Source organism: Cucurbita moschata, unplaced genomic scaffold, assembly GCF_002738365.1.
Source record: "Cucurbita moschata cultivar Rifu unplaced genomic scaffold, Cmos_1.0 Cmo_Scf00108, whole genome shotgun sequence".
NCBI classification, from domain to species: Eukaryota; Viridiplantae; Streptophyta; class Magnoliopsida; order Cucurbitales; family Cucurbitaceae; genus Cucurbita; species Cucurbita moschata.
In genome coordinates this window covers 155,308-224,164 of record NW_019268624.1, presented here as the reverse complement: position 1 = coordinate 224,164, position 68,857 = coordinate 155,308, and the positions used below count along the sequence as shown (strand labels likewise).

The 68,857-nt window shown below is 37.1% G+C and overlaps 1 long non-coding RNA gene across 1 annotated transcript; it reads left to right on the top strand.

The window, feature by feature from the left end:
- Positions 1–13,310: 13,310 nt before the first annotated feature.
- LOC111439799 lies at positions 13,311–36,154 on the top strand. The gene is made up of 3 exons (XR_002709869.1): positions 13,311–13,321; positions 29,284–29,291; positions 36,013–36,154. It is a non-coding gene; the product is annotated as an uncharacterized LOC111439799 (long non-coding RNA).
- Positions 36,155–68,857: the final 32,703 nt, after the last annotated feature.

Genomic DNA, 68,857 nt, shown 5'->3' with positions numbered 1-68,857 from the left:
TATCCTATAGTAAGACCACTTACTTGATTAGCTTATACGGGTGTCACCAATTTATCCTTAATGTAAGTTCGATTTTTCCTTTGTATCCAAGCCAACCTATATGAATCCATGACATCAATTTCATGTTCAATTCTCTAACTCTTTCAATGGTTCAAGTGCTAAAATTCTTGCGAGCATTACAGACTTTGCATGGATAAAGTCTTGGAACGTTGTAATATACATCTAAGTATATATACATATTATATATATATTCTATTTATGTTAAGATTTCATCTTGTATTTTTATTTCAAGTGACTACTTTCTTGTCTTCTGATATTCTTTCCGTACTTTGCTTTGTCTCTCAAATTTTGTTCAAGACATATTCTTGACCAATTTTTAATATTCTTACTTAATCATATTATTGGTCAATTCCGATTGATTCTTACCCCCAACTCTTCCCTTTCATTTTTTCTCTTTCTCCGTATTTTTTTTCTTTTGATTTTGTAGTTTGGTCTCTCTGTATTCTCTCTTTTAGTTCTTTCCTGCTCCCTTTATTATTTGTTTTTCTCTGCCTTCTCAGTTCATTCCTGCTCTCTTTATTTATTTATTTATTTCTTTGGCTGCATTTCTTGTTTTCTTTCTTTTGTTTTGATGTGTTCTCTTTATTTTTTTTCTCTTTCTTTTCTCTACATTTCTTCTTTTCTTTCTTTTCTTTTGATTTTGTTTATCGTATTTGCCTCATATATATATATATATATATTTTTTCTTTTGATTTTGTTAAGGCCTCTCTCTAGTCTTCTCTTTGTATTTCTGATATGAACCAAGAGACATCAATCATACAATATGCTTCAATGAAGATGTGAAGAAAATGTTGTCAAAATTATCAAAAGATGTTTCAATTCATGCTACATTGAAGAAGAATAAAGTTTGATTGTTGTAAATTTTGGGTGGGTTATAATTTAGAGTAATTTAGAGTTATTGTATTTTAAGACTTTTTATTTAATTTCGGTTACATTTACATAATGGCTAATTATGGCCATAAAGTGTGAATGTTACAACTTTTGGAATGCTTTCATTTTGAGGCTATATAAAGCCATGTTTATTGTATTTGTAAGGAAGACTTAGAAGATATATCAAAAGAAGCATTTGTGCTTTTCTTTAGCCAATGGCTAAGTTTCTTTGCAACTCTATGTAGTTTAGGTTGCATGTAGAATCATTCAAGCTCGATATGATCAGTCTTGCTTGTGGAGTGATTCGAATCTCAAACAAGTGTTTGAGATATTTGATCAACAAGAATCATTGAAGCTAGACATGATCGATCTTGCTTCTGGAGTGATTCGAATCTCAAACAAAGTGTTCTTGGCTTGAGATATTCGATCGACAAGGTAATCCGAATCTTATTCCCCTTGTATTGATTCCTTATCTTATCATATTATCAAAAGATGTTTCAATTCATGCTACATTGAAGCATATTGTATGATTGATGTCTCTTGGTTCATATCAATTTCAAAAATATCACAGATAAATTTTTCTTCCCAAAAATCTTTCCTTTCGATAATTTAATTTTTTTTTAAACAGAATCCTTTCTTTCTCTGTCCTGTATTTACTTCTTATCTTCCATTTTCTACCTCTGTTCTGTATTATTTTTTATGGACAGATATTACCCTCAGTTATAGTTAATTTCCTGTAACTTGATAAGCAAAATCTAAATAAATGAGTAGGTAACAAGAGATCTGATTATGATTAGTTAGACAAAGAGTTATAATTAATTTTCTGATTATTATTTTTTTTGGATCGTTACATGATTTTTCTAAAACTTATATCACTCAAGCATGCTCATAAAACTTGGCTAACTAAGCTCTAGTACTGGTCCGATCTCCAGGTAGTAGGTGTTCCGTAAACCGTCAACTTAAGTACCTCCAGCCTTAGACAAGATCGTGCCAGGTGAGCTTTCTTGTAACTGCAATTTTATAAGACATCGACCTATTTTAAGTATTAAAATTGATCGTGCTTGGTTCTAAACCCTCAGTGAGCATGCATTTATCTTTATTATAGATTTTAACGTCTATCTCGTTTTATGACACTGAAATTAACCTATAACATGCACTAACATGCTTTATATAACGATTACATAATCATCCATTCCATGCAATAATATAACAATTTATATCTATCACTCATGGAACCCTCAACATGCATAGTATACATTATAACACTTATAACATACTTGGAATGCATGAAACATGCTTAGCCTATGGTGGGGATTTTAAATCTATATGACATACTTTATGCATATACATTTTCTATTTAATTAAAACATACATTTATAATGCATAATTAATTAAACACACTAAAGTGGATAGTTTTTAGCATTTTAAAGCAAGCAATTAACTAAATTATTACATTAATAATTAAAAATAACTTGAACGGCTTTCGAGGTTCATGAACTGGGTGAACCAACCCCTAAAAACATTGAACCTTACCCGAACGGCAGAAAAAACACCCGAAACACCTCTTCCATCTTCTTCTTCGATTCAGCTTTCTTTCTCTTCCATTTTCGACCAATTACAACCTAAAATGGACTCTAATGACTCCATAAAAATTACCGACCTTTCTTCAATCATTAAAGCCCATACACATTAGGCTTGTTATAATAATTCTACAATGGAAGCATAAAAAAAATGCCAAAACCAAAAACATCCACTTTAGCAACCACAAAATTTCATTCATGAAATGGTACCCACCATGCTCAAATTAATGTAAATAAAGTGCCTAAAACTTGCTCTGATACCAATTGATGGAGTTAATATAACACATGTGGAAGCAATTTGAATCTTAGGAACTCTTGGAACATCAATTATATTAAATAACTAGCATGTTCATAAGTATTAAAACTCAAGGTCTTTATGTACTAACCTTTTGTAGTTCAAATTCCTTTTTCCTCACGAACTGGTTTAGAACCACCACTAGTGTCTTTTTTGGCAGAGTTGGATGCATGGTACTTTTCAACACTCGACCCACGTACGCATACATGGACCCATCAGACGGATCGGTATACGTGCCCCTTAGGCCGGACATTGTCGAGCACAACACAATACATGTCACTGGACCCTCATAAAAGAAAAGGTCTTCATGATAACATGTCGAATATAAATATCGAAGGTATGCATCCGTACTAGCATAACATAACGGGGAAGTATCCCGATATACATGACATACATACATGCACGAGGTCCCATGATTTTTATTCATAAGATAATATTTATTTCATTTCCTTTCTCCTTCCCTCCATAACATATTTCCTGTATGTATCACGCATACATGGATAAATATCAATTTTTTCTACCTTATAATATGAGGGGTGTGGGATGGCGTGTATAGAAAACAAAGAAGAGAGAGGAAGGGAGAATTTGGGTTTTTGTGGAACGAGGAAAAACAAGAATGTAAAGAGGACGCCAATCGGACACTTTAATGAAAAATTTGGCAAAAGATTTATCTCTAGTCCGAGTAAGAGGATCGATGAGTGTCAGTTTATGCTGTAGGATTGTTCGATTTGACTACGATGTTCCAGGAAAGGATTCTTACAAGTTTCGTGTTGAAACTCGACCTTGATTTGTTTCAGAATTAGATTCGAAAGATTTATAATTTCGATAAGAAAATATATTTTTTCAAAAATTTGAACGCAATTATTATGGTCTCATTCTTCCTAAAAATTTTAAAAAAAATGGCATGGAATTGGTTGATTCGATATCTTTATTTTTCGTGAAGAAACCAAGTCATTTCTAGTTAACGATTAGAAGATAAAAAGCAATCCAAAAAAATAGATTGAAATGCATCTCTCAGCGAAATCTAGAAAAATTGTACGTTGGAAGAATCGACCGTGGATACGCACCTGCTGGCGACGAGAGAGAATCGTATTAATAAAAAGTTGAAATGTGTCACAACGTGGAAGGAATGACGGGTCAACCAGTCAACAAGGACGTGTTGTGAGACACCACTTTACTCGCTAAACCGCACACGATCCAGTCTAACCTCTGTAACTCAAACAGTACCAAAGAACGGAAGTTCGATCTGCGTGTCCTACCCGACCTGTTCACTAACCAACGACAAGCGTCCCGCGACTGTACCTCTGCCAGACGTGTGGTAAACGCGAGTAGAGAACATCTTTTGTGCTTGAATATCGCATGGTATGCGCACGTAGAAAACTTCTTTGGTGTTAGAAAAGCACGTGAGCGCGTCTATGGACTTTCTTTTTGTCCTGTAATCCTGCTCGAGAAGGCACACGACAAATCTGTAAGTAACAACATGAAAATCTACGAAGCAGTACTTGTACAATTCGCTTGCTTATGAATGCATGCTAGCAAAATTAATCCTAGGTAGCTATTCTTGATTAACAACTACCTTGGAAAGTTACTAAGAGTGAGAACAGACTTGCTAGTTGTTGAAATTTCTTGTCTTACCCAGTATACTGTCTTGATATACTTTACTACTGGTGTATGTAATCATGCTATGGCAATGGATGAGATGTTTATTTATCAACACTCTGGGTGCTGGATGGATGTCATCGCCCCATTGAGCACGTGTGATTCCTGGTGAATGATTGTGTGATCCTTCCTTTTTGAGAATAAGCAACAGAATCGAGTACTATCTAGGGTAAACACGTAGATTGGTGGGTCCAGGCTTAGGATTGAACACCTTTAGAGGTTTGAGACCATTGGAATCATGAAGGGCGATCAGAGGGTGAGACAATATTATAACAAAATTGTGTGCGCACATAAGTAATTTACAGCACGACAATATTTAAAACACAAAATAAGAAACGAACTCAAAACATTTTAAAATAAAAGAGTTGAGGATGACGGGTTATGACACCTGCTCAAGAGTCCACTCCCGACTTCGACCAGCTTCTTACCTTAAAAAAATGGAGAATAAGGAATGAGTACAAAGACTTAGTATGTAGCCTGCTTCTAGGCTCTCAATCGTATCGTTGATATGCTAGGATACCACACTCTTTCTTGTCTTGTTCTTGTTTCTTATTGTAAGTACTTAGGCCCACTTGTTCTTGACTTCGGGTTCTTATCGTGATTAATTCTAAGGACCTTGGTCCTTGGATTCTAAAACCTTTGTCATTCTTTAAGGGCCTTAGTACCATGGTTCTTGGTTCTTGTACTTAGAACTAGGGTCTTGATCCATGTTCTAGATCTAGACCTTTCTCTTGTTCTTGGTACTTTCTAGGTATTTATTCTGTTATTGATTTATTCTCCAAGACACTCCCCCTAGGATTTACGGCACTAGCCAAATACCTGACAATTCTGTGTCCAGGGCTTGTTACTCAGTGGTAGATCGACTAGACGACATTGTGGACACGTCGTGTTTTAGGACATTAATCACGAGGCTAGGTAGTAGTTACCCTGCACGTAGGATCCGTCCTATGAAAGGTCGTTGATCATGTGAGTAACTTGTTTAGGTGGTATGTACCGAGGGGTAGCACTCCCTAACCATAGGTTACTTCATGGCCTGTGGGATAGGTTCACCAATTAACACTCCCATGGATGCAAGCAGACCAACACTCACCATGTTCTTCCCCACCTTGTACCATTGCGAAGGCTAAGTTTTCTGCCCAGGTCTTTGTATCAAGAGTGTGGAAACTCTAGGGACAAAAGTAAACAATTGGTTTCCTGCTAGGTTAAGGATGTGATGAGAGACTACAAGTAGGTTGCTTAATCGTGACGAGAGGGTACTCTAGAGTTTAGAAGTAATAGAGGAATTATGGACCTAGGGAAACATGTATCTCGTTCCCCCTTCCCTCGTTAGATGAATTTGGCATATATTAATACACATTTTGATTTCTCTCTTATTTTATACACATTGATTGGCAAAATTTTTCCTAAAGATTCAGGATGTGACATGATGAAATCAAAACCCCATAATTGTTCTCCCAACAGGCATTCAGTAATTCTTGCTAAAGAAGTCTTACGCAATTCCTATTTGAAACTATAGTTCTAGAATTTTTTGAACTTTTCTATTCTACCTCACCTTAAAATTTCAAAGGTCCTCGTAAAAAGTTTGAAAGTTCAACTTAAAAAAATAAATCGGGAATTTAGTACCTTGTTGGACTTGGGTGCTATACCATATGTAATCTATGAATTGCTTTCTCTATTTTATATTTTCTACGGGAAAGTATTCATATTTTGTTGTCCATTTTATGAAAGTGTTTTAAAAATAAATGAAATATTTATTATTCTTGGGCTAATAACTATTATCTATTCAAGGAATTTTGTTATTGAAAATCTAATAAACAACCGAAATTAGTTAAATGATTAAGTTTTTTACAACCATAACATGCATTTACATAGTTTCTTGCATGTACTATAAGTATATTTATTCACATGTCCAACACAAATGGGTAGTTAAGCTGAAGGTTTATTAGGAAATGATAAAGTATATTATCATTTTCTTTTATTTCACGGTGGCTTAGTTGGGGCTCAGGTTCCAAGGGTCGCGTTACCACCACCAGGACCTTCTAGATATTACAATCATGTGGTTAACGGGCTAAGCAAACTTGGGCTGCTTGTGCATTGTCAGTCTAAAGACTATGACTTGGGGTATCACGTTTGCTTAATCATGGAGATGATTACCAATGGAACTTCAAGGTTAACTTTTGGGGTACAACCCTCTATTGGTGCAAATTGGAGACGCCACATGCATGTCTCTTTTGAAAGCTTTTGGACTGAAATGCAGCACTTAAGGCTCCATGATAGGTACAAACATGGAACTGTAGGAACTTGTATTTGGACGGCTAAAGATGATGGAATTTACTTGAGAAACTTTCTTGCTAATGTTGATGAATTGATTCACAAGTAGACCTATAAAAGATAGAGAAGCTTTATTATCTCCTTTTGGTGGAATTATCCTTGAGGAACAAATGAAAAATAATGGGATAACACAAAAAGGTTGTTGTTGTTTTTTTTTTTTTCTTAACTTTTTTTTTTGTATGAACGTGTATTGTTGGTCTCCAAAATTTTAAATTATGCGTGAATAAATTGTAGTTGGTGTGAGAGGTTGGCCAGGAGAGATGAGATTAGTAGGGTTTTTTTTCCCTTTTTTTATTTTTATTTTTTTTATTGTTGTTACACCATATGCATGACGTGACCATTTTATGCGGATCTATTCTTTAAAATAATTAATAAAATGATGTCATGGACTTATACGTTTGCATGAAGAGCCTTAAAATATAACAATGAAAAATATTTAATATGAAATATAAATGAAACCAAAGAAAAGATTAAAACAATTGATATGAACCAAGAGACATCAATCATACAATATGCTTCAATGAAGATGTGAAGAAAAGGTTGTCAAAATTATCAAAAGATGTTTCAATTCATGCTACATTGAAGAAGAATAAAGTTTGATTGTTGTAAATTTTGGGTGGGTTATAATTTAGAGTTATTGTGTTTTAAGACTTTTTATTTAATTTCGGTTACATTTACATAATGGCTAATTATGGCCATAAAGTGTGAATGTTACACCTTTTGGAATGCCTTTAATAATTTCATTTTGAGGTTATATAAAGCCATCTATGTTGTATTTGTAATAGGACTTTGAAAATATAGTAAAGAAGCATTTGTGCTTTTCTTTAGCCAATGGCTAAGTTTATTTGCAACTCTATGTAGTTTAGATTGCATGTAGAATCATTCAAGCTCGATATGATCAGTCTTGCTTGTGGAGTGATTCGAATCTCAATCAAGTGTTTGAGATATATGATCAGTCTTGCTTGTGGAGTGATTCGAATCTCAATCAAGTGTTTGAGATATTTGATCAACAAGAATCATTGAAGCTAGACATGATCGATCTTGCTTCTGGAGTGATTCGAATCTCAAGCAAAGTGTTCTTGGCTTGAGATATTCGATCAACAAGGTAATCCGAATCTTACTCCCCTTGTAGTGATTCCTTATCTTATCATGATATGAACCAAGGTTAAGGATCTTACTCCCCTTGGAGGCCCTTAGATTATAAATAAAGTTTAAGGATCCAAGGACCAAGGTTCTCTGGATAGATCATGATATGAACCCACGAGTCAAGGATAAGAACTAAAGAGCCTAAGTACTTCCAAGAAGAACAAGAAAAAGAAAAGAAAGAGTGTGATACTCTAGCATATCAAGGACACGATTAAGAGCCTACAAGTAGGCTACTTACTGAGTTTTTGTACTCATTCCTTATTTTTCATATTTTTCAGGTAATAAGGAGCTTTTCAAGGTCGGGAATGGACTCTAGAGTAGGTGTCGTAGACAAGTTTCACCTGTCGTACTCAACCTTTTTATTTTAAAATATTTTGTGTCCATTCCGTATTTCGTGTCTTGATGGTTGGATTGTGTTTTAAAAACTTATGTATGAACTTTATTTTGATATAATAGATATTATATTTTAAATTTTCTTGTTTTAGTTCGCTAAATTTTTTTTCGTCTTTTATGAAGTCATCGAGTCAGCCTGGTCCTTATAACTTATCTTTCCAAGAAATATATATATATGTAACTTTTTCTTTGTTCACAAATCCATTTTGTGTTGTTCACAAGTCAAAATGGTATACAATAAAGATTGACAGTTTGTACAATCTAAATCTCTCTACTTTTCTAACCTTATTTATCTAAATATCTATCATATATTTAATAATTAATAGGGTGTATTATATATAGTAAGTTGTTGCATTCAAGTTAAAATATGTTATATTTGGACCAAAGTTTGAATCCAACAAAACCTACTCTACAAGGATCTTTTTGTTGATAATGACTTAACCTACTCTCTACTTTTCTAACCTGAAGTCTGCGCTTCTACTCGAATCGCAACCTACGCATTGGCTCACTACCGACATGTGTCTTGTCCCCAGCCACTGGCGCACTCGGCTCAACTTCGCTAGTCTCTAACAGCTAAAAAAAAGTCATTTGATTTGGGTTAGATGTTTTAAGAACGATTTCAATGTTTTTGACCCTCTCGAAGCTGAATTTGGTCTTATTTAAGGGAAAGGTGAGTACCATGTTCAATTTCTCAATTGAAGTTAAATTTGGTTAGGAAAGAATTTTCTAATGAAACAAGGTGAATGTTTTAATAGGGTGAAATATCTCTACGATACTTGAATCAAACTTTGAGGGATGAAATCAAGCGTATTCGAGTATTAGATAGAACGTCGACCAAGGTCATCCATGTAAGTGGTCTTACAAAAGGCATGGTAGAAGTTTGTGTTATATAAGATGACACATGCTCAATGACTCTACACGTGTCATATGTTTGATATGTGTGAGATGTTTATGATATGATATGGTTGATGATATGATATATGTCTATGATATGATATGTTGAATGATATGACGTATGGATATACGATATGTTGAAGGTTACAATGTGTTGCATGACATGATATAATACGATGTATTACATGAATGATAAGCAGTAAAAAGTTTTGACATGATACACATCCCCAGACATGTTTTAAAGACTTTGCTATAAAATAATATGATAGGAAGGAAAATGGAAGGGGTTGTCTTACATGGTTTAACTAATGTGAAAAAATTGGGATCTCATGCATAATGGTATGTCACATGCATCTAGATATTTTTTCCTTAGTTTTAATATAAACGTGTAGTTTTGAAAAGGAAAATGATCGTCAGTTTAACAAGATGCTACGATGGTTGCTACTCCTTTTGGTTGTCCGACAATAGCACTAGAGACGCTAACCCAACAAGTACGAGGCCCAAAAGGTGTGCAAACCCCCTCGTGGGTCCATATTTGCACGTATGGGAAATGTACAGAGTAGTAAATACACATGTAGAGTAGACGAAACAACCAGCACCACCGTCAGCTCAAGCTAGGACTTATGCATCTAGGAACAAGGATATTGGGAAGTCCGACGCCTTGGTGACAGGTACACTATTTGTTTTAGGTCATTTCATTTTTACCTTAATTGATTCTGGTTCTACGCATTCCTTTATTTCTATGTCTTTTGTTGTACAAGCAGGGTTCGAATTAGAACCCTTGTTGCATGAAATGTCTATAAGCACCCCTGCAGGGGTAGACTTAGTAGCTAGGAATAGAGTAAAGAATAGTCAAGTAATCATAGGGAACCAAACTTTAAGCGTTGATCTGATAGTAGTAAACATGACGAACTTCAACATCATACTAGACATGGATTGGCTAGCCGAAAATCATGCTAGTATAGACTGTCGTAAAAAGAAAGTAAAATTTTTACCACCGGCAGGGCCTGCCTTCAAATTTAAAGGCACAAGTATCGGGATTACTTCCAAGGTAGTCTCGATGATGAAAGAAAAAAGGTTAGTCCAACACAGCGGATGGACTATATTAGCATGTGCCGTAGACGTAAGAGGAAAAGAAAAGACCCTAGAAAACGTGTCAATAGCAAACGAGTTCCTAGATGTATTTTCGGACATCTACCAGGAATACCCCTTTCCCAAGTGGTCGACTTTGTCATCGAACTCGAGCCAGGAACTGGGCCTATTTCCAAAGCACACTTTCGCATGGCGTCAGCAGAGTTGAAGAACTCAAGGTGTAATTACAAAACTTACCGGATAAAGGGTTCATTTGACCTAGCATATCCCCTCTAAGGTGCGCTAGTGTTGTTTGATAAGAAGAAAGATTGATCCATGCATCTGTGTGGCAATTACAGAGAGCTAAATAAGAGAACCGCAAAAAACAAATACCTTCTGCCTAGAATATAATACTTATTCGATCAACTCAGAGAGCCAACTGTATTTTCAAAGATAGACCTTCAGTTTGATTATCACCAAATTAGGATCAATGAAAAAGACATACCAAAAATAGCGTTTAAGACAAGGTATGGTCACTAAGAGTTCGTAGTGATGTCATTTAGTCTCACCAATGCCCCAACTGTGTTTATGGAGTTGATGAACCAAGTATTCAAGGACTGTCTAGACACGTTTGTGATGTTTTTCATTAATGACATCCTAGTGTACTCGGAGACACATCTAGAACACCAGGAACACCTCCGAAAAGTCCGAACAACCTTGAGAGAGAACAAGTTGTACGGCAAGTTCTTCAAGTGCTAATTTTGGTTATGACAAGTCTCTATTGATATGGAAATCAACCCAAGGGAAAGTATGGAACGGATTACCTTGATGATCAAGATCAAGAGTAAAGAAAACTCGTTTCTAAACTCGTGATTCGAATCACTCCACAAGAGGTTTGATCAATACCACTTGAATGACTCTACATGCAAGTTCTAAACACAAGAATTTGCAAAGAAAGTTTAGCTCTCAACAAAGCTAAAATAAAATTCTATTCTTAATTCCAAAATCTGATGTCTAATCAAAGAAAAGAAGGCTTTATATAGCCTTTACAACCTTAACCTATGTCATACATAACTCCCAAATTAAATGGGCTAGTAAATGAGAAATACCCATAACCTCCTCATTTAAATGGCTAGTTAATGGTGGAATATAGTAACCTATGTGGGTTACAATATAACCTTAACTCCTATATTTAAAACTAGCTTAAATATGACAAACAAATAGTTAAACTATAATTAAATAATGCAAATAATAAAATGTGCTTATTAGTCATTCTTGGACTATTTGATAAATTCAGCGGAGTTCATTAAATGCAACTTAAAGTGCATTTAATTCATCTCTTTCTTGAACCTCAACTTTGCACAACATATAAGGGAGGTCTCCAGCGTCTTCTAGAATTTCCTTTGATGAGCTCACCATAGCTTGAATATAACTGTATAAAGTTTGTTGTAGCTTCTTGGCTCTCGTCCTTGTAATTGGACCTTGAGGTATGGAAATTCCTTGGTCGTGGTTCATATCATCTATCCTAGGACACATGGTGACAAAGGACGCAATATCGGTAGATCCCACCAAGGTAGAAGCGGTCAGAAAGTGGGAACGCCCATTTATAGTAACAGCAGTAAGAAGTTTCCTAGGATTGGCGGGATACTATCGAAGGTTCGTGCAGGACTTAGCTAGGATAGCCTTGCTTTTAACACAGTTAACAAGAAAAGGGGTACCATTTATAGGGAATGATGTTTGTGAGGCAAGCTTCCAAAACCTAGAAGAGAGATTGGTAATCGCCTCGGTACTCACGGTACTCGAGAGCTCAGAAGGGTACATGATTTATAGTGACGACTCCAAGAAAGGACTGAGATGTGTATTAATGCAATACAACAAGGTTGTTGCAATCTAAAGTTTGCCGTTGTAGTGTTGACACTGAAAATTTTGCGACACTACCTGTATGGAGAGAAAACTCAAATTTTTACCGACCACAAGAGTTTAAAATATTTCTTCACCCAGAAAGAGTTAAATATGAGGAAGAGAAGATGGTTAGAATTGGTGAAGGACTATTAAGTTAAGTAGATATCTAGTACCACCCTGAAAAAGTAAACGTGGTCGCAGATGCTTTTAGTAGAAAGACGGTCCACTCGTTGGCTCTTATTACAAGGGAAGTAAGGGTACAAAGAGAATTCGAGTGAGTCAACATAGTTCTAGGGACCGAGGGAGTCATAGCACAGTTGGCCCAACTCATAGTACAACCTACGCTTAGGCAGAGAATTATTACCTCCCAACGAGAAGATCCAAACCTACATAAAGTCCTAAGCCAGCTGGACGAGAGTCTAGTAGATGGATTCTCGAAGTGCTTAGATGAAGGGCTATTGTATTAGGGACGCATATGTGTCCCAAAAATAGAGAAGCTAAGGAAAGAAATATTGACGGAATCTCACAACTTGCCATTTTCCATGCACCCAGGAGTTATTAAGATGTACCAAGATTTAAAACAACATTTCTAGTGGAAGAGCATGAAGAGGGACGTGGTTGAGTTTGTGATCAAGTGCTTAGTTTGTCAACAAGTGAAAGCTCCTAGACAAAAGACAACGTGGATGTTACAGCCCCTAAACACCCTAATCAAACCGACAAAACCCTCACTGACCTTTATACCTTCCCCCAGAGTGAACACACGTAGCGAATCACAGGTATCACCATCGAAAAAAGAGATCTAAAAAATGAGTTTTTGAGGAAATGAGATCTACCTCCACAAATGTCCAACAACCATGAATCTTCGTGGGAAGGTGGATGTAACACCTCAACAAAAAAGAAAAAGAAAAGAAAAGAAAAGAAAAGAAAGTTGGCCAAGTCATTTTGCCCCTCAAGCCATAATAGGGGGCCAAAGACCTAATCAGTTTACCTAAAAAAATGAAAGAGAGTTAGAGGGAAAGGTTGAGAGAAAAAATAGAAGGAGCTGCAAGAGATCCTATCAAAAACCGCCATAAGAATCCATTTTTTGCCAACGAGGGACCACTCCTTAGAGAAAAGAGAGGTATGAGAAGCAAAGGTTCATTTGCATCAAGGTTTGAGAATGTTTCATGAGGTAAGACCCTTGAACGAACTTTTTCAGATCTGAGATTTTCCTATGTGAATTGAGTCCTAAAATGTTGATATATTCACGTAGGAAGAACTCTCCACACGATATATGAAGAAGTTTAGCCAAAATCTCAATCTGAAGGCGAAAATTTGAGAATCGTTCGAGAACGGTAAGCGAACTTCCGACACACGTAACTCGTTTGGTAGTTGTTAGATTGAATAGCACTATGACCTATATGAGTCACGACCTGATGTATTTATAGATTTGTACAATGAAGATTACATGGTGGTCTTTGGTCCAAGATAACAAATCAGGAAATCAGTAGATTCTACTTGTCCAAGGTAACAAGCCAGGAAATCAGTAGATTCTCCTAGATCCAAGGTAACAAACCAGGAAATCGGTAGATTCTCCTTGATCCATGGTAACAAACTTGGAAATCAGTAGATTATCTTAATATGTACAAATATGACTTATTCTACGTTTAACACCCCCCTATCAATCTTGACGATGTACCACTAAGTTTAGATTGTGCCTAAAACTACAAAAAGAAGGAGCTGGCAGTGACTTTGTCACGATATCGGCGAGCTGATCTATGGAAGATATGAGTTGCACATCAAGCTGACGAGTCGATACTCGTTCACGAACGAAGTAATAATCAACCTCAACATGCTTCGCCCATCAATGAAAGATTAGATTTGCATTCAAATAGGTGGCACCAATGTTGTCACACCACAGGCTAGGCGCTCGCGCTTGCAAGATCTCGAGCTCACGCAAGAGGACTAATGGTGTTAATATAATACATGCGGAAGCAATTTGGATCTTAGCCACTTTTAGAACATCAATTATAGTAAATAACTAGCATGTTCATAAGTATTAAAACTTAATGAGTTTGAATACTAACCTTCTATAGTTCAAATTTCTTTTTCCTCGCGAACTGGTTTCGAACAACCACTAGTGTCTTCACCACTATCCTCCGGCCTTAGAACGGGATTGTGGAATCCGGTGAGTGACTAAACTTGGGAGGGATTTTGTATATATGAAGAGTGTTTGTGAAAAGTTTTTCCGAAGGTTTTTCACCAAGGAAGCTCTTCCATGTACCATGATCACTCTATTTATAGAGTTATGTTTGCATGTTCATGCAAATTTGAGATCACCAAATTTTGACACTCAAAATTCCACTCAAATGTTTGAGATTATGTGGCAAGCATGTAAGTTTGAGTTCACCAAATTTTGACACTCAAAATTCCACTAAAATTTGTGGGGTTTATTTGGCAAGCATGCAAGTTTGGTTAAACCAAATTTCGGCCCCTCAAAATTCCACTAACATGGATTTTTCCATTAAATGAAGTTCATTTTGACTTTCTTCATATTAATTCAACAATTAATTTGAATAACTAATTTCAAATTAAGGTAATATTAAATGATTAATTAAACTATTTAATATTAATTCAAATGCCAATCCTAATATTTTCCGACACATATTTGATTAAAGTAATATTTGATTAGATTCTCTCTTTTTGTTTAATTCGTAAATAAAAAAAATGCGGTTAAATAAATCGTATATATGTAGCGAATATTCCCTATTTTGAATTCCCTATCTTGATATACTTTACTACTAGTGTAAGTAATCATGCTGTGACAGTGGATGAGATGTTTATTTATCAACCCTCTAGGTGCTCGATGGAAGTTATCGCCCCATTGAGCATGTGTGACTCCTGGTGAATGATTGTGTGATCCCTCCCTTTTGAGAATAAGCAACAGAATCGAGTTAAGTCTAGGGTAAGCACGTAGATTGGTAGGTCGAGACTTTGGATTGAACACCGTTAGAGGTTTAAAACTAATGGAATCATGAAGGGCGATTAGAGGGTGAGACAATATTATAACAAAATAGTGCGCACATAAGTAATTTACAGCACGACAATATTTAAAACACAAAATAAGAAACGAACTCAAAACATTTTCAAACAAAAGAGTTGAGGACGACGGGTGAGATTATTCTATGGCACTTGCCCAGGAGTCCACTCCCAACTTCGACCAGCTCCTTACATGAAAAAAATGGAGAATAAGGAATAAGTACAAAGATGTAACATTTCATACCTATCATACCATAACATATACTGTCAGGACCAGACTTTCGAGGCTTCGAAAGACCGAATCGTGACTAAAAAGACGAAATCGAAAACAAATAAAAATAAAAAGAAAATAAAATAGAAGGTAAAAATCTGGCAAAATTTAAAAAATCAAGGACACCAAAATTAAATATAAAATCAAAGTCAAATGTTACAAATAGTAATTACAAATATAAAATGAAATATAAAAGACTCTAAATATAAAAACGGACAAAGGACTCTAAAAGACCGACAAGGGACTGACGCTCCGGAACGACACCCCTCTGTGACAGTGCAGCTCTCGAAGGTCCCCGTATCGACTGGTACCTGAAAAAAAAAAGGGAGAAAGGGGTGAATATAAAAATATACTTAGTACGCAACCTACTTTTAAGCTCTTTTCGCATCCTTATCTTGGTAGGTATCCACGGTCTTTCTCGGGTTTCTAAGGAGAGTGATCTAAGCTGCAACTCTCTTTTCTGTATCTTAGGAGGTTTGCCCATCTTAAGCAGTGAAATGATCAGTGTCTTGAGGTGAGACCCGACCTCATAAGTATATCTGAGGAGATCGTATGGTTGGATCTGAATACGTGACTCTCTTTGAACATAATCCATAGAGGTTAGCTGATGACCCTCACACGGGACTATACATCCACTAAATTTGGGGTGCGACCCTCTGTGTGCCAGTCAACTATTGAGTCATCCTGTGTGGCTCCACGTCCCCCGCTCAGGGATGGGTTTCTACGGCCCAGGAGTCCTGTTCAGAAGACCCCTTAGCTATCACCACTAGGTCTGGGCACCTGTCACACTTCCCTTTCCAAATCTGCCAAGCTCAACGATCTCCGTACTGGAGCTCTGTCTTGACGGTACGGTATCGGAGGAGAGAGGGAAGTGGAGGTTTTGATGACACTATCTACACTGCTCAACTCTAGCGGGCTACCTACAATTACCGTGATGACCTATTATTCTTTCTAGGGTGGAACTTGATGGCTTAGACTTGGATTCATGTATCTCTAGGATTCTCGTGCCTGGTCTCACAAACCTATCGGGTTTGGAATTCTGAGCTCTAGATCCGCTGATAATCATTTTGCGGGTCTAATTGCACGGTATTCTAGAGGTCCCCCAATCTAGGGTCTCGTTTAGCCTACTTAGTCACAAGCACCCTAATCAAAATCTCAATCAAAACAGATTTAATAAACATTTCATATCTAGCTATCCTTAATCATTTCATTTTCGCAGTTTCTATACAAATATTCTAGGTTCGGCTAGCTAAGTTTATGGGTGGTAGCATGCATGCTTGTTCCTAGCGGTTCCTACAAGTACTGCTCGTGGGAATCAAAATGGCTACTTACATAGTTTGATGTGTGCCTTCCCAAGCTCGAATTATTTGCCGGAAAAGGTTACAAAAATTCTGGAATTTCCTTGATAGGTACTAATTCAAGTTAAACTTAGATCAGTATCAAAACTGAGATGAAAAATAGTCAAACGGAAGTCAAATTGGGATAAAAATAGATCTCACGCGTTGGTTCACTTGCCTAACGCGCCGGAGGGATTTCCTACGCGCACAGACACGCACGCGTACGGACGCGTTAAGGGGATGGTGTCGCGCGCTGGTGTGTCACCACGTGGCGAGGGCTGACTGGTCCACTGAGAGGCAGGGTCTGTGTTCGAACCTGGACGCACGCGGGTTCCTACGAATTTTCCTACGCTGACGCGTGGCAGATGCGAGTTCGGGTCGCACGCGGGTTCATAAATCTGGTAGCGGGTGCCGATCTTCAAACCCTACGTAACGCAGTATTTTTCGTAAATTTTCCGCCGCCTTTTCACGCCTAACACGTGTCCTATCTTTAAGACGATGCGCGGTGACACAATCGCGCTTTCGAAGGCAGCGGACTAGCGATTGTGCGGCACTCACTTTCCAGCGACAAGTGAGCTTAAGCCAATTATTCTTGCGTTGCCTACGGCCAAGCGACGTATGATCGAGCCTCTAGCCTCAATTTTAAAAGAAGGTTTTAGAAAACGAGGAGAGAGAGAGATTTTAGAAAGCGTGATTTTGGAAAGAGACGTTATATAAGCAAGCAAGAGAAAGATAACAACGGCTTAGCATATATAACCTTGGGTAGGGAGAAGTTGACAACTAGTCATGTCTCCTTATAGTACATTCTGAGCCATTTTAAGTCTGGCAGGCCTAGACATGTTATTTTTTAGGCGTCATACGCCCTAGAATTACAAAAGAAAAAACACTAGAATGAAAAGACATGACAAGGGTTTGGCTTGTCATGGGCATGCGGCCATGGGTAACATGCCCTGGACGAGCATGACCGTGACATCCTCCCCCACCTAATTGGTTGACGACCCCGTCAACCGACTACTTTCAAACCTTGCGATGTGGGTGGCGGCGGAGTTCAGATCTTCGGCGCGTTCCCAGCTTGTTTTCTCTGTAGGGAGATTCTTCCATTTGACAAGGAATTGACGAATCGTCCGTACAGGTCTTCCTATCTTCCTAACCCTGTCGGCTAGGATCTTTTCTACTTCTTTTGTTTCTTTCTTCTTCAGATCGATGCTTGGTCTTGTGGTTGCATTCCTTTGGTCATCGTCTGGGTCAGGATGATAGGGCTTCAACTTGCTCACATGAATTACTGGGTGGATTTTCATTCATGCGGGTAATGCCACTCGGTAGGAGGTAGCCCCGATCTTTTTAAGGACTTCAACCGGGCCTTCATATTTTCGAACTAGTCTCTAATCCTTTCAGCTGCGAAACCTGATCTGTTCTGGTCTCAGCTTGATAAGAACTTGATCTCCTGCTCGGAATTGAAGGGGGCGACGCTTCTTGTCCGCCCAGTCTCAGCTTGATAAGAACTTGATCTCCTGCTCGGAATTGAAGGGGGCGACGCTTCTTGTCCGCCCATTTTTTCATATGCTTGGAAGCCTTCTCTAAATATGCCCGGGCTATATCTGTCGTTCTTGTCCGCCCATTTTTTCATATGCTTGGAAGCCTTCTCTAAATATGCCCGGGCTATATCTGTCGTCTGCTTCCATTCTCTTGTAAAGTTGTGAGCTTGAGGATTTTTCCCTGCATAAGGATGATCAATAATATTGCTTCCATTCTCTTGTAAAGTTGTGAGCTTGAGGATTTTTCCCTGCATAAGGATGATCAATAATATGGGGTAAGGCCGGTTGTCATCCACTTACAATTTCGAAGGGACTCTTCCCTGTAGACGTCAATAATATGGGGTAAGGCCGGTTGTCATCCACTTACAATTTCGAAGGGACTCTTCCCTGTAGACGACAATAATATGGGGTAAGGCCGGTTGTCATCCACTTACAATTTCGAAGGGACTCTTCCCTGTAGACGAGCTTGTTTGGCAATTGAAGCAAAATTGGGCGACATCTAACAGTTGTATCCAGTTCTTCTGGCGAGCGTCGATGAAGTGATGTAAGTATTCTTCGAGCAAGCAATTGAACCGTTCTGTCTGTCCATCGGTTTGAGGGTGATAACTCGAGGAGATGTTTAAGGTTATTCCCAAGAAAGCTAATAACTCAGTCTAGAATGTCCCAATGAATCTGCCATCCCTATCACTGATGATGCTTGACGGAATGCCCCATAGCTTTACAACGTGTTTGAAAACCAGTTGGGCTGTGAGTTTTGCCGAGCATAATTTTAGAGTGGGGATGAATGTCGCATATTTTAAGAATTGGTCTACAATAACCAAGATGGCGTCATATTCCCCGACTTTTGGGAGATGTGTTATGAAGTCCAGAGATACACTTTCCCAGGGTCTTGTTGGCACAGGTAGAGGTTCCAAGAGTCCAGAGACTTTGGCTTTCTCGACTTTGTCTTGTTGACAGATGAGGCACGTCTTGGTGTATTGCATGATGTCGTCTCGCATGTTTGGCCAGAAGTACACCTTCTTTATTAGGGCGTACGTTCTTTGCCACCAGGGTGTCTGGCCCATAAGGTATCATGACATTTCTGAATGAGCTTCTTCCTCAGTTCCCCCGTTCTTGGGACATACAATCTATTTCCTTTGGTCAACAAGAGGTCTCCCTCAACCCAAAACTGTCGTGTTTTTCCAGCTTTAGCTAGTTCAACGACGGCTTTGGGCGATGGGTCTTTGTGTAAATGTTCCTTGATGATATCGCGCATCGATCCATCGATCTTACTTGAATGAATATGGGCTAACATGCACAGGGCCGCATGTTCACCCTTCCGACTCAGTGCGTCGGCTGCTTGATTACTCTTTCCTGCTTTGTGTTCGAACTTGAAGTTGAATTCGGCCAACGACTCCTGCCACCGGGCTTGTTTTGCTGTTAATTTTGGTTGATCAAAGAAGTGGCAGGTGGCGCTATTATCCGTCTTCACTACGAACTGTGATCTCAAGAGATACTGTCTCAGACTCGAAGGCAATGGACTACAGCCAGCATTTCTTTCTCGAAGGCAATGGACTACAGCCAGCATTCGGCATCGTTGAGCTTTTGACTTTCGTAATCGATGGGGTGGCCTTCTTGAATAAGGACCCCACATAGAGCAAAGTCGGAAGCATCGGTTTCTATTTCAAATGGCTTTGTGACATCTACCAACCCGAGGACAGGACCCCTCGTCATGGTTGATTTCAAATTTTCAAAGGCCATTTGACAATCATTCGACCACGCCAAGGGTGGTCTTTCTTCAACAGCTTTGTCAATGGGGCGGCTCGTCGTGAAAACCCTTCGACGAACCACCTATAGTAGTTGGCTAATCCTAAGAAGGACCGCAACTCAGATACGGAAGTAGGAACTTTTCAATCTTGGATAGCTTTTATCTTGTCGCTATCCATACTAATTTGTCCACATCTGATGACATGTCCGAGGAAGTTGATGCATGTTTGTGCGAATGCACATTTCTCTTTCTTCACATACAGTTGGTTCTGTCGTAGCTTGTCAAACACCAGCTTCAAGTGCACTTTGTGTTCCTCGAGGGTTGTGCTGTAAACAACGATGTCGTCGAGGTATACTATGACGAACTGATCCAGGTATTCGTAGAAAATCTGGTTCATCAACGTGCAGAAAGTAGCTGGGGCATTTGTCAGGCCAAAGGGCATTACTAGGAATTCAAAGGCCCCATATCTTGTTACGCACGTTGTCTTGGGTTCGTCCCCTTCGGCAATACATACTTGATAATACCCTAATCGTAAGTCCAACTTCGTGAAGTACTTGGCCCCGTGAAGTTGGTCGAACAAGTCAGATATTATCGGCAGAGGATATTTGTTGCGTACCGTCACCTTGTTTAAGGCTCTATAGTCTATGCACAGACGCAACGTCCCATCCTTCTTCTTCTGGAACAGTACGGGGGCTCCATAAGGTGCCTTTGTCGGGCGAATGAATCCTGCCTTCAGCAACTCATCCAGTTGTTTCCTAAATTCGGCTAGCTCGACGGAGCCATCCGGTATGCGTTCTTCGCTGGCGGTTTAACCCCGGGGAGGAGTTCGATTTCATGGTCAATGCCTCGACGAGGTGGTAGTGTTTGAGGTAAACTCTCTGGCATTATGTCGGTATAACTGTTTAGTACTTCCTTGATTTCCTCTGGGACAGTCTCTTCGGTGGTTGCTTCTTCCATCAGTGGTATGGCCATGAATGTAGGTTCCTCTCATGCAAGTCCCCTTTTCAGCTGTATGGCCGAGATCATTCGAAGATTACCTGGTTGCTTGATGCTTGCAGGTATTACTGTGGGGTTGCGGTCGGTGATCACCAAGCATTTTTGATAAGATAAGGAATCACTACAAGGGGAGCAAGATTCGGATTACCTTGTTGATCGAATATCTCAAGGCAAGAACACTTGATTGAGATTCGAATCACTCCACAAGCAAGATCGATCATGTCTAGCTTGAATGATTCTTGTTGATCAAATATCTCAAACATTTGTTTGAGATTCGAATCACGAGTTTAGAAACGAGTTTTCTTTACTCTTGATCTTGATCATCAAGGTAATCCGTTCCATACTTTCCCTTGGGTTGATTTCCATATCATTTTGGTATCAGAGCTTTAGGCTCAAGATCGGATATATGTTTCATTGCGCTTATCTCTTTTTTTTCTTATTATTTTTTTTTCTCAGTTTGTGTAGAATGTTCATATTCTATCACAAAACTATATAACAAAAAAAAAATATACATTTTTTTTTTATGTTCTTTAAAGTGTTAGATCTGGATCTTTTCAACACTTTATTCTTCTTTAAAATCTTCTAAATCAATTTTCTTGTTGGTAAATTGATTAGATTTTGCCAATAAAAAAAAAAAAAACCATTGAAAGAAAGAAAGCATATTGATGTTAAATGTCTTTCTTTTTTCCTCTTGATTATTATATGTAACTCTCATATGTTACTACGTCTAAATTAGTCCTTAATCATTTTCTTTCTTTAATTCGTTTCTTTGTCGTTATTCGGATTGCTCCTTCAATACCCTTGTTTATGTGTTGAGTGTGCTGTCTATTCACTTTGAATTGCATTTAGCTCTATAACATAGCTTGTCTCACATCCCAATTTGTTTTTTTTGGAGTGTGATTTGTGTGTGCTCAATTGTGAGGGTGAGTTTGTAAGGGAGTGACACATTGATTCGAGTGTTGAGTGTTAAACACGAGTGAACTACATTTATGAGTGAATACACGTGAGGGAGCGCTTGTGAGGTCCTTTTTTTTTTTCTTTTACCTTTCGTTTGTAGCATGGAAAATCCAGACGACAATACTAACATTACTGATGCACGATTGAGAGATAAGGAATCAACTACAAGATAAGGAAATGATAAGATAAGGACGACAATACTAACAATACTAACATATATCCGATCTTGAGCCTGAAGCTCTGATACCAAATGATAAGATAAGGAATCAACTACAAGGGGAATAAGATTCGGATTACCTTGTTGATCGAATATCTCAAGCAAAGAACACTTTGTTTGAGATTCGAATCACTCCAGAAGCAAGATCGATCATGTCTAGCTTCAATGATTCTTGTTGATCAAATATCTCAAGACAAGAACACTTGATTGAGATTCGAATCACTCCACAAGCAAGATTGATCATGTCGAGCTTGAATGATTCTACATGCAACCTAAACTACATAGAGTTGCAAAGAAACTTAGCCATTGGCTAAAGAAAAGCACAAATGCTTCTTTTGATATATTTTCCAAGTCTACCTTACAAATATAACATACAAGGCTTTATATAGCCTCAAAATGAAACTATTAAAGGCATTACAAAAGTTGTAACATTCACAATTTATGGCCATAATTAGCCATTATGTAAATGTAACCGAAATTAAATAAAAAGTCTTAAAACACAATAACTCTAAATTATAACCCACCCAAAATTTACAACAATCAAACTTTATTCTTCTTCAATGTTGCATGAATTGAAACATCTTTTGATAATTTTGACAACCTTTTCTTCACATCTTCATTGAAGTATATTGTATGATTGATGTCTCTTGGTTCATATCATTCTCCACTTCTTCAAGAGGATTCGTCCTCGAATCTATTTGTGAAACTTTGCTGCAAAAAATAAGTTATGGAAATACGAAGGACCTCACAACACTCTCTCACGTGTATACACTCAAGAAAATTTTAGGCCACTCTGTTTGCACTCATTTACACAAATGAAGCTCTCATTCTCACCTCTCAAAATTGTAAATAGAGCAAAGATTGAATTTTGAACTCTGGGTCGATTAAAAACTAAAAAGATGAAAATAAATAAAAATCAAATTGAGAAGAAATGCAAAGGAAACATATATCCGATCTTGAGCCTGAAGCTCTGATACCAAATGATACGATAAGGAATCAATACAAGGGGAATAAGATTCGGATTACCTTGTTGATCGAATATCTCAAGGCAAGAACACTTTGTTTGAGATTCGAATCACTCCAGAAGCAAGATCGATCATGTCTAGCTTCAATGATTCTTGTTGATCAAATATCTCAAGACAAGAACACTTGATTGAGATTCGAATCACTCCACAAGCAAGATTGATCATGTCGAGCTTGAATGATTCTACATGCAACCTAAACTACATAGAGTTGCAAAGAAACTTAGCCATTGGCTAAAGAAAAGCACAAATGCTTCTTTTGATATATCTTCTAAGTCTGATTACAAATACAACATAGATGGCTTTATATAGCCTCAAAATGAAACTATTAAAGGCATTCCAAAAGTTGTAACATTCACACTTTATGGCCATAATTAGCCATTATGTAAATGTAACCGAAATTAAATAAAAAGTCTTAATAACTCTAAATTATAACCCACCCAAAATTTACAACAATCAAACTTTATTCTTCTTCAATGTAGCATGAATTGAAACATCTTTTGATAATTTTGACAACCTTTTCTTCACATCTTCATTGAAGCATATTGTATGATTGATGTCTCTTGGTTCATATCATCTGCATTAGTCAGCAATTAGGCTATCTCATGTTATCTCACACTCCCTCTTTAAGGAAGAGGTTAACAACATAGTGGCCATATTCAAGAGACCACTGGCCATTCAGCGGAATAGAAGCTCAAACTACGCTAACTAGCATGTGCTTAGCTCAATAGTACTAATATTCTAGTGGAAAGGGATTGGAGGGTCTAAAGATAGCGTAGCATTCACGCATCTCATAGTCTAAATAGTTACCTTGGTCATTCTTTGGAGTCGTATTGATCTACTATTTTATTAGGGGCCTCTAATCAATTCTTTGGGTAAACACAGGTCTAGATTTTTTATCACCGCTCACTATTCTACGGTATTTTGATAAAGCAACCCTAATCCTCAATCCAACAAATCATGCTTTTGTTGAAGCAAGAACACTTGAATCCAAGTAATTAACACCTACTTATACAAAATTCGGATCAACCAAGAGATAAGGCTAGAATTAGATTACCTCTTACGATCGAAGATCTAGAAGCAAGATTTGGAAACCTTGTTTTAAATCGAGTCACTCCGCAATCAAACTTAATCAAGGCTTGATTGAATGGCTCGGATGCAATTCTACCACAAGAATTGCTTGAAACTTAGAAATGACAAATATGATATTCTGATTTCTAAGAAAGCGTCTAAATTTGAGATCTCAATTTCATTCATCCACGAATTTGATTTTTACATAACAATTTCTTGGTATTTATACTCCCCATAAGTGACATTTGTGGCCATGATTTAATTTCGATCCCCTTAAATCTCCACGAAGGACGAGGTCAATTTGACACTTTGACAATTTCAAACATTATGAAATTAAAAATAATAAAGATTCTTATCATATTTAGTCCACTAGAAATCTATGGACCTTATCAAGATTCTGCACACGCTATTGCGTCCTAATCTTATCAAGATTTTCTAGTGCTTGCGAAGCACACGTCGCTCTTACCAATTCTAATTTCCTATGCAATGGAAAGCATAGAAAACGACATTCATACGAAATTTTATCATAGGGGCATTTTGGTAATTTCTTCCATCATGGATAACATACTCATCCATATTGCTCAATTTGTATTTTAATCATGCATATAATACATAAAAGACATACGTACAATACATACTCATAAAAAGAAAGCTTTTCTGAGGTCGTTAACATTACCACCTAAGTTAAGGAATGCTCGCATGCTATCATGTCCTAGCGATCTATACAAGTATTACTTGCCTAAAGTTTATGTGGTTACTTACTTGAATGACGTTTACATTCTTGTGCCAGCTATTCCACGTGTTTGGAGCTCAAGAATTTATGGAATTTCTCTCGTAGATCCTAATTCAAGCATAATTATGTTAATATCGAAGTCAAGACAAAAAACTGACAAACGGAGGTCGAACGAACAAAATGAGACTCACATGCGCTTACACACGTCGGGAAAGGCTTTTCACATAGAATTTCATGCATAGAGGTTTTTTGTAGATCTCGGTTACTCATTGAGTCATTGGATCAAGTTCAGGTTGCATTTTTTGTTAGGGTCGAAGGTTAACGAGTTGCACACGCAAGCTTTTGATCGAATCCAGGTTTAGGGATCGGGTTAACCTGCATGCATGTCACAATTAGTAGCTGAACGATTCTCTCCGCTCAGCATTTGCCACTTGTCCTACTGAGCTTTAGACTCGCTACTGCCAACATCGTCTAACGCATGCCTTCTCCCTTTTTTGCCAACATTCATTATTTTAGAAATACGATGAGGTTTCTATTGCCTATCTAATTTCTTCTAAATTTTGTAACTTCTTAGGGGTACCCATAGGTATTTTCTTTTAAGTTTATTTTAGCCACAAAAAGAAATAATAAAGTGCAAATTCCGTCCAGAATTTAAAACTTAGGAAATTTACCATTTCTTTAAATTAAATGAAATATAGCCTTTAGATCGTAATGAACTCTAGCTTCCTGTATGAATCTTGGGTGAAATTCCCCCAATATGAACCTACTAAAAGTTTAGAACTTAATTTCAAGAAACGAAATTTGAAAAAATGAAATGCTTGCCTACGCTTTATTCATTCTTGACGGATTTGAATGGTAACACCGGAGCCACAACAGATATATAACTCTTACTTTAATACCTTAAATTTAGAAATTTTTGGATTTTATTATTGACATAGAGGGTGAATCTCAAGTGCAGAAGGGAAAAAAAAAATGCTTGAGAAGCCTTAAGGAACCTTGGAACTAAAATTCAATATTTATCAAATAAAGAAAATTTCGGACACTTTAATGAAAAATTTGGCAAAAGATTTATCTCTAGTCCTAGTAAGAGGATCGATGAGTGTCAGTTTTGGTTGTAGGATCGTTCGATTTGACTACGATGTTCCAGGAAAGGATTCTTATAAGTTTCGTGTTGAAACTAGACCATGATTTGTTTCAGAATTAGATTCGAGAGATTTATAATTTCGATAAGAAAATATATTTTTTTCAAAATTTGAACTCAATTATTATGGTCTCTATCTTCCTAAAAATTAAAAAAAAAAATGGCATCCAATTGGTTGATTCGATATCTTCATTTTTCGTGAAGAAACCAAGTCATTTCTAGTTAACGATTGGAAGATAAAAAGCAATCCAAAAAAAATAGATTGAAATGCGTCGCTCAGTGAAATCTAGACAAATTGAACGTTGGAAGAATCAACCATGGATACACAACTGCTGGCGACGAGAGAGAAGCGTATTAGCAAAAAGTTGAAATGTATCACAACGTGGCAGGAATGATGGGTCAACGAGTCAACGAGGACGTGTTTTGAGATACCACTTTACTCGCTAAACCGCACACGACCCAGTCAACCCTTTGTATCTCAAACAGTACCAATGAACTGGAGTTCGATTCGTGTGCTCAAAATCCTACCCGACATGTACACTAACCAATGACACACGTCCCGCTGTACCTTTGCTAGACGTGTGGTAAACGCGCGTAGACAACATCTTTTGTGCTTGAATATCGCATGGTATGCGCACCTTGAAAACTTCTTTGGTGCTAGAAAAGCACGTGAGAGCGTGTATGGATTTTCTTTTTGTCCTGTAATCCTACTCGAGAAGGCACATGACAAATCTATAAGTAACAACATGAAAATCTACAAAGCAGTACTTGTACAATTCGCTTGCTTATGAATGCATGCTAGTAAAATTAATCCTAGGTAGCTATACTTGATTAACAACTACCTAGGAAAGTTACTAAGAGGGAAAACAAGCTTGCTAGTTGTTGAAATTTCTTGTCTTACCTAGTATACTGTCTAGATATACTTTACTACGGGTGTAAGTAATCATGCTATGACAGTGGATGAGATGTTTATTTATCAGCACTCTAGGTGCTGGATAGATGTCACACCCCATTGAGCATGTGTGATTCCTGGTGAATGATTGTGTGATCCTTCCTTTTTGAGAATAAGCAACAAAATCGAATTAAGTCTAGGGTAATCACGTAGATGTGTGGGTCGAGACTTTCTAGGATTTATTCTCCAAGACACTCCCCCTAGGATTTACGACACCAGCCATACAACTGACAATCCTGTGTCTAAGGCTTGTTACTCAGTGGTAGATTGACTACACTGCATTGTGGACACGTCGTGTTTTAGGACATTAATCACGAGGCTAGGTAGTAGTTACCCTGCACGTAGGATCCGTCCTATGAGAGGTTGTTGATCATGTGAGTAACCTGTTTAGGTGGCATCTACCGAGGGGTAGCACCCCCTCACCGTAGGTTACTTCATGGCCTATGGGACGAGTTCACCAGTTAACACTCCCATGGATGCAAACAGACCAACACTCACCATGTTCTTCCCCACCTTGTACCATTGCGAAGGCTAAGTTTTCTACCCAGGTCTTTGTATCAAGAGTGTGGAAACTCTAGGGACAAAAGTAAACAATTGGTTCCCTCCTAGGTTAAGGATGTGATGAGAGACTACAAGTATGTTGCTTAATCGTGACGAGAGGGTACTCTAGAGTTTAGAAGTAATAGAGGAATTATGGACCTAGGGAATCATGTATCTCGTACCCTTCCCTCGTTAGATTAATTTGGCATATATTAATAAATTTTGATTTCCCTCTTATTTTATACACATTGATTGGCAAAAATTTTCCTAGAGATTCAGGGTGTGACATGATGAAATCAAAACTCCATGATGGTTCTCCGAACAGGCATTGAGTAATTCTTACGAAAGAAGTCTTGCGCATTTCCTATTTGAAACTATAGTTCTAGAATTTTTTGAACTTATCTGTTCTACCTCACCTTAAAATTTCTAAGGTCCTCGTAAAAGGTTTGAAAGTTCAACTTTAAAAAGTTAATCGGAATTTAATACCTTGTTGGACTTGGGTGCTATACCATATGTAATCTATGAATTGCTTTATCTATTTTATATTTTCTACGGGAAAGTATTCATATTTTGTTGTCCATTTTATGAGAGTTGTAAAAATCAATGAAATATTTATTATTCTTGGGCTAATAACTATTATCTATTCCAGGAATTTTGTTATTGAAAATCTAATAAATCTCTAAAATTATCCCAAAATTAACCTTAAATTATGTTGCATAACCGAAATTAGTTAAATGATTAAGTTTTTTACAACCATAGCATGCATTTACATAGTTTCTTGCATGTACTATAAGTATGTATATTTATTCACATGTCCAACACAAGTTGGTAGTTAAGCTAAAGGATGATTAGGAAATGATAAAGAATATTGTCGTTTTCTTTCTTTTCACGGTGGCTTTAGTTGGGCCTCAGGTTCCAAGGGTCGCGTTACCACCACCAGGACCTTCTAGATATTACATTCATGTGGTTAACGGGCTAAGCAAACTTGCGTTGCTTGTGCATTGTCAGTCTAAAGACGATGACTTGGGGTATCATCGTTTGCTTAATCATGGAGATGATTACCAATGGAACTTCAAAGTTAACTTTTGGGGAACAACCCTCTATTGGTGCAAATTGGAGACACCACATGCATATGTCTCTTTTGAAAGCTTTTTGTAACAACCTAAAATAATGATAATATGTATTTTGTATTTATTTGTTGTGTTTGATGATGACGACGATAATAATAATAATTAAAAAAATATATTAAAAAAAATAATAAATAATTAAAAAATAATAAAATAAATAAATAATTAAAGCTTTTTGTAACAATCGAAGCAGCTGCTGTAAAGGGGGATGAGGGGCGGCGGACGCGTAGGCTGGAGGCGTGGGATTGATGAGTGGATTATTAGAGGATGTGGAAGCGTATTAGGGCCTTGATTAGGTTTTAGAAAGGGAAGAAAAACAAAGAATAGTGATTAGCGAAAAACCCAGAAAACAGAGGAGGAAATTTTTGAGAATTCGAGTTTTGGTTGCTTAAAAATTTGACATCAATCGAGGGTAAAGGAAGAGGGGTTGTTGCTGAGGAATCCTTTGAGGAAGGGGATACGGCCACGAGCTGAATCGGACGGTGATTCGAAGGTAACAAAAAACCCATATCACCGAACCTTTAAATCTCGATATCTTGATTCATACTGCATAATAAATTATGAAATAAGGCTTGTTAGAACCGTAGTTAGGAGATCTATAAAGTTGTAGAAGAAATCAGCACGAAATTCGAGCTGTAGAGATGAAATTTTTGCTTCGGGACACAACGGGTATTAAAGGAAAAAGATTGGAAAAAAAAACTGCAGGGAGGAGAGGTTGAAGACGAGCGCGTGAAGGACACGCGAGGCACGTGGGAGGCCGCGAGTGGAAGTGCGATTGTGTACGGATCAGGCGCGTGAGAAACGAACCCTGACCTTGTGTTGGGGCGTGAGGGCGCGTGAGCGGGTATTTTGGCTCCTGGTTTGTCCCGTTCGACTCCTTTTGACCTGTCCTATCAAAATTGGTCTATACTTAGGTTGAAATTGATAAAATATAGGTCTAATAGGAAGGAATTGTGTTGAAATACTATTAAACGTACATTCAAGGGGGAAAAGGAGTTCGAAACCAAGTAAGTAGCGTATCGACCTTTGAACTAGTTCTTAACTTGTTTTACAACATGTGAGTATGTTGTTTACCTGATTAAGAGCTTAATATGTTATGATGAGCTTTGATGATATTGAGTGTTTATTGTATATTGTGACTGCTTGCCTGTGATGTAAGCATGATATAAATGATTGTCAGAATGTTCTATGTGTTGAACATGATACATGTATGAAAACATGGAGTAACTGTGAGTATGTTATGCATGTTAATAGAAAGTTTATGACTCTAAGATATGCTTATTGGTTGTTGAGCTATGGCTTATTTATATGGGTATGATAGTCTACTAATTCCCGCGGAGTTCCTGGCCAACGTGCTATGTGCTAAGTCAGGGAGCATGAGTACTCCTGACCGTTGGTATATGAGATAAACAGGCCATCAGAGCAATTAGTAGACAGGCCGTATTTGACCGAGAGCGAGTCTTACATACGAGTCTGAAAATTCTAGATAAGCATATCGAGAGAGAGTCAATAACCTAGCTGGAGGTAGCTGAGATACCTCATTAACGAACAAATGACCCTAGTAAGAGAACTAGGAGTCAATGATGAATAAAACTTAACAACACCTGGAAAGATTAGTTATGAACTCTTTAATGATAAGCTAGCTACTTACTGAGTAATCTAATTACTCATCAAAATTATTATAACTTTTCTTTCCAGATTTAGATGATGCAGGCCAACCGAGGACGAGACCAGCGAGCTAGAGACTACTGGGAATCCATGTCTGGGTCTGTTTATGTAATTATGTTTTCGTTGTCAAGAATTTACTTTGGTCGTTTTAAGTTTTTAAAAGTACTGGTTTTAAATATTTTACTGGATGTTTTTAGAAATATTTTGAGTTTTATGATTGGATATCAGAGTTTGTTATTGTTGTCGAAGGTAACTCCTGTTAATCGCGTTGACGATGAGCGGGTGTTACAAGTTGGTATCAGAGCCTAGGTTATAGGTTCTGTAGACAGTCTAGAATAGACAGTATGGATTCCTTTAGTCCAGCTCAGCGGTATCTCGCCTCGGTTAGGTAAGTCATGTATGATTAAATTGTATGAAAGAATAGTATGAAAAGTTTAAAAGAATTGATGATGACCACTTAATTATGCGTGTGACAGATATGGTCGTATTTAAGAATTTAGACCCTGGTACATCCAATGTGGACTCGGGGAATGAGGGGCAGCCTGTAGAGGGAACTGCTCCAGCAGAGGCGGTTCCGGAGCCTGCTGCTCAATCGGCAGCTAGAGATCAGCCGACTGTTGTGATTACTTTGGAGGCATTACAATCATTGATTGAGAGTCAAGTAGATCAGGCGGTGCAGAGCCGGGTGGACCAAGCGGTACTGGCAGCCCTTGCTGGTCTTGGAAGCCAGGCGGCTCCAACAGCACCTGTATCGGGCCAGACGACATTAGTGTCTGAAGCACCAGGAGTAGGTGTTCAGACAGTAATACCTCCAACACAGTTGACAGAGGTACCTGGTACAGCTGTCGTGACAGAGGCACCATCGCGGGTAGTATCTTATGGCCGACGATGTATGGCAGAGGAGAGTGAGTACATACGAGATTTCATGAAACTTGCCCCGCCAACTTTTGGAGGAAAGGGGACTGATCCTGAGGCAGCTGAATGGTGGTTGGAATGTATTGAAACAAAGTTTACATTCTACAACTGCCCAGAGAATCATAAGATGTTGTGTGCTACATATTTGTTGGAGGGACCAGCCCATTTTTGGTGGTAATCAAAGAAGCCGAAGATGGAGGCTGATGGAGCCCCAATCACATGGGCGGCCTTTAGACATGAGTTTTGTGAGAAATACTATCCTGCTCTAGCGAGATTGCGAAACCGAAAAGCCTTTATGCAATTGGAACAGGGTAATAGGTCAGTAAAGGAGTATGAGGCGGAATTCACACGATTATCCAGATTTGTTCCTCTTATGGTTGCTACCGAGGAAGAGAAGACGGATCTCTTTATTCAGGGTTTGAGGCAAGAGATACAGGGATCCGTGTCTGCCCATGCTTCTCAAGATTTTGTTACGGCTTATAATGCTGCGGTGAAATTAGATGCTAGCACCCCGAGGAATAATCAGGGTTCTAGCAGTCAGGTGCGACCAAGTGGTAAACGAAAATTTATTCAAATATCCTCGGGTTCGCAACAGCAGACGGTACCACAACGAGATGATCGTCGGCCTTACTTAGGTGAAGGGAGGGCAGGTTGTAGTAAGTGTGGGTTAACTCATGCGGGATCTTGTAATGCTGCAGACAAGATATGTTATAGCTGTGGCAAGACTGGTCATCTCGCCAGAGTATGTTGTAGTGCAAAGAATCCTAATGTGATGCGCCCCGAGCGATCTGCTCCAGGTGGAGGAGGGGGTCAGTTGAGTGCTGGGGGACAGCCTCAGGCTCGAGGTAAAGCCTTTGCCACGACAAGTAAGGCAGCGGGGGATGCCAGCATGGTGGTGACAGGTACTTTACCCATATCTGGCTATTTTGCTTATACTGTATTCGATTCTGGCTCGACGCATTCTTTTATATCATTATCGTTTGTTTGTCAAGCCCAACTTGAAGTAGAGCCTTTAGGTTATGAGATTTTAGTTTCTACACCTTCAGGAGTCATATTGATGACCCGTGAAAAGATGAAACTGAATAAAGTAGAAGTATCCGGCCAACCATTAGACGTGTTGTTAATGGTGCTAGATATGTATGATTACGATATTATTTTGAGCATGGATTGGCTATCTGCTCATCATGCCAGTATCGATTGTTATAAGAAGGAGATAGTTTTTCACCTCTCGATGGGAAAGAGCTTCCGGTTTCAGGGTACGAAGCTGGGAAGTGTTCCCAAGACAATTACTGCTTTGAAGGCTAGGAAGTTAATTGGTCACGGTGCTGTGGCATTCCTGGCTAGTGTGGTAGAAGTGGGACGAGTGGATACAGATGTATCAACTGTACCTGTAGTGAATGAATTCCTAGATGTTTTCCCTGATAAATTACCTAGTTTACCACCAGAGCGAGAAGTCAACTTTGGTATTGAACTAGAACCAGGGACAACACCTATCTCTAAAGCTCCTTATAGGATGGCTCCCGCGAAATTGAAAGAGTTGAAGTTGCAATTACAGGAGTTGTTGAACCAGGGATTCATACGACCTAGTGTGTCACCATGGGGAGCTCCAGTGTTGTTTGTGAAAAAGAAGTACGGCACACTCCGTCTCTGTATTGACTATAGGGAGCTGAATAAGGTGACCATTAAAAATAAGTATCCCTTGCCGCGAATTGATGACTTGTTTGACCAGCTTCAAGGGGCAGCGGTATTTTCGAAGATTGATCTTCGTTCTGATTATCACCAGATAAGAGTCAAAGAAGATGACATACCGAAGACAACTTTTCGTATTCGGTATGGGCATTATGAGTTTGTCGTGATGTTCTTTGGCTTGACTAATGCCCCTGCAGTGTTTATGGAGCTGATGAATCGGGTATTCCAGGATTTTTTGGATTCTTTTGTCATTGTGTTCATTGATGATATCTTGATTTATTCCAAAACAAACGATGAACATGCAGAACATTTGAGGAAGGTTTTGTTGGTTCTGCGTAAACAAAGATTATATGCCAAGTTCTCAAAATGTGAGTTTTGGTTTCAAAAGGTAGTATTCCTTGGTCATGTGGTATCCAAGGATGGTATAACTGTTGATCCAGCAAAGGTGGAGGCAGTTATAGGTTGGGTTCGACCAACTACAGTTACTGAGGTGAGAAGTTTTCTGGGTTTAGCCGGATATTACAGGCGCTTTATTAAAGACTTTGCAGGATTGCCGCACCACTGACTCAGTTAACCCAAAAAGGAAAGAAATTTGATTGGAGTCAAGCTTGTGAAAGTAGTTTTCAGAAACTCAAGGAAAGATTAACGTCAGCCCCAGTGCTTATTGTACCTGACGGTACTGGGAATCTAGTAATTTATAGTGATGCCTCTAAGCATGGGTTGGGGTGCGTACTTATGCAAAACGGGAGAGTTATTACTTATGCTTCTCGGCAATTGAAGGATTATGAACGCAATTACCCAACTCATGATTTAGAATTAGCTGCTGTGGTATTTGCTTTGAAGATATGGAGACATTATCGGTACGGTGAGAGGATACAAGTATATACGGATCATAAGATTTTTAAATATCTGTTCACCCAGAAAGAGCTCAACATGAGGCAACGTCGATGGTTGGAGTTGGTAAAAGATTATGATGTGGAGATCCTACATCATCCTGGTAAAGCTAATGTGGTAGCTGATGCCTTGAGTCGTAAGCAGCTCACTTATCTACAATGCTAACGAGACAACACAACATTCAGATGGAGTTTGAACGAGCTCAGATAGCTGTCTTGGTCAGGAAAGCGACAGCTCAGTTAGCTCTTATGACTATTTGTCCGACGTTGCAGGAACAAATTATTCGGGGTCAGTAAAGGGACCCTTATTTTTCAAAAGTTGTGAGGCAACTTGAGACTGAACAAATCAAGGATTTCTGGATAACGGGTGATGGATGTTTGAAGTTGCAGAACCGAACTTGTGTGCCAAATGATGTAGAGATCAAGAGGAAGATTCTATCTGAGGCGCATGAGTCGCCCTATACTGTGCATCCAGGTGCCAAAAAGATGTATCAGGATTTGAAAACATGCTTTTGGTGGCCTGGGATGAAGAAAGATGTTGCTGAATGTGTGAGTAGGTGTTTAACTTGTCAACAAGTTAAGGCACCTAGACAGAAACCAGCTAGATTATTGCAACCTTTAAATGTGCCTCAGTGGAAGTGGGAAGAAGTGACTATGGATTTCATTACAGGACTACCAAGAACCCAGTTAGGGTTTACAGTGATATGGGTCGTTGTGGATAGATTAACTAAGACAGCCCATTTTATACCGAGTAAGTCTACATATTCGGTTGACAAGTGGGCACAATTGTATTTAAAGGAGATTGTAAGGTTGCATGGTGTACCAGTTTCTATTGTGTCAGATAGGGATACGCGGTTTACTTCTCGATTCTAGAAGAGTCTTCAGAAAGCCCTTGGTACACAACTAAAGTTTAGTACAGCATTTCATCCTCAGACAGATGGACAGACAGAGAGATTAAATCAAATTCTCGAGGACATGTTGCGTGCATGTGTACTTGATTTTGCTGGCAGTTGGGACACCTACCTATATTTGGTGGAATTTGTCTATAATAATAGTTATCAGTCAACTATCCAGATGGCTCCTTTTGAAGCACTTTATGGACGGAGGTGTCGAACTCCAATTTATTGGGAGGAGGTAGGTAGTAAACCGCTATTAGGTCCAGATTTGCTACGAACGACCAATGAGGCGATTCAGAAGATTAGGAAGAGAATTTTGACCGCCCAAAGTCGTCAGAAGAGTTATGCAGATATTAGAAGGAAGGACCTAGAGTTTGAGGTAGGGGATCATGTGTTCCTGAAGATTGCACCAATTCGTGGTGTTTTGCGATTTGGTAGAAAGGGGAAGCTTAGTCCACGTTTTATTGGACCTTTTGAGATCCTCGAAAAAGTTGGCCCAGTAGCCTATAGATTGACATTACCACCAGCGTTGGATGCTGTACATAATGTTTTTCATGTTTCGATGCTGAGGAGGTATGTTGCAGACCCTATGCATATTCTTCATTATGAAGACTTGGAGTTAAAGAAGGACTTAAGCTACGAAGAACAGCCCATGAAAATTTTAGCACGGGAAGTGAGATCCTTGCGTAGCAGAGATATTCCCTTTGTTAAAGTTTTATGAAAGAATCAGCAAGCTAGTGAAGCTACTTGGGAAAGAGAAGAGGAGTTTAAACGAGAGTATCCATACTTGTTTAGGGAGTTGAAAACTTTCGAGGACGAAAGTTCTTAAAAAGAGGGTAGAATTGTAACAACCTAAAATAATGATAATATGTATTTTGTATTTATTTTTTGTGTTTGATGATGATGATGATGATAATAATAATAATAATAATAATAATAATAATAATTAAAATATATATATAAATAAAAAATAATAAATAAATAAATAATAATAAAATAAATAAAATAAATAAAGAAAAAAATCGAAGCAGCTGCGTCAAGCAGCTGCTGTAAAGGGGGATGAGGGGCGGTGGACGCGTAGGCTAGAAGCGTGGGATTGATGAGTGGATTATTAGAGGATGTGGAAGCGTATTAGGGCCTTGATTAGGTTTTAAAAAGGGAAGAAAAACGAAGAATAGTGATTAGCGAAAAACCCAGAAAACAGAGGAGGAAATTTTTGAGAATTCGAGTTTTGGTTGCTTATAAATTGGACATCAATCGAGGGTAAAGGAAGAGGGGTTGTTGCTGAGGAATCCTTTGAGGAAGGGGATACGACCACGAGCTGAATCAGACGGTGATTTGAAGGTAACGAAAAACCCATATCACCGAACCTTTAAATCTCAATATCTTGATTCATACTGCATAATAAATTATGAAATAAGGCTTGTTAGAACCGTAGTTAGGAAATCTATAAAGTTGTAGAAAAAATCAGCACGAAATTCGCTGTAGAGATGAAATTTTTGCTTCGAAACACAACGGGTATTAAAGGAAAAAGATTGGAAAAAAAAATTGCAGAGAGGAGAGGTTGAAGACGAGCGCGTGGGAGGCCATGAGTGGAAGTGCGATTGTGCGCGGATCAGGCGCGTGAGAAACGAACCCTAACCTTGTGTTGGCGCGTGAGGGCGCGTGAGCAGGTATTTTGGCTCCCAGTTTGTCCCGTTCGACTCCTTTTGACCTGTCCTATCAAAATTGGTCTATACTTATGTTGAAATTGATAAAATATAGGTCTAATAGAAAGGAATTGTGTTGAAATACTATTAAACGTACATTCAAGGGGGAAAAGAAGTTCGAAACCAAGTAAGTAGCGTATCGACCTTTGAACTAGTTCTTAACTTGTTTTACAACATGTGAGTATGTTGTTTACCTGATTAAGAGCTTAATATGTTATGATGAGCTTTGATGATATTGAGTGTTTATTGTATATTGTGACTGCTTGCCTGTGATGTAAGCATGATATAAATGATTGTCAGAATGTTCTATGTGTTGAACATGATACATGTATGAAAACATGCAGTAACTGTGAGTATGTTATGCATGTTAATAGAAAGGTTATGACTCTAAGATATGCTTATTGGTTGTTGAGTTATGACTTATTTATATGGGTATGATAGTCTACTAATTCCCGCGGAGTTCCTGGCCAACGCGCTGTGTGCTAAGTCAGGGAGCATGAGTACTCCTGACCGTTGGTATATGAGATAAACAGGCCATCAGATCAATTAGTAGACGGGCCGTATTTGACCGAGAGCGAGTCTTACATACGAGTCCGAAAATTCTAGATAAGCATATCGAGAGAGAGTCAGTAACCTAGCTGGAGGTAGCTGAGATACCTCATTAACGAACAGATGACCCTAGTAAGAGAACTAGGAGTCAATGATGAATAAAACTTAAAAACACCTGGAAAGATTAGTTATGAACTCTTTAATGATAAGCTAGCTACTTACTGAGTAATCTAATTACTCATCAAAATTATTATAACTTTTCTTTCCAGATTTAGATGATGCAGGCCAACCGAGGATGAGACCAGCGGGCTAGAGACTATTGGGAATCCATGTCTGGGTCTGTTTATGTAATTATGTTTTCGTTGTCAAGAATTTACTTTGGTCGTTTTAAGTTTTTAAAAGTACTGGTTTTAAATATTTTACTGGATGTTTTTAGAAATATTTTGAGTTTTATGATTGGATATCAGAGTTTGTTATTGTTGTCGATGGTAACTCCTGTTAATTGCGTTGACGATGAGCGGGTGTTACACTTTTGGCCTGAAACGCAGCACTTATGGCTCTGTGATAGGTGCAAACATGGAACTGTAGGAACTTGTATTTGGACGGCTAAAGATGATAGAATTTACTTGAGAAACTTTCTTGCTAATGTTGATGAATTGATTCACAAGTGGATCTATAAAAGATAGAGAAGCTTTATTATCTCCTTTCGGTGGAATTATCCTTGAGGAAGAAATGAAAAATAATGGGAAATGAAAAATAATGGGATAACACAAAAAGGTTGTTGTTGTTGTTTTTTTTTTTGTATGAAATGTATTTGATAATGAAGTGTATTGTTGTTCTCCAAAAATTTTAAATTATGAAGCAAAAAAAAAATTAAATTTGTATATGAATACAAGTTTTCAAAATTGTAATATGCGTGAATAAATTGTAATATCTGGTGGTGTATGAGAGCTTGGCTCGGAGAGATGAGATTAGTAGGTTTTTTTTTTGTTTTTTTTTTTTTTATTGTTGTTACACCATATGCATGACGTGATCATTTTATGCAGATTTATTCTTTAAAATAATTAATAAAATGATGTCATGGACATATACATTTGCATGAAGAGCCTTAAAATAAAACAATGAAAAATATTCAATATGAAATATAAATAAAACCAAAGAAAAGATTAAAACAATGGTCTAATCTAACGTAATATCTAAGGAGTGAAAATGCAACTACACTAACAAAGATTCCGTGATCTTCAAGGTGATGTCCTCGTCAACAATACATGGGTGTCTTGCCTTTACCTGAAATTTAAGCATAACACAAGGCTCGAGTATTTTAAGAAATACTCCTTAAGTGACCCAATATCTGGTTTGGTGAATGCAAACACATGCATAGAAGAGACCTATAATTTTAAATCGTATTCTCTTAGCCGACTTTCCAATCAAGAAAAATTGGATATGTGCTACTTCTCTACACACGACCTACATGTGCGAGCATGGGCCAACTAGGTGGGCTTGCGCACCCTCTTAGCCTACTGGTCGGACTAGCTCCTTTGGATAATCATTTTTGTCTCATAGTGTACGCATCCATATTTCATCATAAAGGGGAAGTATCCCAGTGCACGTGAACATACAAATATGCTTGAGGTCTACATATTTTTCTTCGTGGCGTAATAAATCATGCAGGACAATCCTCATTCTTTCATCACATATCACACTCAGTAATGTAACACCCCTAATATTATTGCTTAAATTAGAGGCATCATCACATGAATGCCATAAATAACATATGTGGAAGTTTGAAATAAAATATTTACAAATGAAGCCATGAACTTACACGTTTAATTTAAAATAAGAAAATAGAACTAACGTAGTCTTTGAACATGAAAAATGAAATAATCATCCTATCAACTACTCAATGAAAATGAATGCATACTACTTCTCTATCATGATTTCTTCCATGGTAATTTCAGAATTTATCGTCACCTATGCAAGACCGCTTTACCTTTACGTGAAAAATAAGGGTAGCTTGTGACTTGAATATTTTAAGAAATACTAAATAAGCTATCCCATTGTTGGGATTAGTATACACACATTTAATGATGGGACATATCCTTTAAAACTATGACTTGACCTTGGACTCTTTCAAATTCCAGACATGGTTGGATGCATAAAGCCCAAATTCTTGGCCCAAATTCTTGGCCCAAGGCTCAATACATTAAAATAAACCCTAGGTTAAGCTACATAAACCTTAGCCCAAGCCCAATAAATTAAAAATTAAACCCTAGGTCCAAGCCCAATACATTAAAAAAAAAAAAAACTCTAGGGATCAGCTACATAAAGCCACAAAAGCCAACCACCCATGTAATAGAGCACGAAGCCTGAGTCGAGCTAGCCACTCACAAACCCTAGCCGCTGCCTTGTTCTTCCTCTTTATCATCATTTTGACTATATACTTGAATTTGATTCACTTCTATGTCTCTACATATAATTCAAGTAATCATACTATAGCCAGAGTGTTCTTAGTTTATTGGATTTAGATTAATGATAGTAACATTCACTTTATTCAATAACAATCTTTACTTAATAGACATCAATAATAACTTTATTGAAAACCTAATATGTTTTTGTTTATAAACTATGAGTTTTAAGGACATAAAACCCCTTAAATTCTGGGCCCAAGGCCCAATACATTAAAATAAACCCTTAAGGTTCAGCTGCCTTGTTTTTCCTCTTTATCATCATCTTCTTCTTTAAATAGTCATTATCATCCATCACTCGCGCTGGCGCCACCATCGCCCATGCCGTCCCGCGCCGCCACCGCACGTCGAATGACCACCACCAGTCGCTGTCGCGCATCGAATTGTTATTGCCATAACGAATTGAACACTGTCGTCATCGCCAGAACCACTATTTGGAGGAGTAAACGTAACCAAGGTACAATGCGCCAACCAACGAAGTTACAATGTGTTCTTTTCTGAATAGTTTGGATTTGACCCAACCTCTACGTAGGAAAAAGGTAAGCAATAAAACCTATGATTTGTAGGAGTCGTTGTGTCACGTCAAGTTGGATTGGTTAACTTGGGTGTTTCAATGTAGGCTCGATCTAAGTCGAAGTTGGACCAATATCTATAGGGACAATTAGAAAAGAAGCTCTCGAAGTAAGAGGTCTTCTATTGAAACTTAATTGTTTTGTTTTTCTAAAAGGGTTGAATATATTTGTTATTGTATGGCTGAGTGTTACGTGATACGATGTATGCTAACTATAAAAATAAATGTTTTGAGACCTATTGCATGCATAATTTCTGTTTGAAGATTAAGAATATATCTGATGTGAGTTGTGTGACATAATGTATGGTTGCTCATGAAAATATTAATTAAATGGTTTAATTAATCATTTAATATTACTTTAATTTGAAATTAATTATTCAAATTAATTGTTGAATTAAAATGAAGAAAGTCGAACTGTTGACTTCATTTAATTGAAAAATCCATGTTAGTGGAATTTTGAGGTGTCAAAATTTGGTTTAACTAAACTTGCATGCTTGCCAAATAAACCCCACAAGTTTGAGTGGAATTTTGAGTGTCAAAATTTGGTTAACTCAAACATGCATGCTTGCCACATAATCCCAAACATTTGAGTGGAATTTTTTGAGTTTCAAAATTTGGTGATCTCAAATTTGCATGAACATGCAAACATGACTCTATAAATAGAATGATCATGGTATATGAAAGGTCTTCTTGGTGAAAACCTTGAGAAAAACCTCTCACAAACACTCTCTTCGTATATACAAAAACCCTCCCAAGTTTAGTCACTCACTGGATTCCACAATCCCGTTCTAAGGTCGGAGGATAGTGGAGAAGACACTAGTGGTGGTTCGAAACTGGTTCGTGAGGAAAAAAGGAATTTGAACTACAGAAGGTTAGTATTCAAACTCATTAAGTTTTAATACTTATGAACATGCTAGTTATTTACTATAATTGATGTTCTAAAAGTGCCTAAGATCCAAATTGCTTCCGCATGTGTTATATTAACACCATCACATAGAGATGGAGAGGACTGTACCAATGTATACGGAAGAGTAAGTAGTTTTAGATGAAATAAAATGACCTAAGAAGCTTGATAGATGTCAATATCCTACCGTATACTATAGATATTTAAAGTTGTAGTGTCTGAAACAAAATTTTATAACTTTGAAGTATGTAAAGATGAAATTAAAGTATCAGTAAGAAAAAAAAAATGAGTTAAGACCATAAAAGTTTAAAACATGTATACTTAAATTGATTGGTGAATGACATAAGTGCCGTTAATGGAAGATGAGCTTTGTTAGTACTGAGATGTAGAAAACTTTCCTGCCTTAATACTGGTTGAAAACTATAAAAATAAAAAAAAATAAAAAAAGTAATACAACCGCAATTATGGAAGTTGTGAGATGATTTAAAAGTATCGAGCCACAATTTGGATGAGGCATTACGATCATGGTCAAAATTTTAGAGGTATATGGAGAGGGACTTTTGTATGAGATTGTCAAGGTACCTTAAATTTAAGAAACCATGATTTAAAATGAACTTAGGTGGGGGATACACGAGGATTAGAGTGGGACATTGTCTCTAAATCAACTAGAAGTTTTGTGGTAATCCTCCTTTAGGGTACACGAATGCACTCAGGAAGCTCAACATAAACAAATTGTTGTAGAAAGTTACCGAACAATTTTTCCTAGCAATGTCAACCTGGTTAAAAGGTATTACCATAATTAAAGTTTCAAGACTATCATTTTAAGTTTGATTTTCAAGTATCCCAAGTTTTATGGCATCGGAGGATATCCACCATGCTTATACAATATCAATTTTTATAAGAGAATTTTGTTAAGCCGATTCTTGATAGTAAAGGCATTGAAAAGGTTGTGTTGCCTTTCGGTTATGGATATAAGAACATTAGTTAGTTTTGGGCTATACTAGATAAGGTATACCGAGAGAAAAGCCTATTTGACAATGTTTCCAATGAAAGTTACCAAATTCTCAAACTCTAGCTTGACCACAAATCAAATACGGTAACTCATTTATAGATCCATATGATTTCTAGTGCATTCCATTTGCATTGGGTTAGGGTGGAGTTTTTAACCAGTTTCATGTCATGATTTCGACTCCAAAAGTTTACTAGAATTGGGGTAGGTAGCGAAAGAGAAGAAATATTACAAATTTCTTGATTTTGTGGGGGAAGTAGGCAAATTTGTATATGGAATTCCTTAATGAGGAACCAAATCAAGTAGACACTTACCAACAATACAAATACAAACAATAATGAGGGAAGGAAAACAATTCTTTTTTTATTTTTTTAATTATTAAAAATATAGAGAACGAACCATTTTAATTGGAAACAGTCCTCTAATGAATTCCCTTGGAATTTCTAGAGTAAATGGACTATATAGAATTGTGATCAGTCAAATATTGCAAAGCCCCGGTAACTATTACCAGTCAGAATTGGACTATAACGAAATTTCGATCTATACTGGCACCATAATATCTGATTGGGGAGGAAGATTATAATTAGAGATTGATCGAGAAACAAATGTATGAGTGCGTGTGAGTAGGAAACAAAAAATATCTATTCTAGTTCTATCATCAGCTATGGGTTCGAATCTTAAGAGAAATTCTCAAGAAGGTTTCTACCCTCAAATTTTTCGTTGTCTTTCTTTAATGATAAGGAGAGGAAAAAATTTAGATCAAAAGAAAGTGTCATTTTGGAGTTTTACCAACAATTTTCTTGTGTAGGCGGAGATCCCGTATTTTAAAATGAGATCTTGAGGATGTATGGACAAGCAGGTCGATTAGTGAACCTTTAGCTAAGTGTAGAGAATCTGATTTGGAGAATAATGTAAATCAGAAACTAATAAAACTATTGATCCAATAGATGGAATCATAGTAAAAAAACGGTGAGGAACTATGTAAGTTTTCCAATCTTATTGTACACCTGAACATTTATTTCAATGAAGTGCCTGAGCCACAAACCTTAGATGAATTATGTTGTCCATGAAATCTTAGAAGAAGACTCAATATGGCATGATAAGGTTATATTAGATTAAATTTTTATCTGTAGCCAAATGAATAGATTAAAAATAGAATGGCCCACAAAACTTTTAAATAGGAAACCGAGATAAGGAAAGATTTGGAAACAGAGATCCCTAGAAATTTGGAATGCATGAGAACAGAATTAAGAGGAAACAGATAAAAAAAAAGCTTACGTTATTAAAAACCACGAACTAAATATAAAGAAAAAAAAGAAGCTCAGGGAATTAAAAACCACAAACTAAATATAAAGAAAAAAAAACTTAGGGAATTAAAAACCACAAACTAAATATAAACCGAAAGGAAAAACTAAATATAGAGGGAAAGGAAACACAGAGGGTAAATACAAAGAGCGATAAAGCCAGAATATTGAAATAGCTGTATCTACTTTCTTATACAACAGTATGAAAAATAAGATTTTTAATAAAAATATAATTATAGATATATAACATTTCAGACTAATTATAAATATATAACATTTCAGACTTTTAACAATTAACCAATGTAAATTAGAGAAATAATGTTGTAGAGTTTAAACCTGAAACTAATGTCATGGGCTCATATAGGTTGACTAGGATTTCAAAGGATGGAATCGAACTTTAATTAAAGATATATTCATGACAACGACTTAAGCTAGTCAGGTAAGTGACCTTACTATCGGCATGGTTATACTTTTATGTTGACCCGTGCCCTGTGGTTCTGCACGTGTCATATATATTGATATGTGTGAATTGTCCGTGGATCGATATGCTTCCTATATGTTATGTATATGTTATAATATGTGAATTGTATGATAATAGTTACTGTACGATGTGTTCAAGGATATGTTTGAGATAAGATACAAGAAGGATGTACAAAATGAAATGTAACGATAGGAGTAAAATACGTTCACGAAACATTAAGGTTAGGTTACATACTGGAGTGATATGGATAAGAGAGATTGATGGAAGAATATGGTTAGGTTATGGGTAGAAAGGGATAGGTTTGTGATAGATTGATAGAACGATAGCGTTAGGTTAAGTTCTTATGATGATATGACTAAGGTACGTTCACGTAATAATATGTCTGTGATAGGTATAAGAACGTTAAGGCTATGATAAGTTAGAGAATGATATGACTATGAAGTGTTTACGTTATTACTTGTTTATGATATGCCACATTGTGATGCAATATGTCATGGTATGATGTGTATATGATGAAATGTTATGTTGAAAGCATAAAACGTTATGTTAGGTCTCTTAAATTATGTGTATACAACGTGATATGAATGTCATGAAATTACGATAAATGACATGAAATATAACTCCGTTAGAATTATGTATGATTTAAGAATGGAAGAATGAGAAACGATATGATATGAATGATGAACGATATCTGAAACGATATGAAAAATGATATGATATGTACTTAATGCTAGTGGGGTTGTATTAAAGGATAATGAAATTGTAGAAGTAGTGGGGACCTCATGCATTATGTGTGTTTATGCATTTGGGGGATACCGCTATCCCATCACGAGCGTACGAACGCGTACATCCAATGGTAGGACAGCAATTGTTATGCTTTGCATAGCGCTCTCGTGGCGGTTACTAGTTCTAACCGGTCCCGGCATAAAGGGCTCCCAAAGTATGTCCATCGGATAAGGAAAGTGGCCCAGCGGTGTGCGAACTAGCTGGTGGCCCATACTCGCATGTATGGGCTATGTGTAGAGTATATGGTACACGTCCATGATTACCCGTTAGGACAGCACCGTAGGAGAAAGGAAACGAAACGAAACGAAATATAGGTCCCATCATTTCATTGCTTGTGATTGTTGCATTTAACCCCAATAGTGGGGTCACTTACTGAGTATTTCTTTAAATACTCAAGCCATGAGCTACTACATTTTTCAGGTTAAGGCAAGGCATTCTTGTACAGCTGATAACGGCATCGCAACTCGAGATCATGGCACATGCATAGGATAGTGGTATTTCTTTTCTTATACTTAGGCTAGAATAGGATGTTTTAAACTCAAACGCTTGTTTATTTTATTTTTTGTCTTTTGTTGTATTGTTTTAAAGATGTTTTCGAAACACGTAAGTCCATGACTGTGTTTTAAGTTAAAGGATATGTTTTATGGAATTTAAACGAAGTCTTCTGCATTCAATGTTGATGGTACGTATACAGAAACGACCTTACTTAAATTAAGTAGAAAATTTTGGATCATTACAGACTAAACTTAACTTGGGAGGGATTTAGTATATATGAAGAGAGAGTTTGTGAGAGTTTTTCTCAAAGTTTTTCCAAGGGAGGAGTTCAGTGTATCTTGATCACTCCATTTATAGAGTCATGTTGCATGTTCATGCAAATTTGAGATAACCAAATTTTGACGCTCAAAATTCCACTCAAATGTTTGGGATTACGTGGCAAGCATCCAAGTTTGAGTTACCAAATTTTGACACTCAAAATTGCACTCAAATTTGTGGGATTTATTTGGAAAGCATGCAAGTTTGGTTAAACCAAATTTTGACACTTCAAAATTCCATTAACTCAACACATCGATTTTTCATTAAATGAAGTCAACATTTTAATTTTCTTCATTTTAATTCAAAAATTAATTTCAAATTAAAGTAATATTAAATGATTAATTAAACTATTTAACTAATATTTAATATTAATTCAAATGTCAATCCCAATCAATTCCAACACATATTTGATTAAAATATTTAAATCTTATTTAAATATCTCAGATTCTCTTTTTTTTTGTTTAATTCATAAATTAAAAAAAAAGCGATTAAATATATCGTATATATGTAGCGCATATTCCCTAATTTGAATTCGAACACTTCGAACTCACCGTCACACTGTTTTATGGTTTAGTTCGATATGAGCTAGAAGAGGGATCTAATGGACCTAATGTTGGGTTTTATGTCCTAAAACTCATAGTTGGTAAACAAAAACATATTCTATAAAGTTATTATTGATGTTTTTGCAGTAAAGATCATTATTGAATAAAGTGAATTTACGATCATTAATCTAAATCCAATAAACTAAGAATACTCTGGCTATAGTATGATTACTTAAACTATATGTAGAGACATAAGAGTAGATCAAATTCAAGTATATAGTCAAAATGATCTATAGTACATGGATAAGGCTAAGTACCTTATCCTGGGGACACTATGGAAGCGGCCCACTTTTGTATATGATATAAACAATGTGATCACTAAATTGTACATGTTGAGACATGTGAGTGGGGGCGTCCTATGCAACGAGTATTGCATAAGATCAGACCATGAAGAAAATCACTCTCACTTTATAATGTCGTTTACTATTGAGACTGATTGTTTCATTCGATGACCTAGGTAACTCGATCTTAATTCTGAGCTAACAATGAACTCCTGTTTATTCGGAAGTATCCTTAGATTTGCATGGGTGAGAGTGGCCTGAGTTCGTCGACTCAATAAGCCTCCCATTTCAAGGGTAAGACTGGGTGAATAGTTGGGGACATAGGGTGCAAGATAGAATTCACTCCTACCCGCTTTTAGGGATAGTAGAGAGGTTGTTCTCTTAAGTAATGACTCCAGGTCTTGAACAAGGGGCCCCACCCTCTCATTGCCCTGAGAGGGATACGGTTTGGTGGTTGGACCACAAACCAATTGTTCATTAGAGGCTTATTGGGACTTAAGGAACAAGAAGTAACTTTAGGGGTAAAAACGGTAAATTGACCTAGCTCTAGTTACGAACAACCTGTGAAGGATCGACTTACTAATCATGGTTATATCAAATGGACAGAAATATATCTATAGCGAGGGGAGTGCAAATACTAGTCTATAGTGGAGTGTCCTCGTAGTTAACGAATGTTGGTTAAAAGGTTAATGAGTTTAGCCAGTTAATCTCGGATCGTTGGAGCCCATGATCTGTAGGTCAATTAGGCCCCCTTGCTAGCTCATATCGGATTGAACCTTAGAATAGTGTGGCATGTGAGTTTGAAGTGTTTGAACTCAAATTAGGAAATATGCGCTAAATATATACGATATATCTAACCGCATTTTGATTTAATTACGAATTAAACAAAATGAGAGAATTTGAGATATTTAAATAAGATTTAAATATTTTAATTACGAATAGGAATTCATAATCAATATGTGTCGGAATTGATTGGGATTGGCATTTCATTTAATGTTAAATATTAATTCAATTGTTTAATTAATCCTTTAATATTATTTTGATTTGAAATTAATTGTTGAATTAAAATAAGAATGTCAAAATGTTGACTTTAATGAAAAAATCCATGTTTGAGTTAGTGGAATATTGAGTGTCAATATATGGTTTAACAAACTTGCATGTTTTCCCATAATTCTACAAATTTGAGTGGAATTTTGAGTGTCAAACTTTGGTTTGACCAAACTTGCATGTTTGCCAAATAAACCCCACATATTTGATTGTCAAAATTTGGTTAATTCAAACTTGCATGCTTGCTACATAATCCCACAAATTTAAGTGAAACTTTGAGTGTCAAAATTTGGTAATATCAAATTTGCATGAACATGCAAATAAGACTCTATAAATAGAGTGATCAATAAGACTCTATAAATAAGACTCTCAAAACTCTCTCTTTTCATATATTAAATTCCAATCAAGTTTAGTCACTCACCAGATTCCACAATTCTGTTCTAAGGCTGGAGAATAGTAGGGAAGACACTAGTGATAGTTCAAAACCGGTCCGTGAGGAAAAATTAATGTGAACTACAAAAGGTTAGTATTCAAACTCATTAAGTTTTAATACTTTTGAACATGCTAGCTAATTTACTATAATTGATGTACTTAGAGTGCCTAAGATCCAAATTGCTTCCTCGTGTGTTATATTAACACCATCATCTATATTTCATGTGCTCCAACGATCCAAGATTAACCGGTTAAACTCATTAACCTTGTTAACCAACATTCGTTAAGTACTAGAACACTCCACTATGGCCTAGTAGTTGCACTCCCCTCACTATAGATATATTTTTGTCCATTTGATATAACCGTGATTAGTAAGTCGATCCTTCAAAGGTTGTTCGTAACTAGAGATGGATCAATTTATCGTTTTACCCCTGAAGTTAGTTCTTGATCCTTATGTTCCACTGATCCTCTAATGAACAATTGGTTTGTGGTCCAACCAGTAAACCAAATCCCTCTTAGGTCAATGAGAGGGTGGGACCCCTTGTTCAAGACCTGGAGTTAGTACTTAAGGGAACTACCTCTCTTCTATTCCTAAAAGTGGGTAGGAGTGAATTCCATCTTGCACCCCACGTCCCCAGCTTTTCACCCAGTCTTACCCCTGAAATGGGAGGCCTATTGAGTCGGCGAACTCGAGCCACTCTCACCCATGCAAATGTACGGATAATTCTGAACAAATAGGAGTTCATGGTTAGCTCAGGATTAAGATCGAGTTACCTAGGTCATCGAAGGAAAAGAAAACCAGTCTCAACAGTAAACGACATTATAAAGTGAGAGTGATTTTCTTCATGGTCCGATCTTACGCAATACTCATTGCATAGGATGCCCCCATAGAATATGTTTTTGTTTACCAACTATGAGTTTTAGGACATAAAACCCAACAAACTCTCACTTGGACTAAAACTCTAGTGGGGTTTTATAACGTCTAATAGAGAGAAAGACATAAATACAATCAACTAGGGCATCACATACTCATGCCTTTTCTCCCACTTGCCTTAGATTACATAACTTGTAGTCCTAGTCTCACTAGGTGCCCTTCAAACACTTTAGCCGTGAGGGGCTTTGTAAATGAATCAGCAATGTTGTGCTCTAAAGCTATCTATGTGACGATCACATCTCCTCGTTGCACAATCTCCCTTATGAGATGATATTTGCGCTCAATATATTTTCCTCGCTTATGGCTTCTTGGTTCTTTTGAATTTGCAACTGCTCCACTGTTATCACAATAAAGAGTGACGGGAAGACGCATATTTGGAACGACTTCCAAATAAGTTAAGAAATTCCTAAGCCATACAGATTCTTTTGCTGCTTCATAAGTAGCAACATACTCAGCCTCCATGGTGGAATCAGCAATGCAACCTTTGCTTTATGCTTCTCCATATTATTGCTCCTCCGTTGAGAGTGAAGACAGATCCTGATGTCGATTTACTTGAATCTACCTCGGTCTGAAAATCTGAGTTAGTGTACCCTGTAAGGATTAGATCCTTAGCACCGTACATTATCATAAGTAGAATATCGTCAACGTACAACACTAGGAAAGTTACTGCAGAGTTGGCTATTCTTTTATAAGCACAATGTTTGTCAACATTTTGTTTAAAGCCATAAGATTTGATCGCAGTATCAAACTTTATATTCCAGGATCGAGATGCTTGCTTCAACCCATAAATGGATCTTTTAAGCTTGCAAACCCTTTGGTCGTGATCCAATTCAATGAACCCCTCTAGTTGAGCCATGTAGATACTCTCTTCAAGATTGCCGTTTAGAACGGCTATCTTAACATCCATTTGTCAAATTTCATAATCATAAAATGTGGCAGTGGACAAGAGTATTCTAATCCATTTAAGCATAGCAACAAGAGAGAAGGTTTCTTCATAGTCCACCCCCTCTCTTTGGGTATAACCCTTTGCTACAAGTCGAGCTTTAAAGGTCTGTACCTTACCAGTTTAGCCTCGTTTCCTCTTATAGATCCATTTGCATCGAATAGGTTTTACCCCATCTGGTTGATCTACAAGTTCCCAGACTCAATTGAAGTACATTGACTCCATTTCAAGATTCATGGATTTGATCCACTGATCTTTATCTTCATCATTCATTGCCTATTTATAGGTTAATGGATCCTCAACGCCATCATTAGGTATGATGACTTGAGTTTTTGCCAAACTCAAGTAACGATCGGGTTGAGTTATAACCCTCCCACTACGTCGAGGCATTCTCAACTCTTGAGAAGGATGTGATTGACCAGAAGTGCTAGCTCCATCAACAACTCTTGTTGAAGGACTAGCTTGATCAACAACTCTTGTTGTTTCATTAGTAGCTTCTTTAGAAATCTCACTTAATACTAGTTTGTTGAGAGGTTGACTATTTCTTATGTGGTCTTCCTCTAAGAATGTAGAGTTTGTTGATGCAAACACTCTTATTTTCTTGAGGGTCATAAAACAAACCACCTTTTGTCTATTTGGGGTATCCTACGAATATACATAATTTTGAACGATATTCTAATTTCTTGGGGTTTTGCAACAACACATGTGCTGGGAATCCTCAAATCCTGAAGTGACGTAAACTACCTTTACGCCCTTTCCATAACTCATAAGGTGTTTCTGAAACACTCTTAGAAGGAACCATGTTCAAAATGTATGTAGCAGTCTCCACTGCATATCCCCAAAACGGATCAGGTAATTGAGCGAAACTGGTCATAGACCGAACCATGTCTAACAGAGTTCTATTTCTCCTTTCTGATACAGCATTCTGTTGAGACATACTAGGGGCTGAGAGTTGAGATCTTATTCCATGTTCTATCATATAGTTCTGAAATCTTATAATATAATGAATCTATCTCCAAGAAACAATTTTAAATTTCCTATTGATCTTGCTGAGACAATCTCTCCTGTTCAAACCTTGAGTGTTATCTCGCCGTCTGCAATATTCTCCAGGATCTAGTTTCCTGGAAAAAAGAACAAATATGATTCGTGGCCCCTGAATCTAGTATCCAAGTTGAGTTATCATACTCTACTAAACATATTTCTACAACGAGTAAATCATATTTACCTGCAAGATATTTTGGGCAATTTCTCTTCTAGTGCCCGTTTTTGTCGCAATGGAAACATTTTCCTTTATCTGCTTTTTGAACCTTGTGTTTGCGGTCAGTAGGAATCTTATTCTTCCCCTTACCCTTCTTCTTTATCAAAACACTTTTAGAAGTTGAAGGTCCGAACTTATTTTTGGAGGACGATCCCCGTAGTAATTTCTTAGAGATAGCAACATTTGTTTCTCCTTTTTGTCCCTTGTTCGTTAAGAGGGACTGATAAGTCTGTAGCTCATTGAGAAGAGCAGTCAAGTTATATTCTATCTTGTTCATCATCACATTTGTGCGGAATTGGAAGAAGCTCTTCGGAAGAGACTCTATGATAAAACTGGCTTGACTCTTCTCATCAACGACATCTCCATTTTCTTCTGCCACATTGAAATAGACCATGATGTCCAGGACATGTTCTGTAACTGAGGTCCCTTCTTTCAGACGGTAGTGGTAAATGTATTTTATGGCATAATGTCTAAGGGAGAAGGACGGTTGTCCAAACATCCATTTAAGAGATTCCCTAATCTCTTTAGCAGTACCCAAGATATCGTGTTTCTTAGCCAAAACATCATATATGCTGGCTAAAATGTACACTCGGGCTTTGTCATTTGCCTTTTTCCATCTGTCATATACATCCCGAACTTTTCTGTTTGCATTTGAGTTGGGGTTTGGAAGACATTCCTCAGTTAAAACAAACCTTAAATCATCAATTACAAGTATTGTGTTTAGGTTTGACTTCCAAGTTGCGTAATTGTCACTGTTTAATTTCTCAGTAGCGAGTAATTGTACTACTGAGTTTGTCATGCTGTGATATAAAGAAAATTCTATTAGTGATTTGATTTAATCCTATTTAATCCAAACAGGTTTAGCAAATGTAATGATGTACCCAAAAATTATTAATTTGCAACGATACTTTAGTGAGTCAGAGCAACTGCTACCGAGGGGCAGTCTATCACTCCTTCATTAAACCAAGACATTCTTGACTTAAACACTTATCCCAGAATAACTCTTGTCCCTAACTCTTAGTAATTCTTCGTAAATGTGACCCATCAATTTCAGACCTCAGAGATCGGCCAACAATGCTATCGAATAAAAAAGCCAAAGTTGGGAATGGACCTAAGAAATCCTATCCATTTTTGGAGTTTGCGTTGTTTCGACTCCCATGTGACGACCCTCCGAATGGGTCGTGGCTCTAGGGCAACATGCAGGCGGAACATGGGAATCTCACGATGCAACCTAGTGGTGGAGACCATAGAACATGTTGATATACTTCCTTCTCCCACTTACTATAAGTACTTACTCTATTCACCTCGTTATTGACTCATGCAAATACCTTCCGAATGGAGGACGCTCCCAGGGTGACACGAGGCCGAGCATGAATCTCACGGTGTGATTTTTTTTGAGAGCGTGAAAGGAAAATGATGTATCTCATATACCTTTTTCCTCCAATTAAGTATTTTAGACGGTTGAGTATACTTTTACTTAGGTATATTCCGGCTAATTAAATATTAATTTAAGTCTAGGTGATTTTTTTAAAACTTATATCACTCAAGCATGCTCATAAAACTGGGCTAACTAAGCTCAAGTACTAGTCCGATCTCCAGGTAGTAGGTGTTCCGTAAACCGTCAACTTACGTACCTCTAGCCTTAGACAAGATCGTGCCAGGTGAGCTTTCTTGTAACCGCAATTTTATAAGACATCGACCTATTTTAACTATTAAAACTGATCGTGCTTGGTTCTTAACCCTAAGTGAGCATGCACTTATCTTTGTTATAGATTTTAACGTCTATCTCATTTTATGACCTTGAAAATAACTTATAACATGCATCTAACATGCTTTCTATAACAATTATATAATCATCCATTCCATGCAATAATATAACAATTTATATCTATCACTCATGGAACCCTCAACATGCATACTATACATTATAACACTTATAACATACTTGGAATGCATAAAACATGCTTAGCCTATGGTGGGATTTTAAATCTATATGACATACATTATGCATATACATTTTCTATTTAATTAAAACATACATTTATAAAGCATAATTAATTAAACACACTAAAATGGATTGATTTTGGTTTTTAATAGCTAGCAATTAACTAAATTATTACATTAATAATTAAAAATAACTTGAACCGCTCCCAAGGATCACGAACTGGGTGAACCAACCCCTAAAAACATTGAACCGTACCCCAACGGTAGAAAAAACACCTGAACTGCCTCTTCCATCTTCTTCTTCGGTTCAACTTGCTTTCTCTTCCATTTTCGATCAATTACAACCTAAAATGGACTCTAATGACTCCATACAAGTTACAGACCTTTCTTCACTCATTAAAGCCCTTACACAGTAGGCCAATTACAATAATTGTATCAAATGAAAGCATAAAAAAAATGTCAAAACCAAAAACATCCACTTTAGCAACCACAAAATTTCATTCATGAAATGGTACCCACCATGCTCAAATTAATGTCAATAAAGTTCCTAAAACTGGCTCCGATACCAATGGATGAAGTTAATATAACACATGCGGAAGCATTTTGGATCTTAGGCACTCTTAGAATATCAATTATAGTAAATAATTAGCATGTTCTTAAGTATTAAAACTAAAGGTCTTTCAAGTACTAACCTTTTATTGTTCAAATTTCTTTTTCCTCACGAACCAGTTTCGAACCACCACTAGTGTCTTTTTTCAATTCTTGACAGAGTTGGATGCATGGTACTTTTCAACACACGGCCCACGTACGCATACATGGACCCATCAGATGGATCGGTATACGTGCCCCTTAGGCCGGACATTGTCGAGCACAACACAATACATGTCACTGGACCCTCATAAAAGAAAAGGTCTTCATGATAACATGTCGAATATAAATATCGAAGGTATGCATCCGTACTAGCATAACATAACGGGGAAGTATCCCGATATACATGACATACATACATGCACGAGGTCCCATGATTTTTATTCATAAGATAATATTTATTTCATTTCCTTTCTCCTTCCCTCCATAACATATTTCATGTATGTATCACGCATACATTGATAAACATCACATGGATAAACATAAATTTTTTCTACCTTATAATTTGAGGGATCTGGGATGGCGTGTATAGAAAACAAAGAAGAGAGAGGAAGGGAGAATTTCGGTTTTTGTGGAAGGAGGAAAAACAAGAAAGTAAAGAGGATGCCAATCGGACACTATAATGAAAAATTTGGCAAAAAATTTATCTCTAGTCCGAGTAAGAGGATCGATGAGTGTCAGTTTTTTGTTGTAGGATCGTTCGATTTGACTACGGTGTTTCAGGAAAGGATTCTTACAAGTTTCGTGTTGAAACTCGACCATGGTTTGTTTCAGAATTAGATTCGAGAGATTTATAATTTCGATAAGAAAATATATTTTTTCCAAATTTTAAACTCAATTAGTATGGTCTCTATCTTTCTAACAATTAAAAAAAAGGGCATCAAATTGGTTGATTCGATATCTTTATTTTTCGTGAAGAAACCAAGTCATTTCTAGTTTACGATTGGAAGATAAAAAGAAATTCAAAAAAATAGATTGAAATGCGTTGCTCAACGAAATCTAGAAAAATTGAACGTCGGAAGAATCGACCGTGGATACGCACGCAGCTTTTGGCAATGAGATAGAAGCGTATTAGCAAAAAGTTGAAATGTATCACAACGTGGCAGGAATGACAGGTCAACCAGTCAACGAGGACGTGTTGTGAGACACCACTTTACTTGCTAAACTGCACACGACCCAGTCTGATATGGAAATCAACCCAAGGGAAAGTATGGAACGAATTACCTTGATGATCAAGATCAAGAGTAAAGAAAACTCGTTTCTAAACTCGTGATTCGAATCACTCCACAAGAGGTTTGATCAATACCACTTGAATGACTCTACATGCAAGTTCTAAACACAAGAATTTGCAAAGAAAGTTTAGCTCTTAACAAAGCTAAAATAGAAATTCTATTCTTAATTCCAAAATCTGATGTCTAATCAAAGAAAAGAAGGTTTTATATAGCCTTTACAACCTTAACCTATGTCATACATAACTCCCAAATTAAATGGGCTAGTAATGAGAAATACCCATAACCTCCATATTTAAATGGCTAGTTAATGGTGGAATATAGTAACCTATGTGGGTTACAATATAACCTTAACTCCTATATTTAAAACTAGTTTAAATATGACAAACAAATAGTTAAACTATAATTAAATAATGCAAATAATAAAATGTGCTTATTAGTCATCCTTGGACTATTTGATAAATTCAGCGGAGTTCATTAAATGCAACTTAAAGTGCATTTAATTCATCTCTTTCTTGAACCTCAACTTTGCACAACATATAAGGGAGATCTCCAGCGTCTTCTAGAATTTCCTTTGATGAGCTCACCATAGCTTGAATATAACTGTATAAAGTTTGTTGTAGCTTCTTGGCTCTCGTCCTTGTAATTGGACCTTGAGGTATGGAAATTCCTTGGTCGTGGTTCATATCATTCTCCCCCTCTTGAGAAGGATTCGTCCTCGAATCCAAGCCATCACCTACATCAAAAGGGCTCAAATCAACAACATTAAAAGTTGCACTAACACCGTACTTACCTGGTAAATCAATTTTATAAGCATTGTCGTTGATGCGCTCAAGAACTTGAAAAGGTCCATCTCCTCGTGGTAAAAGCTTAGATTTTCTTTGAGTAGGAAATCTTTCTTTTCGGAAATGCACCCAAACCCAATCTCCTGGCTTGAAGATGACAATCTTACGTCCTTTATTAATTCGGGTGGCAACCTTGGAATTTGGTTTCTCAATTTGTTCTTTCACTTGCTTGTGCAGTTTATGAACAAACTCAACCTTGGCATTTGCATCAAAATTCACAAACTCTTTTGACGGTATGGGTAACAAGTCAATAGGGGTTAAAGGATTAAAGCCATAAACAATTTCAAAAGGTGTGCATTTAGTAGTGCTATGAACAGCCCTATTATATGCAAATTCTATAAATGGCAAACAATCCTCCCAAGTCTTAAGATTCTTATCAATAATAGCCCTAAGCATAGCAGTCATGGTTCTGTTAACAACTTCAGTTTGTCCATCCGTTTGAGGATGACAAGTAGTTGAATATACTAGCTTAGTTCCTAACTTACCCCATAAAACACGCCAAAAGTGGCTTAAAAATTTTACATCACGATCACTAACGATGCTTTTAGGAATGCCATGCAATCGTACAACTTCCCTAAAGAACAGGTCTGCAATATGTTTTGCATCATCAGTTTTGTGACAAGGAATAAAATGAGCCATTTTACTAAATCGATCAACCACAACAAAAATGCTATCATAACCTTTCCTTGTCCTAGGTAAACCTAAAACAAAATCCATTGATATATCAATCCATGGACCATTAGGAGCTGGTAATGGGGAGTATAAACCATGTGGTTGAAGCCTAGACTTAGCTTGTTTACATGCTATGCAACGACCACAAACTTTATGAACATCATGTCTCATTTTAGGCCAAAAAAAATGTTCAGAGAGCATATCATAAGTTTTAGAAACTCCATGGTGTGCCATTAAACCACCTCCATGAGCTTCCCTCACAAGTAGCTCACGGATGGAACAAGATGGTATGCAAAGTTTGTCTTTTCGGAACAAAAATCCATCTAACAACAAGTAATTATCCACAATGAGTCCTTTTTCACAAGATTCAACAAAAGGAGCAAAGAACATGTCATGTTGATACAAATCCTTTATGTGTTCAAAACCCAACAACCTAGCATTCAAAGTATTGAGGAGGACATACCTTCGTGATAAAGCATCTGCTACAATATTCTCCTTTCCTTGTTTATATTTTATGACATACGGGAATGTTTCAATAAATTCTAACCACTTAGCATGTCGTCGGTTGAGTTTATTTTGTACTCTCAAATGCTTTAAACTTTCATGATCCGTATGAATAATGAACTCCTTAGGCCAAAGATAATGTTGCCAGGTTTGCAATGCACGAACCAAAGCATAAAGCTCTTTGTCTTAAGTTGGATACCTCAAAGATGCACCAGTCAACTTCTCACTAAAGAACATTAAAGGTCTTTGATTTTGCATTAATACAGCACCTATCCCTGCTCCACTAGCATCACATTCAATTTCAAAAGTAGACTCAAAATTAGGTAATGCAAGCAAGGGAGCAGAACTCAATTTTTCTTTCAAAGTATTAAAAGCAAGTTCTTGATCTTTTTCCCATATAAAGGATACATTTTTCTTAACAAGTTCATTCAAGGGTGAAGCAATTGTACTAAAATTTTTAATGAACCTACGGTAGAAACTTGCAAGACCATGAAAATTTCTTACCTCACTTACATTTTTCGGAGTAGGCCAATCTTTTATAGCCTTCACTTTCTCCTCATCAACCTCAACACCATTAGATGAAACTACAAACCCAAGAAAGTTAACTTTTTCCATGCAAAAGCTACATTTCTTTAAATTTACGTACAAACATTCGTTTCTTAAAGTAGTCAAAACATTGCGTACATGGGTAATATGATCATCTAAAGATTTAGAGTAAACAAGGATGTCATCAAAATAAACAACCACAAACTTACCTAAGTATTCTCGTAAGACATGATTCATTAGTCTCATGAATGTACTAGGTGCATTAGTTAATCCAAAAGGCATAACCAACCATTCATAAAGACCATACTTGGTTTTAAAAGCTGTTTTCCACTCATCCCCAATATGCATGCGAATTTGATGATAACCCGATTTTAAATCAATCTTAGTAAAAAGACTACATCCATGCAATTCATCAAGCATATCATCTAATCTGGGAATTGGATGCCAATACTTTATAGTTATCTTGTTTATAGCCCTACAATCAACACACATACGCCAAGAACCATCTTTCTTAGGTACAAGAATAACTGGAACAGAACAAGGACTCAAACTTTCACGTACATACCCTTTACCAAGGAGTTCACTTACTTGCCTTTGTATCTCTTCAGCCTCCTTTGGATTAGTCCTATAAGCTGGTCAGTTTGGAATGGGCGCGCCAGGAATGAAGTCAATCTTGTGTTCAATCCCTCTAAGTGGTGGCAAACTACTAGGCATCTCCTCGGAAAATAAATGTTCAAACTCTTGCAAAAGCACAACAAAATCACTAGGCAAAGAAGGGTTAAGCATGTTAGTAAAGTAACAAGACCCCTTGCACATAAGTACAAGAATAGTCTGGTTAGAGAGCAAAACATTCCTAGCCTCACTTGATCTAACATACAAGCTTACTGATTTGGCTTTTCTCTCTTTTTTTTCTCTAGGCTGAGTGTTACTCTCTTGCTTTTCACTCAAGCTCTTTTTTTCACTTGATTCTTTTTCAATCTCTGCTTTTGCATCAGCCTCTTGCCTTTTCTTTTCAAGTTTGCAATGATCAATAAATACATCTTTTGGAGACAATGGGATAAGAGTAGTTTTTCTACCGTTGTGAGTAAAGGAGTATCGATTTGCATACCCATCATACATTACCCGACGATCAAATTGCCATGGCCTCCCCAGTAGTAAATCTCCAACATGCATGGATACAACATCACATAAAACATCATCAACATATTTTCCAATTGTAAAAGAAACAAGAGTTTGTTGAGTTACCCGTACTTCCCCACAATCATTCAACCATTGAAGCTTGTAGGGTCTTGGACGTGGTTGTGTCTTTAAATTAAGTCTTTTGACCAGAATGGAACTCACAACATTGGTGCAACTACCGCTATCAATGACAACACTACAAGGTACAGATTGAACAAGACACCGAGTTTGAAACAAGTTCTCCCTTTGGTCTAGGCCGTCCTCCTTAATGTGGGTGTTTAGAGCTCGTCGAGTAACCAAAGATATATGTGTAGGGTCCTCTTCACTAAACTCCTTACTCTCATCAGTTTCCTCATTTATGTCGTCATGTGCCTCGTCATCCGTAACAGTTTCTCCCTCCTTGATGGTCATAATTCTTGCATTTGGGCAATCTCTACTATAGTGTCCTACCCCTTGACATCTCCAACACTTTAAATCCCTATTTCGAACATTAGACTTTTCTACTTTTTCTTTCCCTGTTCTAGAACTCTCCCCTTTCTCAAATTTAGCTTGAGGCTTCTCATTAATCTCTTGATTTCTATGCTTATAATCAATGTTCTTACTATCCTTTTTCCATGTAGAAGTAGAGTTGGGAAAAGTTTTAGAAGAATACCGTTGAGACCTTCGTTGGATTTGCCTCTCGATCTTAATTGCAATGTGCAACAACTCCTCAATATTAGAATAAGGCTGTAAATCAGTCTTGTCTGCAATCTCTATGTTTAACCCATTAAGAAACCGCGCCATGAGAGCCTCCATGTCCTCATCGAGTTCAAGTCGATCCATCAATGTATCCATCTCCTTGTAATAATCCTCCACAGATTTGCGTCCTTGTTTCAACGCTTGAAGCTTTTGCGCCATGTCCCGTTGAAAATATTGTGGAACAAAACGCTTCCTCATGGACTCTTTGAACTCAACCCATGAATCAATTGGTGCTTCAAGATTTCTTCTCCTACTTGACATCAATTTATCCCACCAAATTTGAGCATATTGTTTGAATTGAGCAATGCATAACAGTACCTTCTTTTCATCACTAAAATTATGGCAGTTGAACACTGACTCCACCGTTTTCTCCCATTGAAGGTACTCCTCTGGATCGGTTTTGCCATAAAACTTGGGAAGTTTTAATTTGATGCTCCCCACGTTACGATCAATTCTATCATCATAAGGAACTCGTTGTTGTAAATTATGATACCTTCTTCCATGGTCTCTCCCTCGCATCAAGCCAGGACCAACCGCATGTGGATTATCCTCGTGGTGATCAGAATTGTCGCCTTCATATGTATCGGTTGAGGGCGTAGGTTGTGGAATCCTCTGTCGTGCTTGATTTTGAATCTCCAATCTTCCTATTCGATCAGTCAACTCTTCTATTCCTCGAATTAGTCTTTCCATAGTTCGTTGTTGTGCTTCTCTCAATCGTGCATCAGTAATGTTAGTATTGTCGTCTTGATTTTCCATGCTACAAAAGAAATGTAAAAGAAAAAAAAAAGGACCTCACAAGCGCTCCCTCACGTGTATTCACTCGTAAATGTAGTTCACTCGTGTTTAGCACTCAACACTCGAAGCAATGTGTCACTCCCTTACAAACTCACCCTCACAATTGAGCACACACAAATCACACTCCAAAAAAACAAATTGGGATGTGAGACAAGCTATGTTATAGAGCTAAGTGTAATTCAAAGTGAATAGACAGCACACTCAACACATAAACAAGGGTATTGAAGGAGCAATCCGAATAACGACAAAGAAACGAATTAAAGAAAGAAAATGATTAAGGACTAATTTAGACGTAGTAACATATGAGAGTTACATATAGTAATCAAGAGGAAAAAAGAAAGACATTTAACATCATATGCTTTCTTTATTTCAATGGTTTTTTTTTCTTCCTCTGATTGGCAAAATCTAAACAATTTACCAACAAGAAAATTGATTTAGAAGATCTTAAAGAAGAACAAAGTGTTGATAAGATCCAGATCTAACACTTTAAAGAACATAAGAATTTTTTTTTTTTTTTTTGTTATATATTTTTGTGATAGAACATGAACATTCTACACAAACTGAGAAAAAATTATAAGAAAATTAAAAGAGATAAGCGCAATGAAACATATATCCGATCGTGAGCCTAAAGCTCTGATACCAAAATGATGATGGAAATCAACCCAAGGGAAAGTATGGAACGGATTACCTTGATGATCAAGATCAAGAGTAAAGAAAACTCGTTTCTAAACTCGTGATTCGAATCACTCCACAAGAGGTTTGATCAATACCACTTGAATGACTCTACATGCAAGTTCTAAACACAAGAATTTGCAAAGAAAGTTTAGCTCTTAACAAAGCTAAAATAGAAATTCTATTCTTAATTCCAAAATCTGATGTCTAATCAAAGAAAAGAAGGCTTTATATAGCCTTTACAACCTTAACCTATGTCATACATAACTCCCAAATTAAATAGGCTAGTAATGAGAAATACCCATAACCTCCATATTTAAATGGCTAGTTAATGGTGGAATATAGTAACCTATGTGGGTTACAATATAACCTTAACTCCTATATTTAAAACTAGTTTAAATATGACAAACAAATAGTTAAACTATAATTAAATAATGCAAATAATAAAATGTGCTTATTAGTTAAACTATCCTTGGACTATTTGATAAATTCAGCGGAGTTCATTAAATGCAACTTAAAGTGCATTTAATTCATCTCTTTCTTGAACCTCAACTTTGCACAACATATAAGGGAGATCTCCAGCGTCTTCTAGAATTTCCTTTGATGAGCTCACCATAGCTTGAATATAACTGTATAAAGTTTGTTGTAGCTTCTTGGCGTCCTTGTAATTGGACCTTGAGGTATGGAAATTCCTTGGTCGTGGTTCATATCACAGTCTACCCTCTGTAACTCAAACAGTACCAAAGAATTGGAGTTCGATCTGGGTGCTCAAAATCCTACCCGACCTGTTTACTAACAAACGACATGCGTCCCGTGACTGTACCTCCGCCAGACGTGACGCACGTAGAGAACATCTTTTGTGCTAGAAAAGCACGTTAGCACGTGTATGGACTTTCTTTTTGTCCTATAATCCTGCTTGAGAAGGCACACGACAAATATGTAAGTAACAACATGAAATTTTATGAAGCAGTACTTGTACAATTCGCTTGCTTATGAATGCATGCTAGTAAAATTAATCCTAGGTAGCTATTCTTGATTAACAACTACCTAGAAAGTTACTAAGAGTGAAAACAGACTTGCTAGTTGTTGAAATTTCTTGTCTTACCCAGTATACTGTCTTGATATACTTTACTATTAGTGTAAGTAATCATGCTATGAAAGTGGATGAGATGTTTATTTAGCAGCACTCTGGGTGCTGGATGGAAGTTATTGCCCCATTGAGCATGTGTGACTCCTGGTGAATGATTGTTTGATCCCTCCCTTTTGAGAATAAGCAACAGAATCGAGTTAAGTCTAGGGTAAGTACGTATATTGGTGGGTCGAGACTTTGGATTGAACACCTTTAGAGGTCTAAGACCAATGGAATCATGAAGGGTGAGGGTGAGACAATATTATAACAAAATAGTGTGCGCACATAAGTAATTTACAGCACGACAATATTTAAAACACAAAATAAGAAACGAACTCAAAATATTTTAAAACAAAATAGTTGAGGACGACGAGTGAGGTTATTCTATGGCACCTGCCCAAGAGTCCACTCCCGACTTTGACCAGCTCCACTTGAAAAAAATGGAGAATAAGGAATGAGTACAAAGATGTAACATTTCATACCTATCATACCATAACATGTACTATCACGACCCGACTTTTGAGGCTTCGAAAGACTGAATCGTGACTAACAAGACGAAATCAAAAACAAATAAAAATAAAAAGAATATAAAATAGAAGGTAAAACAAGAAAAGGAAATCAAGGACACCAAGATTAAATATAAAATCAAAGTCAAATATTACAAATAGTAATTACAAATATAAAATGAAATACAAGAGACTCTAAATATGAAACCGGACAAAGGACTCTAAAATACCGACAAGGTACTGACGCTCCGGAACGACACCCCTCTGTGACAGTGTAGCTCTCGAATACCTCCCCGTATCGACTGGTACCTGAAAAAAAAGGGGAGAAAGGGGTGAGTATAAAAATATAATCAGTAAGCAACCTACTTTTAGGCTCTTTTCGCATCCTTATCTTGGTAGGTATCCACGGTCTCTCTCGGGTTTTTAAGGAGAGTGATCTAAGCTCCAACTCTCTTTTCTGTATCTTAGGAGGTTTGCCCATCTTAAGTAGTGAAATGATCAGTGTCCTGAGGTGAGGCGCAACCTCATAAGTAAATCTGAGGGGATCGTATGGCTGGATCTGAATACGTGACTCTCTCTGAACATAATCCGTAGAGGTTAGCTGACGACCCTCACACGGGACCATACATCCACTAAATTCGGGGTGCGACCCCCTGTGTGCCGGTCAGCTACTGAGTCATCCTGTGTGGCTCCACGTCCCCCGCTTAGAGATGGGTTTCTACGGCCCAGGGGAAGACCCCTTAGCTATCACCACTAGGTCTGGGCACCTATCACATTTCCCTTTCCGGATCTGCCAAGCTCAATGATCTCCGTACCGGAGCTCTGTCTCGACGGTACGGTATCGGAGGAGAGAGGGAAGTGGAGGTTCTGATGACACTATCTACACTGCTCAACTCTAGCGGGCTACCTACAGTTACCGTGGTGACCTATTATTCTTTCTAGGGTGGAACTTGGTGGCTTAGACTTGGATTCATGTATCTCTAGGATTTTCATGCCTGGTTTCACAACCTATTGGGTTTGGAATTTTGGGCTCTAGATCCGCTGGTAATCATTTTGCGGGTCTAATTGCACGGTATTCTAGAGGTCCCCCAATCTAGAGTCTCGTCTTAGCCTACTTAGTCACAAGCACCCTAATCTAAGCTCATAATATCTTCCTATTCATCAAGAAAGATAACACAAGCAATCATCACGTATAAGAGGTAACATGCAGCAGTTCATGCAATATTAATAAACATGCTCAATAGAAAGATAACATCCATCTTTACCCGGAACGCAGATTTCACAAGTTTTCCATCCTTCTCATGCATACATACTTTAATAGAATCTCAATCAAAACAGATTTAATAAACATTTGATATCTAGCTATCCTTAATCATTTCATTTTCGCAGTTTCCATACAAATATGCTAGGTCCGGCTAGCTAAGTTTATGGGTGGTAGCATGCATGCTCGTTCCTGGCGGTTCCTACAAGTACTGCTCGTGGGAATCCAAATGGCTACTTACATGGTTGACGCGTGCCTTCCCAAGCTCGAATTATTTGCCAGAAAAGGTTCCAAAAATTCTGGAATTTTCTTGATAGGTCTTAATTCAAGTTAGACTTATATCAGTATCAAAACTGAAATGAAAAATAGTCGAACGAAAGTCAAATAGGGATAAAAATAGATCTCACACACTGGTTCATGCGCCCAACGCGCCGAAGGGATTTCCCACGCGCACAGACACGTGCGCGTACGGACGCGCTTAGATCAAACTTGGAATCTATGATGGACACTCTTAGATACCAAGACAATTCACTCTAGAATTAGCTTGATCAAAACTAATTCAATGAATCGGTTTAAACATCAAGCCTAAAGTAAGGTTTGGAAAAGAATAACACTAAAAGGGTATCAAGAAAACACAAAGGTTTGTCTGTATTCAACAATTCATGCTCCTCAAACATGAATATTACATGCTTTAAATAGGCCCAAAATATAACCCTAACATAATAAAGTTCAACCACCAACTACACATGCTATTAAATACAAATCCAAGAAAATAAGGCATTCATAAATTATCTTAATTGGTAATTCAACTACCAATGGCAAGTCTTCTAATCACTTTCCAATGTCAACCACTCCAATATTTTCTTGATTTTATACTTGTATCTTCTTTGTATTGCTTCTTGTAATTGCTCGTACGGGTACATGGAAGTGATCAGTTGTTGGATTCATATCAGAGGGGTAGCACCCCCTCACCATAGGTTACTTCATGGCCTGTGGGACGGGTTCACCAGTTAACACTCCCATGGATGCAAGCAGACCAACACTCACCATGTTCTTCCCCACCTTTTACCATTGCGAAGGCTAAGTTTTCTGCCCAAGTCTTTGTATCAAGAGTGTGGAAACTCTAGAGACAAAAGTAAACAATTGGTTCCCTGGTAGGTTAAGGATGTGATGAGAGATTAGAAGTAGGTTGCTTAATCGTGACGAGAGGGTACTCTGGAGTTTAAAAGTAATAAAGGAATTATGGATCTAGGGAATCATGTATCTCGTTCCCCCTTCCCTCGTTAGATGAATTTGGCATATATTAATACACATTTTGATTTCTCTCTTATTTTATACACATTGATTGGCAAATTTTTCCTAGAGATTCAGGGTGTGACATGATGAAATCAAAACCCATAATGGTTCTCCCAACAGACATTGAGTAATTCTTGCGAAAAAAGTCTTGCTCAATTCCTATTTGAAGCTATAGTTCTAGAATTTTTTGAACTTATCTATTCTACCTCACCTTAAAATTTCTAAGGTCCTCGTAAAAGGTTTGAAAGTTGAACTTAAAAAAGTAAATCGGGAATTTAATACCTTGTTGGACTTGGGTGCTATACCATATGTAATCTATGAATTGCTTTCAATATTTTATATTTTCTACCAGAAAGTATTCATATTTTGTTGTCCATTTTATAAGAGTGTTGTAAAAATCAATTTAATATTTATTATTCTTGGGCTAATAACTATTATCTATTCAAGGAATTTTGTTATTGAAAATCTAATAAATCTCTAAAATTATCCCAAAATTACTCTTAAATTGTGTTGCATAACTGAAATTAGTTAAATGATTAAGTTTTTTTTACAGCCATAGCATGCATTTACATAATTTCTTGCATGTACTATAAGTATGTATATTTATTCACATGTCCAACCCAAATTGGTAGTTAAGCTAAAGGTTGATTAGGAAATGATAAAGAATATTGTCGTTTTCTTTCTTTTCACGGTGGCTTTAGTTGAGGCTCAAGTTCCAAGGGTCGCGTTACCACCACCAGGACCTTCTAGATATTACATTCATGTGGTTAACGGACTAAGCAAACTTGGGTTGCTTGTGCATTGTCAGTCTAAAGACGATGACTTGGGCTATCATCGCTTGCTTAATCATGGAGATGGTTACCAATGGAACTTCAAAGTTAACTTTTGGGGAACAACCCTCTATTGGTGCAAATTGGAGACACCACATGCATATGTCTCTTTTGAAAGCTTTTGGCCTGAAACGCAGCACTTATGGCTCCGTGATAGGTGCAAACATGGAACTGTAGGAACTTGTATTTGGACGGCTAAAGATGATGGAATTTACTTGAGAAACTTTCTTGCTAATGTTGATGAAGTGATTCACAAGTGGATCTATAAAAGATAGAGAATCTTTATTATCTCCTTTTGGTGGAATTATCCTTGAGGAACAAATGAAAAATAATGGGATAACACAAAAAGGTTGTTGTTATTTATTATCTATAAAGATAGACGATGACTTTGTCGGGCACAACAAAACACACGTCACTGGACCCTCATAAAAGAAAAGGTCTTCATGATAACATGTCGAACATAAATATCAAAGGTATGCATTCGTACTAACATAACATAACGAGGAAGTATCTCGATACACATGACATACATACATGCACGAGGTCCCATGATTTTTATTTATAAGATAACATTTATTTCATTTCCTTTCTCCTTCCCTCCATAACATATTTCATGTATGTATCACACATACATGGCTAAACATCACATAACTTTACATGGAAAGATGTAACATTTCATACCTATCATACCATAACATATACCATCACAATATATCATATCATAAACATGTCACTTATCATTTGTCTCGTACCATAACATATTTCATATCATATCACAATGTGTATATATATATATATATATATGTAATTCAGGTGTCGTATCATAATCATATCGTATCGTAAACACTTCATGGTCATATCGTTCCCTAATTTATCACAGCCTTAAGTATTAATATGCAATTCACATATATCATATGAATACCATATCATAAGCATATCGATCAATAAACAATTCACACATATCAATATATATGTCACGTGCAGAACCACATGGCACGTGTCAATATCAAATATAACCATGCCGATAGTAAGGCCACTTACCTGATTAGCTTAGGCTGGTGTAACCAATTTATCATTGAGAAAGTTCGATTTTGTCCTTTATATTCAAGTCATCCTATATGAACCATGACATCAATTTCAATTTCAATTCTTTAAATTTTACAATGATCCCTGTGTTAGACTTCATGTGAGCATTAGAGACTCTATGAGCATAGTCTTGGAGGGTTATATTATATATATTGGTACTAAAAGAATTTGATGGAGTTTCTTCACATGATATTTCTTTAGTTTTATCTTTGAATGTTCACCAAATCCTTAATTTTTTCTGTATTAAATTTCCTCTTTTTCATCTACTTCCCTTTTTATTAATTTTAATTATGTTCACCATTTACTCTATTAAATTTCATCGATGTATTTTTAAAATTAACCGTATTTATTTTAATTCTTTAAATTTCCCCTTTTTCTTTTAATCAATTCTTGCTCCCATACCTTCTCTTAAATTTTCTATCCCTATTTCTTTCTTTTTTTCTATTCTATTCTATTCTATTCTTTTTTTGTTAACGGTTTGGCTTTACAATATCTCCTTTTTCTTTCTTCTTCTTCTTGTATTGTTCTTTTATTTTTCTTTTCTATTTTGTTAAAAGTATTTTGGATTTCCATACATATTTCATTTTGCTCGATCTGTGCTAATTAAGTGTCGTGAACTCGCATAGGTTTACTTGGATTTCAAAGGGAAAAATTGAACTAGCTCCAAGTACGATTTAGGGACTTCAACTTAGTCAATGGGTCAACCAGTCAACAAGGACGTGTTGTGAGACACCACTTTACTCGCTAAACCGCACACGACCCAGTCTACCCTCTATAACTCAAACAGTACCAAAGAACATGAGCTCGATCCGCGTGCTCAAAATCCTACCCGACCTGTTCACTAACAAACGAAATGATGGAGTTAATATAACACATGCAGAAGCAATTTGAATCTTAGAGCATGCAAGTTTGGTTAAACCAAATTTTGACACCTCAAAATTCCACTAACTCAAACATCGATTCTTCCATTAAATGAAGTAAAAATTTTGATTGTAAAAATTTGGTTTGAACAAACTTGCATGTTTGCCAATTAAACCCAACAAATTTGAGGGAAATTTTGAGTGTAAAAAATTGGGTTTGAACAAACTTGCATGTTTGCGAAATAAACCCCACAAATTTGAGTGGAATTTTGAGTGTCAAAATTTGGTTAATTCAAACTTGCATTGATATGAACCAAGAGACATCAATCATACAATATGCTTCAATGAAGATGTGAAGAAAAGATTGTCAAAATTATCAAAAGATGTTTCAATTCATGCTACATTGAAGAAGAATAAAGTTTGATTGTTGTAAATTTTGGGTGGGTTATAATTTAGAGTAATTAAGACTTTTTATTTAATTTCGGTTACATTTACATAATGGCTAATTATGGCCATAAAGTGTGAATGTTACAACTTTTGGAATGCCTTTAATAGTTTCATTTTGAGGCTATATAAAGCCATCTATGTTGTATTTGTAATGAGACTTAGAAGATATATCAAAAGAAGCATTTGTGCTTTTCTTTAGCCAATGGCTAAGTTTCTTTGCAACTCTATGTAGTTTAGGTTGCATGTAGAATCATTCAAGCTCGACATGATCAATCTTGCTTGTGGAGTGATTCGAATCTCAAACAAGTGTTCTTGTCTTGAGATATTTGATCAACAAGAATCATTGAAGCTAGACATGATCGATCTTGCTTCTGGAGTGATTCGAATCTCAAACAAAATGTTCTTGTCTTGAGATATTCGATAAACAAGGTAATCCGAATCTTATTCCCCTTGTATTGATTCCTTATCTTATCATGCATGCTTGCCAAATAAACCCCATAAATTTGAGTGGAATTTGGAGTAACAAAATTAGGTTAATTCAAACTTGCATGCTTGTCACATAATCCCACAAATTTGAGTGGAATTTTGAGTGTCAAAATTTGGTAATCTGAAATTTGCATGAACATGCAAATATGACTCTATAAATAGAGTGATCA